Raw genomic sequence first — 54,219 nt, forward strand, 5'->3', positions numbered from 1 at the left:
AAGGTAGTTGATATATAGTGACAAGTTCCATTCAATCGATTGTTCAACGATGAACCGTAGTATTACAGCTTGGTTTGTGCACGACGTATTGTTACTGAATTCAGCCTGTTGATTTTGACGTTGGTTGTCTACTGAATCTTTCATCCTATTCAGCAACATTTTGTTGAAAACCTTTCCTGGTACTGACAGTAGTGTGATGCTCTTTAGTTCTTACATTTGTTCAGATCTCTTTTCCTTGTAATCTTGATGATATATCGTTCTTTCTAGTCTGTCGGTGTCACGTGTTCTTCCTCCCAAATCTTGAATAGAACGTGGAGCATCTTTGTAGTCACTTCTATGTCTGACTTTAGTGCTTCAGCTGGTTTATTGTCAGATCCTGCTGCTTATCCACTGTTGAGTTGTCTGATAGCCATCCTGATTTCTTCGATCGTTGGTGGAATGACGTCTACCGAAAGGTCTGTAGGTACTGCTTCGAAGTCCGGTGGATTCAATGGAGCTAGTTTACTCAAGAGTTCCTCGATGTGTTCCATCCATTTGTTCCTCTGTCCTTGAATTTCAGTGATTGGCTCGCCTTCTTTGTCCTTAGCCGGTCCCTCGGTTTTACTATATTTCCTCGCTATTTTCTTCGTTGTGCTATATAGTTGTCTCATGTTTCGTTTTGTTGCAGCTTTTACCGCTGTCGTTGTAACGTCTTCCACGTATTTCTGTCTGTCAGCTCTAATGCTCTTCTTCACTTGCCTGTTTGGTTCAGTGTATTCAGCTTGTGTCTTGACATTCTCTTCTTGTTCGGCTGTTGTTAATTACTATCTTGTTCCTCCTTTCTTGAATTTTGTCCAAGGTTTCGGTAGGGATTCATTCCTTATGACGATGCTTGTTGTGGCCCAGAACCTCCTGACATGCTGAAGTGTATGCTTCCTTGATCCCTATCCAGTTGTCCTCAACAGTAGTTTCTTCTTCCTTCAGTAGATCCTGTGAGGCTAGGAACCTTTTGTTCAGAGTTATCTTGAATTCGTTGAGTTTGTCAGTACCTCAATGGAAGGCTGCATTGAACCTTTGTAATGCTGTTTGTCCAATTGTTCATTGCTTCTTTAGCTTCAATTTAGTCTTGGCAAGCACCAGGTGGTGATCCGTAGCTATGTCAGCTCCTCTCTTGGTTCCCACATCTTCCATGGACCTTGTGAATTTTTTACTGACGCAAATATGATCTATCTGGTTCTGTGTAGTGTGCTTCTGTGAAACCCATGTAGCGTTGTGTGCGTTTGTGTGGGAATACGGTGCTGCCTATAACCAATTTACTGAATAAACATAAATTTGCATGTCTCTCGTTTCTTTCTCCCAGTTTGTTCATATCGTCCCATGATATGTTCATACCCAGTTTTCTCCGTTCTGACATTGGCGTTTGGATCTCCCATCAGCATGGTCAGGTACCTTTTCATTTCAAGTTGCTATGACCGATTGCAGCCTCTGGTAGAACTGATTTTTACCGTCTACGTTGTTGTCAATGGTGGGTACATAACAATTGATAAAATTCACTGGGATTCCCTCCTTCTTTGTTTTGAGAGATGATTTGATGATCCTACATCCATGAGATCCCCATGCAGTAAGTGCATTTCGTGCTTCTTTTGACAGCATCAGAGAAGTCTCCATGACCGTAGTACAGCAGCATCTCTCCAGCATTCAGCCTTTGCTGTCCAGCTTTTGTCCATTGGGTTCCGCTGATTCTGAGGATCACCAAGTTGTATCTCCTCATTTTCATAGCTATTTGATTGATCCTCACGGTCCCCCACATTGTCCGGACGTTCCGTGTACCTATGTTAATTGTTGCTATGGTTGTTAGAAGGAGCACCAGCCTCGTGACTTTTGAAGAATCTCAGCTTTCATCATGAGGCGTCATAATTCTTCTTTCAACTTGGAGGCGGAGTTTCAATGGTTTAATTTGTTTATTCTGGTTAACGTTTTTTAGTAAGATCGTTTTCTACGAGATTAGGTTGCAGACCTCACACCTAACCTTCCTTCTTTACCCGGGCTTGTGACCGGCAGTAACCATAGAAAAGTTACAGGTGAAGTTATTTAACCCTATTAAGTTGATGGGTATTCCAAGGTCATTTTAGTGTTGCTCAAAGGTCGTCCACAAGTTATAGTTTCACTGATGTTTTCTAGCATATTCAATTCCGCAACTGTAAACGTGGATATTCATCTTGGGTTGCATGACAACCAGCCGAGATTTTTGAAGTTCTTTAATTATCTGCATCTAGAATCAACTACAGACTCATCAATATAAAAATGTGTGAGACATTTAGCAGATCTTCATTTTGGTAAAGCTGTTGACATAAAGTTTGCGATTCGGTGAAATTCGTATGTTCCACGACTTATCCACCTTGTATTCATTGAAACAGGCAATCAAATTATCTCGAAAAAAGGATATACACTTCTTTTCTCTATCCTTATTTTGATTTAAGAAAATAAGTTCTTTCGTATTCCAGTTTCAGGCCACTAAATTTGAATAAGATTTCTTATAAGTGATTATAAATAAATCAATGCCAATCAGTTGGTTCGCATCCCTCTTTTTATCTACTTCCTTACACCCTTGTATATTTCTAAATCTTACTTTCTTGTCTATCATCCATCTTTTACATAATGAACTAAATGTTACCCCATTATCAATATGTTATCACTAAAAAAATTTTTTTTTTTCTTATGAAGCTTTTTAACAGTTGCTTTCGCTGTTATCAGTATGTAGTTCTCATTTTACTGTCAAGAAAAAATAAATAAATGAATGGCTTTACATACGTTTATTCGAGATAACGCTTATTTTCCTTGAGCCTAATTGAATTGTTTTTGAAATGAAAGGAGGGAATATTTGATAGTATAGTTGTTAGCATCTAGGCTTGATACTATTCATAAATTCGGAGAATGACAAGCTTAGTTAAATACTGTAAACTGATTACATTTTTTTTGTATCGAAACTATCATGTTTTATTGAAATGTTAAATTCTTTTGTTGATTTGTTTTACTCTAAGACAATTAGAACTAATACTGGTGATGTTATGATTAATCAGTATTTATAATCTCCCATTGTTCCAGCAATAAAATAATTTTGATATGATTACAGTATGTTTATAAACAATCTTCGAAGAAACCCTCATGTTTTTGAAAACTAGAAACCATTCAAAAATGTTGATAGAATATTGAAAAATAAAGAATATTGGACAGAACGGTTGTTTTGAATAACTTTAGGCTGTACAATTATGAATTACCAATTTTTATAGTAGATTAAGGCATATTTATGAAACTCATAATTCAATTACTTAGTATTATAAAAAATTAAAACAATGAATTTCATATTGATTATTTTTTTAATTAAAAACAAAACCCGTTGTTAAGGAAGTAGAAAGATCATTAAACCGGTAAGAAAATATTATCCCTCAAGCTGATGAGTTCTGATCAATAGCTTAAAACTGCATACAGAAAGCCAAAATTATGAGTATACCCTGATGGTTAGGTCCTCACTGAATAACTTGAATGATATGGGTTCTGTCCTTGGTGTAATCATAAATGAACACTATCGTAGGGTCTTTTAATATTCAGTGCTTCCTAGTTTTTAACAGTACTTTAAATCAGTGCGTGATGAATACTGCAAGTCCATCAATCCTCATAACTTCAGTCTACAGAAATCAATATAGAAGTGACATTAATTCATGATCGTCATCGTGATGATGATTAAAGTAATCATAATAGTAATAACAATATTAAATAATATGAATGTCCAGTTAGGAATACATCATGAGAAGCAACTGATAAAGAGGATGGGGAAAACTTTTATGCAAACTATTACCAAAATTATTTGGATTAAAGTCGGGACTACCATATTTTGGCGTAGGATAAACAAAGTGGGTTTGAATACGTCAATGTTTTTTTCAAAAATATAGTTCTGTAAGCAGATGCTGATGGCTTACGGCATATATATAGTGCCATTTTGCGAAATACTAGGGCTTGTTACATAACAGTTTTTTCCATATTGTTTACCAAATAGGAAAGAGTTGCACTAGCCGTAGACCTGATACCCGATTTTCCCATCCATGCTGTAAGTTTGAGCAAGCTTAATGATAAAGTCCTGTAAATACAGCCTATTTGACTAACACTATAGCACCAGCCAAAATAATAGACGACATATTTTTTAACTTCACCAGAAAACTGTTGGTCAATATCGGACCTAGATGGTGTCCCATTTTCAATTCATCTGTCAGTCTGTAAAGTCCATTATTAAACGTGTGGTGGACAATCACTGTGTATTTGACCAAAAACATCTTCATTTTACTTACTGGGATCAGTATAATTGTTTTTCTTTATAATACTTATTTACTTATGCCTGTTACCCCTCATAGTGGAGCATAGGCCGCCAACCAGGGTTCTACATTGACCTCTGTCCTGGGCAATGCTTTCCAGTTGCTATTCATTATCTTTACAATACACGTTCGTATATGCTGATGGTGACCATTTTGGTCATGACTTTTATCTATATTCTCCAACTAACTGCTTCATATAACATATTTATGGATTTATAACTTAAGAGCCTGGAAAAGTTTTAAAAACAATCATTCACCTAAATATAATGTCTAAAATAATTTGTTTACTAGTAGATCGATTTACGCTCGAAATCCACCATGTTTGCAGAATATATTTACCGAACAATCAGGAAATGAACTAAATTTCTGAAAAACGTATTTCATTCTCTAATGGAACTTGGATTTTATTGATATTTTTTTCAAGTTACACGTGTTTCTAGTCAAATCGTCTTCACAAACACCCTTTCACCTTATATTTCTCTCTTAAACTTCATTTTTTAAGTTAACTAAATTGTTGAGACAATGAAATATTAAATAGGTATTACTCGATTGTTTTCCATAGCTGCCTAGAAATTATGGACTCATATGATATCTGCTGCAGTACTATTATATTATTTATAAATAAAACAATATCGACTTTAGAGTACTGGGACTGTAATGAACAAGAGCACCAGTGGGGACAATCGGATGTATCCGACACGTAATTACAGGACTTGTTAATAAAATCTAACAATCATAAATTAAATGCTTAGTTTGCAAAATGTCTACCAATTGTCTCAAAATGACTCAGAATTCATTGCTCTTGCACTTTCATACAAATTACATCTTGTTTCTGTTCTTTACTGTTCGATCCTCTTGTCACTCTGCTGCCAGACCTTCTGTTCACGACTAACATCATATACTACTTATGTCAATATAAGTAGCACACACCATAGCATGTCTAAAATATATGTAATACTAAGAAAATTTCATTTACGAATATTTAGGATTTAATTTGTTTTGTCCGCTGACTGTATATGACGTTATGTTCAAATTCATTAGACAATTAAATAAGCTAAAAGCCTAACAAAATCACTTGCTTATCATTTATGATGTTTAGAACCTGTTGGTTGACTAAATGGAAAACACTGCATGATTTTTTTTCACTCATTTTGTTCTCATGATTACATACCAGTTGGTTTCACATGAAGTAACAGAATCATTCACTGAATCAAATCGTAACAAAAGAATTCCAAATTCATTCAGTTTCAAGTCTGTTTTTCATCTAAGTTCATATTAGTTTCCTTTGTTAGATCATATATTCTTTATAAAATCTTATCAGCACACGTCTACAATGAAGGCACTGTTATTGTCTAAACACAGTTTACAGTAACTAATTTAATGAGTACAGGTAATATGTTATATTTGTAGATTATATTCATCTGAACAACGAAGTCACTCCCGTTGTATACCTTCCATGTTTTCATCGCAGATAACGCGATCATAAACCCAATCATATATATTTTCTCTTCTGAAAGTAATCAAATATTGTTTCTAAATGAAACAGGTGTATCTACAAAATTCTAAACCCATTATGGATTTTTGTTTTATAGGCTGTGGCTACTAAGATCCTTGTGAATTCACATGACAAGCTCAGATAGAAAAAATTCGTTTGACTTGAATTTTACTGCTTTTCTTCCATTAAGTGAACAGCAGTGCACTATGGAACAATATCCATGAATGTCAGAAATGGTAATAATAAAATAAATGAATACTTATTTACATTCATAATTACCAACTGTATAAAGAAAATAAATGAAAGCAAAGATTTTCAACTTATCTTAAATACGTAGTCATTCCACTTTACCGATAAATTCTTAAAAGTCATACTGATTAGATAACTATTTACCAGTGACACTCAGTATGATGAAAAAGCTAAATTTCCTACGTATGCTCAACGCTACATTGCTAAAGCATTGAGTAAACGTTTATAAAGTTGTATCTGAAAAAGATATCCGGTTGTCGAACTTCATAAAGTTTAAAATTTCGGGTCAGTATTTTGACTTTAAAAACTATTGCTCCATTTAAATTTATAACGTAATTAATTGGAGAAATTTTTCATTTTTGATAGATTATTTAGTAATTTACCGAACACAGATTTCAAGATAACGTACGGGATAAAACTGACATGTGATGCTGACATATCTGCCAATGGAATGGATAGAAAATATGAAAATAAAAATCAATCTCTGATACATTTCGAGGACATATTTATTTTGTTTAGTAATGTCTGTATTCTTTTACTGGGGTAATGTAATGATGCTTTTACTGGAAGACTCCAGTTACCATCATTGAAAGTAACCAAACTTTATCGAAACGAAATTCAGAACATGTAGTTTCTTCATTGTCAGTAAGAAATTTAATCACAACTAAAAAAATGAATCGCCGAATGAATACCATCCTTATCGTAAAAAAAATATATTTCCATGACATTTGATGATTAGTTCCTGATTGCATTTACTCATTCAATGAAAAATGTACTACCTATTGCTTACTATTAGCTTTTTCTCATTGGTGTCTTATTATTCTGAATAAAAAATACGTTACATAAGTTCTCTCCCATTTTATACCACTATGACGTGTATATATTTTTATTCGTGTTGGTGAACAATCATAAACTTTCAGTATATTTAAGGAATAACTAAATAATCATATACAAATGCAAACTAGATAATGGAATAAACTGAAGTAGCAAACAAAATTAAGTTGGTAACCATAAATGAACTATTGTTAGGATTTATATAATTCAAAAATATTTTTATTGACAAGGAATATTCTGGTCAAGAAATGCCTGTGTGTATTAACTACGAGGCAGTGAATGGGCTTGATATTCAATCTCGTGTAAATATGAAGGGTGTTTCAACAAGGAATTACAAAGCAAACAACGAAGGTGAGATCAAGTTTGTTACATGTTTATTCTGTGGCAAATTTCATTTTCGTAATTCATGTGCATTTCGTTATGCTAAATGTTTTAAATGTGGTAAGATAGGACACGTTCAGTCAGTATACAAAGCTGCTGTTCATTTTGCCTCAAGTGGTACTGAATCTTGTCATTTAGATCCCAGTAATTCGGCTGTTCCTAATGATCATTTATCTTTGTCTACCGTTTTGAAAAGTAATGTTCTTCTTCAAACTTCCAATTCGAGGATGCTATGAATTGATAATAATAGACTATAATTCTTCATACATGCCTTGTGAATTTTTAGTCAGTGAAACAGGACTGTCAATACTGGATTTAAAAAATTTGAAAGGAATTAATGTGGAGTTGTCTTTACTAGTTTCCTAAGACAATTCCGATGTTTTACTTAAAGATTTGATAGCTGCGTGTGCTAGGTGCAGTGGAGGTATTAAAATTCAGCCCATAAAACGTCAAGTACAGGGTGAACCAGTCTTTCTTAAAAGACGAATAATTCTTTATGGTCTTCGAGAAACAGTACACAAAACGGTGACCGATTTGTGTGTGAAAGATATAATTGAATCTATTCAGTCTTCAGTATGGGGTACTCCTATTGTTACGCCGTTGAATTCGTACGGTAGTACCCTTAGAATATGTGGTAACTGTAGATTAACACTGAACTCTTGTTTGGTGAAATAAACATGCACGACGGTGGAGGCTGAACATATTGTAAGTCGACTTCATGATTCTAAAGTGTTCTGGAAAGTTGGATTAAAAGATGCTTATCTTCAAATCCGTTTAGATCAATCTCCATCTATTTTGGCCACAATTAACACTCCTTTTGGTCTGTTTAAATACAACTCACTTCCATTTAATCTAAGTTGTTCTCCAGCCATATTTCAGGAAGTTATGAATAAGGTAGTCAGTGATCTTGAAGTTGTTGAAGTTCATCAAGATGATTTCATTGTTCATGGTTCTGATAAGGTAGTTCGTGACCAGAGACTTATTGCTTAATTACGTCGTTTAATTGAGAAGAATATTATAGTGAATCCAATTCAGTGTTTATTTTGTGTATCTAGTTTCAAATGTCTTGGATACCTAGTTGATGGTAATGGTTCTAAACAAGATATCACACGACTAACTCCACTGACAAATGCACCATCTCCAGAAAATCCTATAGAACTACTTTCACTAATGAGTGCCTTTCAATACTATTCCCGTCTTATTTCAGATTTTTCTTTTCGTGCCAATTGTTTTTTTTAATATTTTGACATCCAATCGCTTCAAATGGGGTGAGGAACAAAAGTCATGCTTATGAAGTCTACTAAAGTTTCTTCAAAGTGATGCTGTTCTTCGAACTTACTCCCCCAGTGTATATTCCACACTTATTATTGATGCATCACCTATGGGTGTTGGTGCAGTTTTGTAGCAGGAAGGTAGACTGGTTATTTGTATTTCGCGTAAACTTACTGTGATTAACAAACTCAGCGAGAAGCATTGTCTGTGTTTTGGGCTGTTAAAAGAGTCCATAAATATTTATTCGGAATGAAATCCACTATTGTTACTGACCATGAGTCTTTAACGTTTATTTATCATCCCGAAAACCCTTAGCATGTTGCTCGGATGCTATGGTTCAACGATGGAGTATTGCTTTGAGTGTCCATGACTACACGGTTCAGTACAGAAGTGCCAAACAAATTCAACACGATGAATACATTTCTGGACAATCATGTTGGTGGTCAGAGATAAATTCAGATACATGTCGTATAGCAAACAATTGTGAAAAATATCATAAGTCCAGAAATCAGCGTTCGAAATTAAGTCCATGGACAGCATCATCTGAGGCCTGGCGGAAAATTCACCCAGACTATTGTGGTCCATTTCTCGGCCAATACTATGCACTCGTAATCATTGATTCTGTTTCTGAGTGGCCTGAAGTTTATCACAACTTCAACAAATTCTGACCTCACAATCCAAGCATTGAGAAAGGTGTTTAGTCGACAAAGAATTACCTATGGTGTTAGTGACGGATAATGACTCTCGTTTCGCTGCGGATGCAGTCACTAACTGGTTGAATGGTATAGAGCGCAGACATTTGTTCACTGCTCCCAGGCTTCATTTTTCTGATGGCCAGGCAGAAAATCTTATCAGGAAATCGGAAACTGCTATTAATTCCATTGCTACTTCATTGCTACTTTAATGAACTGGAGAAAGAAGGAGATATATGTCTACTGCAATAGAGGAATGCTAAACATTCTGTAGCGAGGGAGACCACATCAAGCTAATAAAAGGAAGGATTCTTCGTTCGAATATAAGGTGTTTGGAGTCTGCGGAAGTTACATATTATCGTGGAAATGATCTTTGACCAGCCACGGGGATTGCGGTGAATGTTGGGAAATGTATAGTACGAATTCTAGATATCAATGACTTAAGTCTACACAACCGACACGTTGATCAAATACAATTCCAGGAACCAGGTGAGTCTGATCCAATTTCGATTGTTAATTCTAATACTTATGAGTACATTCTAGACAATAAGGAGTCTTAATCCAGTACACTGTCGAACAGACATTGGATGAACTTAAGAAGAGAACGTATAATCGATTGCAAACACTTAGACTCCAATTTAAGCTGTGGCGGATGTATTGTTTTATGAACTAAAGCTTCCTTTGTACTGGTTGAATGTTTGATTTCGAATTCCAAATACAGTACATTCGTTTGTGCATATCTAGTACTTCTTAATTAACTTGCGTTATTCTTTGGATTCCTGGTTTATACTACAACTCAAGTACTTCTAATTATCACACCTCTCTGACTAGTGATCTGTGAAAATGCATTCAAATGCGAAGTGTATGGAGACTAGAATATCATATATTATCACCGTCAGGAACTGCGCTGGTTGACGTACACGACCTGGTCCCATTTAAACAGCCATGTTCACCAAGCTCGGGAGCCCTATTTTGACCATTTTCTAAAGTTCACTGCTGGAGAAGTTAACAAGGGAATAGAATTCATTTTAGTGAATAAGTTGTGCAACTAAGGTTTGATGGCAAGTTATATAAGTAGAGATTTCGACAATGTTATAAGAAGACGAAGGTTATCGGGATTATGTAGTATAAAAAAGTGTGATGCTGCCAAACAGATCGTTTGATCGCGAATCCCTTTGGGGACCGAAAATCTATACTTAAAACAGCTAGTCTCCTTGACAAAGTTTAATAATGCAATGAGAAGACGATGGTTATAAGGATTATGTGATATATTCGTGCAATACATTTCGAGAAATCTGGTCACGCATATACTTGTTAAGATATTTTATATTAAATTTAAAGTTCAACTAGACGAATTAAAAGGTAAGTGGAGACAAAGACAGTAATACGGTACAAGTGAACAACATGAAAACCACGCTGGATAATAAATCACTATTACCAGGGTAGGCTATACGGGAACTGAAACTCCCTTTATGTGTTCATGACGATTCAGGCCCATGTCACTTCAGGTAGTGGAGCAGAAACTTTGGTCGTTGCGGATGAACTAGCCAACTACCTGAGCCTAGATGGAATGCATAGAATTGTATTCTTGAAGACGTCAAGTAATCAGTCATTGTCGCTATGTAACGAAGTCGATACAAAATTTCATTCATCAAATTTTTCGTCACATGTTAAGATTCAAAAGGTGTGGATGGTTGAGAGATTACGTTCATTATATAGAACTGTATCGACGGCAAGTCAGGGAGCGTGCTGTTCTCAATTAAAGGATTTGAACTTTCCAAGGGTAGAAGTAGAGAATTTCAAATTGTTAATCGGATGTGGTGCACAGGACGCATGCGAGATAAAAGATCTAACGACTGAAAAGGCGACTGAGCCATACACTATAAGGACTAGATTAGAATGGACGCTGTTTGAACCCTACGAAAGACCTGACGATAGCACCCGTGCGCTTAGCCACCCTTCTGCTGAGGATGAATTAAAGTATAACCTCATCACTTTGCTTCACTACACTGACTTTTCAGGATGAGACATTTTGATAATGAGGATAAATTCATTAGGTTTGTAGATCACCAACGTAGATGATTTATTTCGAATGATTGGGAGCCTCCTTGGGTTAGATGGGAATGGTGTGACCAACAGCTAACTTCGAAGCAACACCTCGCGATCAGCACCTAACGTGGTTTACGCCCTAGTAATATTAAAGCACTATTGTTGCTTGGAAGACCGTAAAACGCGAAAGTCGCTATCGCAGAAATATATTAGTTAGAACATGTACAAGAGAAAGTGTAACCACCATCATATGATCCAGTCCATGGCGCAAGATAAATTGATTCGCGTTGGTCGTCCTTGATCTTGATGAATTGTTCGATATTCGGTGACCCACTGCTGGATGATTTGGCTACGGCTCGGTGAAATTTCGCTGGCCCTACATGTGCATTATGCATGAAAATAAAAAGCTAGTTCACATGTGTAACTTATTGATAAGTTTTGGCACGATATACAAAGCCAAGGCAAAGAGTTCATGATTCAAAAGGTTCCTAAGTTTATAAGGATTTACCTTACTCAAATAGACTAGCCACAATGTTAGTGACGGATTTCATTCTCAATAATGACCTTACTGAGAGAAACCCGACCGTTTCTGAACCAAATGAATTGATAAAAGGAACGCTGGAACCATATCGGAACTTTGGAACGGAGAAATTAGTTTTTGATTTTCAGACGTTTCATGGGAATTTGACTGAAAAATTTATTTTGTCTTATATAACATTCATCTCCGACCAGGTTGGAGTCATAGCTACAGTAAAATTACCAGCCAAACTGGTTTTGCAGGACGCATGTCGACAGAAACTTGACTGTGACATAGAGTTACCCAAAAAATTTCAAGCAAAGTGGAATTGTCGGTCTTGTCATATGAAAGGACTGAACAAATTATGAATACTGACATGTCTGAGATCAGATTGTGAACAGTTGTGTGCCCCGATTCGTTGTTTCTTTAATGCCTCCAAGCCTGTATATGGTGTTATTGCATACATCTGTTATAGAGATGTTTCTATTCAAATTCGTTGAAAATTTCTTCTAGCCAAGTCTAGGTTTGCTCTTTTGAAACATGTTAGTTCACCTACAGTGGTAGTAATAGCCTAGATGTTGTGCCAATACTACGAAACATGTCAAAGGACAGTCAAATTTCTCCATTTATTCGGTTTTTTATTAGACGGATTGGTTAATCGTGCTTCATTCTACAAAACTTTGCAACTTCAAGATTAGATAGGTTCGTAAGTAATACGTTAGCAACCGTACATCAGTTATCTACTCCAAACTAATGGAGACTAGTGAATGGTAGACTGATTCCTGAGGATTATGCACAAATTATAGATCACAATAAGCCAACGGTTTTAAGACCTGTCATTCATGTAGGGGAAAGAAATCAAGCTGTGAAACCTGATAGAAAGTGATAACATTTTGACCCGTTTAATACCATGAGAGTTTGAATCTTGAAACCACAATGACAATTTCATACATTCAAATCACGGTTCGCATTACTGTGGGTACTTTTATGACCCAGGAGGTTTACTGTGGCATGTCAAACTACCGGAATATGAAATATCTAACCTTAGCGATGATTGATGGGTATCGATAATTCGAAAAGAGATATAATGTAATAAGTTCACAGTGGTTCATACATTGTTTAACAAAATAACCTAACCAGTCGATTGTTAATATCTGAAAACAATGTTTCTAGATAGCAAGAGGAGGGTTCATAAAGGACGAAAACGAAGATGGGAGTGAACAGACTGATTTGTCGAACTTTCATAAAGAATCTCAACTCTTTTGCGTTAGAGGGTCTGATTCGCATTGACGAGTGTCAAAAAACATCGTCTCTACCATTCGGAACCAAATATCTGGTTACACTTTCTAATAAACCAGTTGTTACGGATTTGATTGTAATGCCCTATCCTTTTCTATACGCCCATATCGAAACTACCCAAAGATTAGGCAGTGTAGGGAACGATTTCCTACAGGTTTAATTCTGAGCTATTCTCTAGACCGTCGAATACAGAGTCTTGGTTTGGCCAAAGTCAGAACAAGCAAGCTCAGAATTAAACCTGTAGGAAATTGCTCCCTACAGGCAGTCTCCATAAAGAGTATTAGACTTTTAGAGGTTACTGCCCAGAGTACTGAAAAAATGCTGTCTATACAGAAGATGTTATTCTATGCCACGTCTCCAAATAGTGGAGCCATTGCTGGAATCCAGGGTAGAGGTCAGCTCATCACCTTTCAACTCCTTAGGCATGGACATTGTCGAGGCATTCAACACCGTGTGAGGAGTAGCTGTCGAGAAGCGCCATGACTACCTATTCGCCTCATTCTGCAGCAGTCATCCACACTATAATGTCTAACTCCCTAGATATAAACTCATTTGTATGTGTACTATCAAGTTTTGTCGCCAGGCTAGGATGCTCGGGGCACATTTTTAGTAATGGTGGTACAGTTAGAAGTACTCTAGGAACGTCTCTGTTCCACGATTTACTGATAGATGAAACCTCGAAAACCATTTTGGCTGAGGCTGAGTCAATGCTGAACGACAGATCCCTCATGAATATGACGGGTGTGTATGTTGCCAAAGAGGCATGTGCTCCAAATAAGTCATTATTGGTCCATGTGGGATCGTCACTCCACAAAGATTCGGAGGACAAGACTTTAATATATAGTAGCTAGGTGACTTAGTACTGAAGGAAGTAATAGCCTATAGTTTAAGTCCATTAACAATCAGGTTGGCAAAGTCCCTGGCGAACGAGTCCAAACGGCGTATTTGTGGGTAGCAATTCAGAATGTATCAGATTTATGCTGACTAAAGGAAGTCAATTGTTTGGTGACTATAACCCAGAATCATGGATGCAGAGGGCGTTTCAAGGGGATTGTAAGATGTAATCAATAAATAAACCAACCGACTATAGTACTACTCGACATCCACCACTTTGACTCTCTTTAGCCTTGTATAAATATGCCTTGTCTATTCGCTAACCAAAATCATCTGTGTTCGCTATAAACGATTACCGTTATGTCAACTCATTTTTCCGCGTCTTCGTATACTGGTTTTGTGCATAGTTTACATTGAGCGTGATCTTATTCGAATATATACGGATTTTAAAATATTCTGTAATACTTGATTGTCCACAGACCAAACCCTCAGGCTACCAAAGGCAAAGACTTAGCTTGTCCTAAGTTAAAACAAGTAGGCTATTTGGTTTGCCCAACCTTATGTTTTTAAAGAAATAAGGTGTTTGTCACACTGATGAAATCTTAAATTAATGAGTTCACAACACAGAACTTATTAAGTAGGCATGATGAAACACTCTCAAAGTTATCGAAAGACATGGCTACAAAAGACTTAGAGTGATAGCTTGGACTGTTTTGCTAGTTTCCAAACAGATTTTATGTGTATCTGTTATGACCTATCAATTATTTGCAAATTATTATTTTGGGCTTCTCAAAAACAATCTCAACGTTCAATAAGGACAAAATTATTTTTAAAGAAATTTCACATGCCGATCGTTCAAATAATGTAGATGAGTTATTATTACAGTCGGGAATTTCGGAAGTACTAGTATTGAAGTATTAACCCTGTGATGTAGTAAGACAGGGATATTTATACCGGTGTCGCGACCAGTACTATATTAACACTACTTACTATACTTCAGCTTATTGAGACATGTTCATGCCCAACTATTCTTTACCCCTATACGTCCTGGTTACTTTCACAATTTGTCCCAATGTCATACTTGTCATCGATAAACGATTTATTATCTTGTTTTTACGGTATTTCGAATCGCCCATACAAACATATTATTTCATCTCTTAGACAGTCACAACATAAATCCATGTCGAATTCTTGTGCGCTTATTAGTTTGCTCATAATCGCATGCTAACACTTTCATTTTTCTCCAGGCCTGTACGATATTCATGCATCATTTTACATATGTGTAACACTTTCGTAATACACACTCGTATTAGCATTAGTTCCTAACCACACGATCTTTGAAGCCGAGTTTACAATTATTGGGAAGACTTACTTTCAACACGTAACGCTTAGTGAAGGTCAACAGAGGTAAATGCAGGAACAACTGGTCGAAATCGCATGGTTCGATCATGCATGTGCGGTCACATAACCACTCACTTATTATATCCAATATATTACTCTCTGCCTAGCTCAAATGTGTTTGCTGAATCACAAGGCATCAAATATTTGATTGTTACGATGGAAAGCGTTAGTGTGGACAATGATGTGACTTCCATGTAAGATCTTATAGATTAAGTAGTCTTACTATCACACATCAACAATGTTGGGATTAGATCTGTTATTATAGTATCAAAAATACGTCTACTAACATCAAATTAGACCTCAATTCTAAACACTTACATCTCACGTAGCGCTTTACTCTATCACAAGTAGTGCAACGTTTTTCACTTCTTTTTATAACGTCGGTCACATACTTGCACACTTTTATTTTCAAAAACAGACTTTATTAAAATAATGTTCAATTTTGTACACGGAACTTAGTAGCCTCGGGTCACATGTCAAGCCCGCATAGGTTCTCTCAGCCTCTAAACAAACCCGGTAGGTTATTTTCATTTAGTCACGTTTTGACCCTTTCAATCATTTGCTTAAAACCTTCATTACTCTTGTGTAAGCGTATATGTGTATGCTTGCCTCACTCATCTCATGTCCTGGCTTATATTTGCTTGGCTATAAATAGTGAATCGAGTTTCATAAAATGAAGTTGGAGTGCTTGTCTCCCTCTCCGCTCCCTTGTTTCTCAGTCTTGATATCTGTCTGAAAAACGAAACAGTTGGGTAGAACACTTCAAAGAACTTTTGAATCGACCAGCCCCACTGAACCCACCCAACATCGAAGCAGCACACACGGACCTCCCAATCACTGTTGGTCCACCAGCAATCGAAGAAATCAGCATGGCCATCAGATAAATCAAGAGTGGCAAAGCAGCAGGACCAGACAACATTCCAGCAAAGGCACTAAAAACATACGTAGCGGTAATTGCAAGGATGCTCCACATTCTCTTCAATAAGATTTGGGATGAGGAACAAGTACCAACAGACTGGAAAGAAGGACTTCTGGTCAAAATACCAAAGAAAGGCGATCTCAGTAACTGTGATAACTACAGCGGCATCACTGTTCTTTCAATGCCGGGAAAAGTCTTCAACAGGGTATTGGTAAGCAGGATGAAGGACTGCGTAGATGCCCATCTTCGAGACCAACAGGCTGGATTCCGTAAGGATCGATCGTGTACAGACCAAATCGCAACTCTACGGATCATTGTGGAACAATCAAGTGGATGGAATTCATCACTCTACATCAACTTCATTGACTACAAAAAAGCATTTGATGGCGTGGACAGAACAACACTATGGAAGCTTCTTCGATACTATGGCGTGCCTCAGAAGATAGTCAATATCATACAGAATTCCTATGATGGATTACACTGCAAAATTGTGCATGGAGGACAGTTGACAGACTTGTTGGAAGTAAAGACCGGTGTCAGGCAAGGTTAATTACTCTCACCCTTTCTCTTTCTCCTGGTGATCGACTGGATCATGAAGACATCAATATATGAAGGAAAGCACGGGATACAGTGGACATCTAGGATGCAGCTGGATGATCTAGACTTCGCAGATGATCTGACCCTTCTATCCCTAACGCATCAGCAAATGCAGGAGAAAACGACCAGTGTAGCGACAGCCTCAGCAACAGTAGGTCTCAACATACACAAACAGAAAAGCGAGATTCTCCGATACAACACAGCATGCACCAATCCAATCACAATTGACGGAGAAGATTTGGAAGATGTAAAAACTTTTACATATTTGGGCAGCATCATTGATGAGCAGGGTGGGTCTGATGCAGATGTGAAAGCGCGGATCGGCAAAGCGAGAGCAGCATATTTACAACTGAAGAACATGTGGAACTCAAAACAACTATCAACCAACACCAAGATCAGGATTTTCAATACAAATGTCAAAACAGTTCTACTGTATGGGGCGGAAACCTGGAGAACTACGTAAGCCATCATCCAGAAGATATAAATGTTTATTAACAGTTGTCTACGCAAAATACTTCAGATCCGTTGGCCGGACACTATTAGCAACAACGTACTGTGAGAGAGAACAAACCAGATCCCAGCGGAGGAAGAAATCAGAAAGAAGCGCTGGAAGTGGATAGAACACACATTGAGGAAAGCACCAACTGCGTCACAAGACAAGCCCTCACATGGAATCCTCAAGGCCAAAGGAAGAGAGGACGACCAAAGAACACATTACGCCGGAAAATGGAAACAGACATGAGAAAAATGAACAAGAATTAAATGGAACTAGAAAAGAAGGCCCAGGACAGAGTGGGTTGGAGAATGCTGGTCGGCGGCCTATGCTCCATTGGGAGTAACAGGCGTAAGTAAGTAAGTAATGCTTGTTTATACTTATGAACTGAAGCAATTTTGAGATACACATGTGTGTGACTCATTTCCAGAATATAGGTGACGGTTTTCATTTTTAATTGGGATAGTTTTTTGTGATAGTTATGTTCGAAAGGCGACTCCAATCACACACACATGCGAATTAAAAATTTTTGAACCAAACTGTCAAGGAACGTAGACCTGCCACTCGCTCGTTACTGAAAACGACAATTAACTCGTACTGATGCACACTTTTTAGAAGCAGACTATATGGTTTCTGTAAAATACACACCTGTTCCTAATTCGTATCTGTCCGACATACGTCAGACATGATGCTTTTGAAATCAGTGTTTTCTAAAAAGGACGCGAGACAGTACTTAGAGTAGGACATAATGTTGGGTCTACCAGTCACCTTAGAAGAGGCAAATATCGAGAAATAAGGTGGAGTGGCAGTGAGTATAAGCAGTGACTGAGGTATCTATTAACCAAATTTTATGTTCTTTAGTTCTCTTTGTCTTAACTTTTATTGCTCGACTTCGTTTAAAGATTTACCCTTATTACCTAATTTAACTATTGTATGTTACCGAGCAACTGACAATGGTGTCGTGTCCGACTAAACTCAATGTTACTTCATGGCTCAGCTGATGAGTGTTGACGTTTCACTATTAGCTGAAAAAGATCACGCGAATCTTTTCAGATAAATTATTGATCATGTCTCCTTGCGAATATTTTTACTGATTGCCAGTTACTGAGCACTTATTTGTTAATCATTCCTTTTCAGGTTAATACGTTATTTTGTGTTAAAGAAACATCTGATTGCATAGCACCCTTAACTGAGGTGGCTCAGTCGAATATCTGTACCATATCACTCTTAGGTGAGTCGGGGTGCTCATCTATGACAATAATTTGTCAGCTTAGACTGTATTTCCTTGACACTGATCGTTTACTAAATGTTTGCTCGCATATTTCATTCATGGTGTCTAGAATGGCTAACTTTGAGGTCCCCTAGCAAGAATAGACTTCAGACAGCAGCGTTATCAGACAGTGTATGTCCATTTTTGTACATTTATTGGTAGAGTGGAACCTTTTTTCGTCCCACACATTATATAATTGAAGACGAGATAAGAGTTGTTGTTGTTCTCCTATCTGTGCTGCCTGTTGAACTTACGTTTTCTATTTTATTTTAGTTGTTCCTACAAAATAGCTTAGTATATGGTAATTCAAGCTCTCACATTATGACTGGAGCATTGACACTTGACGAAAAAGGAATGGCAGGCAAAAATAGAAGTTCATGACAAACTGATAAAGTCATTAGCATTTTCAAGCACTCCATAGTCTTTAAGTACAATAGATATTCAACGTTTAACAAGGAGAAAACCCAACGATGAGGAAGGCAGGAACAATCAATTGAGTGAGTTCGAATCCATCGCATAACACGGCTTGGCTTTGCAGGCGTGGTCATCATTGACTGTGAACATATACCTTTTGTTCATATTAAATATATTATTCCAGCTCTAGCCTAAGTGTGTTCTTCATAATATATTGGTGATTGTTACCGCGCGATGATTTGGTGAAGATGATAATATGACTTCCAAATAAGATCTTATAGATTAGGAAGTTACATCATGACAAATCTACAGGCTCTGTATTAAGTATATTATTAGAGCGATACTAATATCATATTAGGCCATAATTCTACACACTCACCATACTACTGACAGCATAAGAAATGCATCGTGTATACCTATTAAAATTTCGGAATTATCAAAATGTACTGCCAAGTTTATTTATCTAACAGTCGAATCCTGATAATGTGATACTGACGAATCCTTCAGTCTGTTTGGTCTTACTGAACCACAGAATTAAAAGCTCTCAATTACCTATTTAATCTTATCTGTAATGCAGATTAAAAATGTTCGATAATTCGACCAATGTTATTTACAACCGAGTGTCTTCCTATTCTCATTTATTTGGCGAATTTTCCAGTGATTTTCAAAATAATCACAAGAGGAGGGGACGATGAAGAAAATGAGTCGGAATAATCTCCAATCCAGCCTCGCCCACTAGTATCTCCACAGCTCAGTCAATATTTGAAAGGAATGCTCTAAAGTGATTTGATGGTATGTATCCACAGGGATAAAGGCAGATAATTAATCCGAGGTGATGGGGATTGAGGGTTGCAAGCATACGTAAGAAGCCTTCTCAAGTGAAGGCCTGTGTGGGTAGCAGATGATATTGTGAGAAGATTCGGTTACACAATGTTAGAAGTTGATGTTCGAGGTAAGTGCCTGATGTGATATGTGAACCACATCCTCAATAGACTACACAATTTGGATAACAAACCTCCTAACTCGAAGCCGCCACTAGGCCGTTTAACTGATGCAGTCAATCCGAAGCGAAAAGATAAGCGCAGAATTGGCAGCTAGACCCCGAGAAGACGACGTTCTCGTTAATGCCTCCAGTTAAATCCAAGAAGCAATACTTAGTTTTCGGGACGGAATGATTTCATGGTAAGCTTTTTTGCAGGCTTGCGGAAAATAATTAGTAACTTGGGCAGTTGACTGGAATTGCCATCAGAGTAAATCCCCCGAGGAGATGCGAATAAATTCTTAGCTCACTTAGCTCAATAGAAGGTATTGATCCAACCAATTAATCAATAAGTAATTCTAACAGTTGAAATCATGAGTCAATTGAAGTTAGGCCACCATGGAAAACCTGTATGCACTGGACGGCCGTTTCGCCCCAGTATAGGACTACTCAGCAGTGCGCATCCACGATCCCGCCGCCCGCGACATTCGAACCCAGGACCTATTAGTCTCGAACGCGAGCGCTTAACCATTAAAACCACTGAGCCGGCATCCAACGGTGTAAATGTCTAACTTCAACCAATCCACGAGGCTACGCCACCGTACACCATTGTCTTCGGCGAGTTGATATCTCACAACAGACCTGGTTGAACCACAATTATAACGGCTTCTCAATAAAACTCCAGGAAATGCCTCTTGATGTCAGTCACCAGTGAGCACGTGATTATTATCAGAAGGGGTTGACTCATGATTTCTAAAAGTCTCCACAAAACCCCTTCTGAAAACAATTCTAGATTAAAGGTTGTTTGTATTTTATCATGTTACCTATGTTACAATACTCTTTTCCCCTACATATTATACAGGATGTATTCACTCGTGGTAATGATAATAAATAGCTGAGCGTGGCTAATGAAACGATGGCATCCTATGGGCTTTAAGACAGGCATTCACCTGGTTGAATATTACGCTGTTCATCATAGTTTACGCCTAAGTTAGAACTAAGCTTGAGAACTGCGTTCAGACTGCGAGCCCCTGTTTAAGAGGTGACTCGGATATTTCGGAAAACGTAAAAGGGGCAGACATCCGTGTAAATCCAGAATTCCGGGGTTTTCCATAGAAAAAGCGGCTTGCAAAGCTAGACCTCGTGAAAACTGGTGCGCTCTTAAAGACCGAAGGTTACTTGTGGACGTAGCCTACACGGAGGTCACCAAAGCTTTCGACAAAGTTAGGAATAGTCTGGGTTTTAGGAAGTCCATGTGAATAAAAGACTTCTTAGTTGGGCGTTAACAAAGAGTTCGGGTGAACTCAAAGTTATCTAGCTGGGGAACTGTGGTTAGTGGAGTGCCCCAGGGTACAGTTTTGGGGCCCGTGTTATTCCTCTTGTATGCAAATGACCTTCCTCGTCTACCATCATCATCAGCCTTGCTAAGTGCTGATCATGTCAAGATATGGAGAGCGATATGAAGTAAGAAATATAGCTTAGAACTCCAAAATGACCTGGAGAAATTTTCTGAATGGTCTCAAACCTGGTAGTTGCCGATAAATACATCCAAGTGTATTGTGATGCATATCGGTCACCAAGGTACAGATACACACACGATGAATAACACTGAACTACCGGTTGTCCAGACACACAATGACTTAGGAGTCATCGTTAGCCAAGACTGAAAGACTACTGCACACTTCCGTGCAATAGCCGCCAAAGGTTTCAGAACTTTACAGTCAACACATCGGGCTTTTAGTCATGTCGACGCTAAGACGTTTTTGACTTTATATACAGTGTTCGTACGTTTTAAACTTGAGTACTGCATACATGCGGCTCGCCCCTGCTTAAAAAAGACAGTGAGCTTCTGGAAAAGGTTCAGAGAACGGCAACTAAGCTGATTCCCGGAATAGCGAAACTTCCTTCTGAAGCTCGCCTGGCCAAGCTGAACCTTTTCCCGTTGTCATATCGCAGAACTAGAGGCGACTTGATTACAGTTTTCATGTTGCTGAGTGATAAATTTTCACCCCCACTTTTCTTGTGTCCCGAAACAGAGAATTTACTAGGACACTCCAAAAAGTTCACAAGCCAAGAACAAATTACTTGTCAGCTGACTAACGACTTTTCCATCGAATCACCAACGAGTGGAATTCATTACCTCGGCACGTGGTTAAGGCTCCATCCATCGACTCTTTCAAAAGAAAGTTGAATTAACTGAGAGACCGTCATAACGAGGACTACCACAGGTGATCGAGCCTCCTGTCCTCTCCAAACTGAAACTGAAACTGCTCTGTCCTATCGCAGATCAAGAGTTTATCTAATTTTGATGTGTAGAATACCAAGAAATGATTTGGGACCTGATATATCCCCTCTTTTTCTCCCCACTAAATCGGTACATCTTTGAGAACATAGCAGGAGAGTAGAAAAGCCTAGAGAGAATAAAATACCCGTGGCATACTGGTCATCAATTCTTGGGACCTATTGCCCAAAGCAGTGGTGTCTGCATAAACAGTTGACTCATTCAGAAAAGATTGGGCACTCACAGAGGTATACTAAAAAGAATAACAAAAGCTGTAGGCCTTCTGTCTTTACTACACAAATCTGAATCTGAATCATTAGACCATAAATTGTACAATGGTATTGAATGTTGGTTGCCCTTGCTAAGTATTTATGTGCCTCCGGTTGAAAATTTCCTCCGTTACTGCCTATGTACATTTGCTAAGGTATATTTAGGTCGAAATAGTCAGTGATTCCCACTGTTAGTTACATTTAATTTTTAACCCCTCTCTGTGAAGTTATGATTTGAGTTAAATCTTGTCTAAATCCTATTATCTACTAAAACTATCTGACCAAATTGGATTTTAGTGATAAGCTTTAAGTCAACATATTTCTAGTAAAAAACGTGAAAAAAGGCTGTACAGTGCTAGAGGACAAATGTATTTATGGGCTTTGGGAATTGTCTTGGCGTTTTAATCGTTTATACGTATTTGTGCTTTAGTCAGTTCTTGTTCTCCCCTGTTTGGATGTCTGTGGTTGGTTTTAGACATCCAGATCATTGTGACTATTTAATATGCGTTAATTTAACTTCCCATTATTTTTACGTCATAATTTTCACTCACTGGCTGGCGATTAAAATGAAGCACCGTCATGAAAACTGCTTCATGCTATGCTACGTGGAAAATATCAATTGCCCTTGTTGACCAGGATATCTTTCATTTAATTAGCTGAGAAAATTTATTAACACTCAATTACAGTAAACAGAATGTCTCTCCTTTTAATTCTGTTTTTATATGACCTGTGCCTCGACTCTCCGTAAGTCTAGAAAGTTGTACGAAGAAAACATTGTTAAGGAATCCATAGAATGTCCTAAACGCTTGTATTCTTATATAAACCAAAGGACAAAGAGAAGAGGAAATATTCCTGCTCTATGGGGAAACAGTACTGCCGCGTCACTAGTGAAGGACGACTTTGGTAAGGCTCAAGTGTTCTCGAACTACTTCAGCAATGTATACACCATAGAAGCACCCTTCCCATCAGCGCGTACAGATCCCCCACACATACACTGGATAGCGTGACCATTAAAGAACTCGATGTCTTTGGTCTACTAAATAAGTTTGACATAGGTAAATCCACGGGGCCCGATGAATTACATCCTAGGCTGCTGAAGGAATTATCTAACTTCGTTGCGAACCCTTTAAGTATATGCTTTAACCTATCCGTAACGCAGGGTCGTTTACCCAAAGACTGGAAAAACGCCATAGTAAGTCCTGTCTTCAAAACAGGTACGAAACATAAACCTGAGAATTACCGACCCGTTAGCCTAACTAGTGTGGTTGTTAAAATCATAGAAAAGAGTATTCGGAAGGAGCTGTTTTAGTACCTCAATGAAAACCGGATCCTTTCGGAGAAGCAGCGCGATTTCAGAATAATTTATTCTTGTCTCACTAGCTTAGTAATGGCTCGTGAAAACTGGTGCGCTCTTAAGGACCAAAAGCTACCTGTAGACGCAGCCTTCATTGATTTCAGCAAAGCTTTTGACAAGGTTCCGCACAACCGGCTGTTATATAAGTTAAGAAATGTCGGGATTGGAGGCAATCTATTTATGTGGATAAAAGACTTCTTAGTTGGGCGTTAACAAAGAGTTCGGGTGAACTCAAAGTTATCTAGCTGGGGAACTGTGGTTAGTGGAGTGCCCCAGGGTACAGTTTTGGGGCCCGTGTTATTCCTCTTGTATGCAAATGACCTTCCTCGTCTACCATCATCATCAGCCTTGCTAAGTGCTGATCATGTCAAGATATGGAGAGCGATATGAAGTAAGAAATATAGCTTAGAACTCCAAAATGACCTGGAGAAATTTTCTGAATGGTCTCAAACCTGGTAGTTGCCGATAAATACATCCAAGTGTATTGTGATGCATATCGGTCACCAAGGTACAGATACACACACGATGAATAACACTGAACTACCGGTTGTCCAGACACACAATGACTTAGGAGTCATCGTTAGCCAAGACTGAAAGACTACTGCACACTTCCGTGCAATAGCCGCCAAAGGTTTCAGAACTTTACAGTCAACACATCGGGCTTTTAGTCATGTCGACGCTAAGACGTTTTTGACTTTATATACAGTGTTCGTACGTTTTAAACTTGAGTACTGCATACATGCGGCTCGCCCCTGCTTAAAAAAGACAGTGAGCTTCTGGAAAAGGTTCAGAGAACGGCAACTAAGCTGATTCCCGGAATAGCGAAACTTCCTTCTGAAGCTCGCCTGGCCAAGCTGAACCTTTTCCCGTTGTCATATCGCAGAACTAGAGGCGACTTGATTACAGTTTTCATGTTGCTGAGTGATAAATTTTCACCCCCACTTTTCTTGTGTCCCGAAACAGAGAATTTACTAGGACACTCCAAAAAGTTCACAAGCCAAGAACAAATTACTTGTCAGCTGACTAACGACTTTTCCATCGAATCACCAACGAGTGGAATTCATTACCTCGGCACGTGGTTAAGGCTCCATCCATCGACTCTTTCAAAAGAAAGTTGAATTAACTGAGAGACCGTCATAACGAGGACTACCACAGGTGATCGAGCCTCCTGTCCTCTCCAAACTGAAACTGAAACTGCTCTGTCCTATCGCAGATCAAGAGTTTATCTAATTTTGATGTGTAGAATACCAAGAAATGATTTGGGACCTGATATATCCCCTCTTTTTCTCCCCACTAAATCGGTACATCTTTGAGAACATAGCAGGAGAGTAGAAAAGCCTAGAGAGAATAAAATACCCGTGGCATACTGGTCATCAATTCTTGGGACCTATTGCCCAAAGCAGTGGTGTCTGCATAAACAGTTGACTCATTCAGAAAAGATTGGGCACTCACAGAGGTATACTAAAAAGAATAACAAAAGCTGTAGGCCTTCTGTCTTTACTACACAAATCTGAATCTGAATCATTAGACCATAAATTGTACAATGGTATTGAATGTTGGTTGCCCTTGCTAAGTATTTATGTGCCTCCGGTTGAAAATTTCCTCCGTTACTGCCTATGTACATTTGCTAAGGTATATTTAGGTCGAAATAGTCAGTGATTCCCACTGTTAGTTACATTTAATTTTTAACCCCTCTCTGTGAAGTTATGATTTGAGTTAAATCTTGTCTAAATCCTATTATCTACTAAAACTATCTGACCAAATTGGATTTTAGTGATAAGCTTTAAGTCAACATATTTCTAGTAAAAAACGTGAAAAAAGGCTGTACAGTGCTAGAGGACAAATGTATTTATGGGCTTTGGGAATTGTCTTGGCGTTTTAATCGTTTATACGTATTTGTGCTTTAGTCAGTTCTTGTTCTCCCCTGTTTGGATGTCTGTGGTTGGTTTTAGACATCCAGATCATTGTGACTATTTAATATGCGTTAATTTAACTTCCCATTATTTTTACGTCATAATTTTCACTCACTGGCTGGCGATTAAAATGAAGCACCGTCATGAAAACTGCTTCATGCTATGCTACGTGGAAAATATCAATTGCCCTTGTTGACCAGGATATCTTTCATTTAATTAGCTGAGAAAATTTATTAACACTCAATTACAGTAAACAGAATGTCTCTCCTTTTAATTCTGTTTTTATATGACCTGTGCCTCGACTCTCCGTAAGTCTAGAAAGTTGTACGAAGAAAACATTGTTAAGGAATCCATAGAATGTCCTAAACGCTTGTATTCTTATATAAACCAAAGGACAAAGAGAAGAGGAAATATTCCTGCTCTATGGGGAAACAGTACTGCCGCGTCACTAGTGAAGGACGACTTTGGTAAGGCTCAAGTGTTCTCAAACTACTTCAGCAATGTATACACCATAGAAGCACCCTTCCCATCAGCGCGTACAGATCCCCCACACATACACTGGATAGCGTGACCATTAAAGAACTCGATGTCTTTGGTCTACTAAATAAGTTTGACATAGGTAAATCCACGGGGCCCGATGAATTACATCCTAGGCTGCTGAAGGAATTATCTAACTTCGTTGCGAACCCTTTAAGTATATGCTTTAACCTATCCGTAACGCAGGGTCGTTTACCCAAAGACTGGAAAAACGCCATAGTAAGTCCTGTCTTCAAAACAGGTACGAAACATAAACCTGAGAATTACCGACCCGTTAGCCTAACTAGTGTGGTTGTTAAAATCATAGAAAAGAGTATTCGGAAGGAGCTGTTTTAGTACCTCAATGAAAACCGGATCCTTTCGGAGAAGCAGCGCGATTTCAGAATAATTTATTCTTGTCTCACTAGCTTAGTAATGGCTCGTGAAAACTGGTGCGCTCTTAAGGACCAAAAGCTACCTGTAGACGCAGCCTTCATTGATTTCAGCAAAGCTTTTGACAAGGTTCCGCACAACCGGCTGTTATATAAGTTAAGAAATGTCGGGATTGGAGGCAATCTATTTATGTGGATAAAAGACTTCTTAGTTGGGCGTTAACAAAGAGTTCGGGTGAACTCAAAGTTATCTAGCTGGGGAACTGTGGTTAGTGGAGTGCCCCAGGGTACAGTTTTGGGGCCCGTGTTATTCCTCTTGTATGCAAATGACCTTCCTCGTCTACCATCATCATCAGCCTTGCTAAGTGCTGATCATGTCAAGATATGGAGAGCGATATGAAGTAAGAAATATAGCTTAGAACTCCAAAATGACCTGGAGAAATTTTCTGAATGGTCTCAAACCTGGTAGTTGCCGATAAATACATCCAAGTGTATTGTGATGCATATCGGTCACCAAGGTACAGATACACACACGATGAATAACACTGAACTACCGGTTGTCCAGACACACAATGACTTAGGAGTCATCGTTAGCCAAGACTGAAAGACTACTGCACACTTCCGTGCAATAGCCGCCAAAGGTTTCAGAACTTTACAGTCAACACATCGGGCTTTTAGTCATGTCGACGCTAAGACGTTTTTGACTTTATATACAGTGTTCGTACGTTTTAAACTTGAGTACTGCATACATGCGGCTCGCCCCTGCTTAAAAAAGACAGTGAGCTTCTGGAAAAGGTTCAGAGAACGGCAACTAAGCTGATTCCCGGAATAGCGAAACTTCCTTCTGAAGCTCGCCTGGCCAAGCTGAACCTTTTCCCGTTGTCATATCGCAGAACTAGAGGCGACTTGATTACAGTTTTCAAATTACTTAGTGCCAAATTTGCACCTGATATGCCCTCATTTTTCTTGTCTTCCAAAACAGACAATTTACCAGGACACTCCAAAAAACTTCACAAGCCAAGAACAAATTACTTGTCAGCTGACTATCGGCTTTCCCATCGAATCATCAACGAGTGGAACTCATTACCTCGGCACTTGGTTGAGGCTTCATCCGTCGATTCTTTCAAAAGAAAGTTGGGTCAACTGAGAGACCACCATTGCCAGGACTAAGACAGGCCATCAGGCATCCTGTCCTTCCCAAACTTAAACTTTATAGGGAAGTGTGGGTATTCTTCTGTAATTCACTGACAAACTATGTATAGCCTTTGATGTCGTGAGAATCCGACTTGTGACATATTGTATCAGGTCTTATGTCCTCTTCTTTATATGTTTCACTAGATAGGTTATTCTCTTCTAAAAATTTGTAGGATGTCTTTCTGCACTAGTTTCTTGTCATGTGGGATATCATAAGTTTATGTATTCAAATAAATATGCCGTCTTAAAGCTAACCATTCTTTACATTCATACCACATAACCTTCATCTCACTGTTAATTGCCTGTCGTGGACCAGTAATTTTTTATGTTCTCTGGTCATTTATTTGGTTGAATCGTTTACTCAAGCAATGATTTAGTTGGTTCAGCTTGACGAAAGCCACTAGTCTGATCAGTGAACAGTTAATATGAAAGTCAATATTTTCTGTTTTTTCATCCTCAGTTAGGTAGAATGAATGGTACGTCCTTGTCAACAGTTTTCAACCTTCAACTAAGTGTAATATGGTAATCTAATAGCATTTTGTTAATCTATTTAGCCTATATCCTTTTTGTAGGTCCAAATACACACTCAGACAAAACACATTGTGTTTTCAATTAATCCTGGCGTGAATTACTTAACACATTCACCGGATTCTTGGGTTCGAGCCACATTAAGTATAAGAGCTAATGATATTATTCGGTCGCCCAAACCGAGATAGGTAGAGCATGCTCTCAACGTGGGACTTAGTGGCCCGAAGTCAGATCCCTTTAAAACTAAGCCACCACCCAAGTGTCCTAAAAGAAGCAATTATTTGAGCAAGATCGAGAGCAACGTTAGTCATTTCTACAGTCTAAGCTCCTAAGATAATAAAATGACTGCATAGTTTTAGGTATTTTTTCACGTTTGGTTTGAGACTTTAGATAAATATATGTTATAGAGCGGGGTCGAGTGGTGGTGATTATAAAATATAACCCGGTTGGAAACCTCAGTTTTTCCACATAAGTCAAAGGAAAATATGCATGGTTTGAATGTCGTTTTTCAAAATATTTATTTTAGAAAAAAAACAGTTATCCGAGGAAAGAACTATGTTTCTCTCGACTACTTCTAAAATAGGAAGATATTACAGTTGGAATTTTGTTTGCTCAGAAGGATCATTAAGTATCACATCCTTTTACGATTTCTACCCGAGATACTATTGCAACGTGTGTGTTTACGTACCTGTTAGACTAACCATGATATCAATCCTGTGGTTCTTAATTATATTATTGCCAACTAGATTTTTCTTTCTTTGGCTAACCAAAAAATGCAAAAGAGCTTTTTTGTTAACCTCGGTGGCGTTACATTATTTTATATATTATACCACTTTTTTTCTCGTATTTTTATTATTCCTTATTCTTCAAGAATTCCCGTTGTGAACCAAAAACAAAATCTCATTTTGAATAAAAGTGGAGCAGAATCTTTAGTGAAGAAATCATAAGCCATTGGTGGTAATGGAGTAAATTTGTACTTCAAAATGATGCAAACTTTTATATCACAACGAATTTGCTTCGGTTGTTCAATTTTCTTATTCCTCCTGGGATCAATATTTTTATATGTACATATCTCCCGTTCTCAAAATATCCCGAACTTTTTGCGTAAACTCCCATATAATGTGACGGATTTGGGAAATTTTGTAAGTATTGGTGTTTGTAAATGTACTTTCTAACTTGACATATAAACTTCATAAAATTGTATCAATTAGGTCGGTAAGTTTTTACGCAGCAGAAGTTACCAATGTAGATTGGCTTTAATGCGTGTTGTAGTAATGTTTCTTTATTAATAGCATATGTTTGAGATAGTTAAGTAAACTGGCTTCATCAGGTTTTCAAGTAATTACAATTATCTTTCACATAAGGTTTACTAGACTTTGAATTGTTATTTTGTTAGTGCTAACAAAGTACTCCAGTTCGAAATCCCAATACGTTCTAAGTCCTTATAGTAGGTTTTTATACTTTCTAGGTTGTTTCACAACAACAAGAATGTCCAAAAGAAAATCCTCATGCTAGTAAGTTTGACCCTAATTTTCCTTATATTTTATTTTACAGCAAGCTTACAAGTTTGGAATTGTTGTATTCTAATCATAGCTAAAGTTTGTTGACCTCTCTTGACTACATTATTAGAGAGCTTGAAACTTTATATACTATGACTGCGAAAACATTAACTCTAACATCAGTTCATCAATCATACAGAACGTAAAACCTGGCACATGAGTATATCGGTTCAAGTTGTCACTACATCAGCATGTCTGTGTGCTATGGTATAAATAGTAACAATATTAGAGGTGATAGAAAAAGATAGGACTCAATTCTCTAACAGTTGGTTATGATAATCACGCGGACCCTGACCAAGTAGTCTGCACCTACCTGTAAGACTCAGTTCATTAGTTAATGTCTTCGTGGACCGATCCCACACTTCGATACCAGTCCTTAGCTTTTTTCCAACCTACCCCTACACCAATCATCGTCAAAATGGTGGCAGAAGGTGGCTAATCATACATAATATATGTTCCAACTGTCTCAGTCGACGAATATTTGCAAGCTAGTTAACCAACTTGCCATCCTTGCTTACTACTTTGTGTCTAACATCACAATATACATGAGCAATGCTTCGAAGACATGTAGGACTAAATACTGGTAACCTACGAATATCCTCTGTTTAAAAGGTCACATCTCACAGCTATTAAGTAGAATTGAGCGGACTGCTGCACAGTATCTTCACCCTTTGGTAGATAAACGAACATATCGTCTATGGATCAAGTGGCAATCACCAATGGAGCTCTTTGGATCCGTTCTGAGATTTCGTCAGATACCAAAGCTAATGAAACTCATATGATAAGTTCAGTGGTTGACGTGCTCAATTAATTCATTCCTTATCATTAGTTGAGAAGTTGAAGCAGACTAGTAATGGGGCACCATTTAGAGGGAAAGAAACAAATCTCAAATATTAAAATCAAATTATTGGTCTTCATCGATTAATTTTATTATCTATCGAATCCCTTTCTGTCGTATCTATGTATATTCTACCTTAAACCGTTAAACTTTCTTAAGTTTCTACGTTGTCTGGCTTTTGCCCACTTGGGCGAACTAGTGGATTCGGTACCAGATGTAATATCCTTTAAGGTAAAGAGAATATCCTATCAATTTCATGTATGCTTTAACTATCGGTTTTGATCGTCTCCCTCTATATTTTCAGTACTCAGTTGAGAGTGATTTGCGTTGTCTATCAACTTAAATATGTATCTAGTGTCTTGTATCATTATGCATCACATACTCCCAATGTGATCTTGCTGTCCGATTTAATGATTTTCTGAGTTTCAACTGAGGCTGTGAGGTGTCCAAAAATCGTTTATATTTATCTACTATTTGCTGAATTTGATTGATCTTATTGTTTATTTAAAATATCTAGTTGTTCTCTCCATCAGTGTCAGTATTGTTGTTCCCTGTTATTTAACAAGGAATGAGCGTTTACTTTGTCACGTTTTCGTTTTAATTTGTTTGTCACCTCAGCTTTTTGCATGATTCACAACAATCCATCCTTTTGTTATCACTAGTTGGGCGTTTAAAAATCGAAACTAATGTGCCTACTTGGGATTCCTTAATGGAGAAATATACATCATCACCCTCTCAACGTAAAATTATCCTTTCAAAAGGTGGCACCTATTCACAACCCAGTTTAAACCCTGTGGTGATCCACAATGGATCTATTAGTTCCCACAATTACACCGATTCATTGGAGGAATACGTCGGATTGTGGCGTCCAAGTGTATGTGATCCAACTGAAAAGCTGGCTGTTATTGTCCCGTACCGAAATCGTGATATTCATTTGCGTATGTTTTTAGGACATATGCATGCTTTTCTGCGTAACCAACTGCTTATGTATACCATTTTCGTTATAAATCAAGTTAGTTATTATTTTTAGATATGATTTCAGTTGTCTTTTGAACCCTTTTCAGAACTTTCAACTATATTTTTCAACCACTGTTATCATGGTAATGTAATTTTGAATCATTTTGCTCATATATTGCCTCAATTTGGAACTCCACACTAAAGGTCACGGTTAGTGTGTATACTACATATTTTAAGGGCATTTACAAGGTCCATCCAATGTTATTTATTATCTTTGGGTTCATTTCCTTGTACTTGAAGCCATTTCTGTCAGGTCTAATGGTAATACTCAGTTGCCTAGATCGAAGTATCTGGAGCAGGGATTACACTTACTACCTAGTGGTTAACACTCAGGAGTAACTACCAAGCCATGAACCTGGAAAATTTGTGCTTCTTGCTCCAAAAGTGGGTTTTGACATCGGTTGGACCATAGTTTCTGTAAATGTACAGTAAAATTGATGAGAAAATGCAAGATGATCATTCTCAACACCCATATTTAAGGTTCCGGTAATAAAGATGTTTTCGTGTTGTGTTTGGTAAATTCTCATCTTATGTTCTTTTTCTTGGGTTACGGTCCATTTTCTGTTCCCACAGGATTGTGGGTTTTTTTCGTAAAGACATTGTGCTCTATGGCTGTTAATAGGTATAGTAATATATTTGTTAGGATAGTTGGAAAAATATACCAATAATTATTGTGTTAAGTCTACGGTGGCCTTGGACCTTAAATGTACATTTCTTATTGGTCGATGTTTACTTCACTTGTTAAATATTGTACAAATGTTGTTTCCTATTATATGGTACGATGTGGTTTGTTTGCTTGGTATATAAATAGAGTATGTTTGAAATACAATGATTCATAACTCAGAGGCTGTGACTTGCGTTCTTGACTCAACTGGCTGGGGCTAGACAGGGAAGCGAGACCAATCAGGGCACTAGGTCGTCCCTTACGTGTATTACGTGTCACTGTCACAGAAGCGATCGATAAATAACGCTGCTTATCAAAAACCTGCAGTCACACCCGTTACAACAATATTACTTTCACTAACCCTAAACTGTGTTGATAGGTTAATCCTATTGATTGACGTCCGTGGTATTTACGAAACATGCACTAAAATAGTACATTGTTACTGAAGGCAGAGTTTTAATATATACTAGGTCATTTGTTTGACATGAATGATTATAGATTGCAACAAAATCAATTTCTTACCAACAGAGTGTTGTAGCAGTATTTGAATCAACAGCATCTTCCTTATTTAGCGTTCAAACAATAATGGAGTTTCTTTATTTATGGTTCACCTCACTCCCAATAGACGTTTTTGGGTATTCAAGCGAAGCAACAATAAAGACTACCATTTTTCACTCTAGGCTGTTTACGTATGTGATTCTATTGTGGAGATTAATCATGAAATAACCAAGGTTGTAGTATTGCTAAAGTCTTCATTTTCTACTTATAAATACATGTTTAGGACGGTGAAACTCATTTCAATCGTGCCCTCCTTCTGAATGTTGGGTTTATCGAGTCGAAACGGGTTACAAATTTTGACTGCTTCATATTTCATGATGTGGATTTATTGCCTGAAGACGATCGAAATTCATATCGTTGTGCCAACCAACCGAGACACCTATCTGTTGCTGTGGACAAGTTTAACTACCGGTCAGTGCTTATATTTAAACTCCTAGACTTTTAAATTTTGAATTTGTCCAGTTGGTAACATTCTTCAATAAATAAGAAAGTTGATTCAATACTTTAGTCGAGGAAGTCATATCGTATGAATTAGGACAGTTTATATTTCTAACCAACTTCCAAATAAACTTGGTATTTATATAACTTTTACATCGTTAGACTTTGTTCAAGGAATTATCAGCTTTCTACCTAGTTATGGTGAATTTTTGGGACCCACTTGTTTAAGACCCTAACTAGAATGCAGTTCACCAACCATCTATATTTCAGCTGTGAGCTTCATATTGTAAATGCATTCATGGATAGATTCCAATACTTCAACTCAGATTCACACTTGTAAGTTCTGTCGACCATTATTTTAGCATAAATAATAATCTATCAATAAGGACCATCCAGCATGTATAAAAATGATAGTATGAACAAGCATAAAAGTAGTGATTCCTTAAAAACGAAGTGTAAATTAATTTAATAAGTTGAAATACGTATATTTCTAAAAAAAAAACACAAGAACCAGACGGTCTACCACTGGACTTAAATTCTATACATAGATTTATCGATGCACCATATTACCTTGTCAATGCGGTATCAATTTTAGTGACTATATAAACTACTCTATTACTTCGAAGCAACTGCATTATGGTAGACAACAGTCATTACAGAGAACTGAATCAACGTTGTAGAGTCTTTTCGTATTTTGTAACCAAATCCTGAAACTTCTAATTTCCAAGAGTTAGGAAAATTGTGATCTATTTTGCTACTGTCATAATTTGGGGGTAACTGGAATATATCTAGTTATTGACTACACGGATGCCTTTTCATGACAAACAAGAATCAAACATGTTTATGCGTGGTGTGTTTGTTTTTTCTCAATAAAGCTACCCAAAAATTTTGCTAAATAACTTTATTCACATGAATTTATTATTTTTTAGTCTTCCTTATCTTACGATTTTCGGCGGAGCTGTGGCGTTCACCAAGAAACAGTTTGAAAAGGTTGGGGGATTTTCAAATATGTATTTTGGATGGGGTGGAGAAGATGACGACTTATACGCTAGAGTAGTCTATCATAATTACAGCGTTATGCGTTACCCTGAAGAAATCGCTCGTTACAGAATGATTAGTCATAAGAAAGACCCAAATAATCCGGTCAATCCTAAACGGTATGTCTTTCCCAATCCTCAGACTTAAGAATTCGTTTTTGTAATATACACTTGCTCATTGTTGTTTTTCATCTAAGATATTTAAAATAATTTATTAAGTATCGCACAGTATTGATAGTAATATTAGTCCCAAATGAGTATTTAGAAGTAATTGAATTTATCATCGAATACCTATCATATTCATGTATAAACCAGTCTATTTTATTTCTTCGTGTGGCAGTGTTTGTAGATCGACCAACTAAGTGTTTCAGACTATTGATAGATTATAGCTGACAACGACGACTATATTTAGTAACTGCTCCCCAGCTATGTGACCTACTAAGTGGCCCCACAAGTCATTTCGAAAAGACCATTTATCTTCCCAATATCAGGTCCATTTTCAGTTGAATTAATACCTGAATCACTATTATTACAGAACTCTCTGTATATTGGCAATATCCTGCTCGAAAGTCTGATATCATCTGATTATTCGTCACAGAAAATTATAAACTACACATAATATACTTCATATTTTAAATGCTAACATTTGGTGCTAACTAAATAGTGCGTTGGTTAGTGTTTCTGCGATGGAAGTTCGATAAAAGTAGTTAAATACGGCCAACCTGAATGCCAAATGTTTTTCGGCACACTAACCTCTGTATAATTAGTGACTACAACCCATCGCTTTTGTGTTTTCCGCAGTTAATTTTGTGGATTCTCATTGGTTATTCACCGATTCCTTTGATTGTAGCTGGTGATCGTTTATTCTGGTTTATTACGTAGGGCATTTTAAATAGAATGAAATTGGTAACTTGTAAAGAGTCTTATTTTGGTAACCGGTTCCTGCTATTCATTATATCATTGTGGAGTAACGGTAAACTTTACTGTTTTAAAATGTACTGAAAAATTGAAACAAATCTAATATTCATAAGCAGGACTATTCACTGTGTAATATTGTAGGGGTTCAACATAGAATATCCGTTGTGAATTTCAAAATTACATTTTTACCTCTCATTCTATTCGTGTGAAAATATCCTTTTTTGATGGAATACTCAAATTTCAAGGGTCTTATTCGATTATTTGAATCCTTATGCTAATGTAGAAAAATAATTTCGTCAAATGTCTAACATTTTTGTGCAAATAAGTAGTTTTCATTTATGTGTTTTACACTCGGTGATATTCTTTGGTTTTACGGTTTTGTTATTATTGTCGACTTACTGATAAGCTGGATAGATATAATCACATATGCTTTCAAATTTGTAAACGTGCTTGTAATCTCAGGCATCACTGGACTCATCAACTAGTGGAATGAAATGGATGGCTTTTGTGCACGTTATATTTGATCGAATTAAAGAACAATTATGTCAACAGGACTTTTTTGAAACTCAGTCGCTGCATATAATAGGATCACCACACAAGGCTCCAGTGGACGGATTCTATAAAAACAGTATGTTTTCTGGCAAAATGAAATGTTATCAAATATAAAAATTCGTCATGAAAACTGTACTTCCATTCTCCATTTAGAGATCACCTTTCATGTTTATACTGTGGCTAAGCGGGTAGCCTAGTGAGTAATGATACGCAGGTGTTTTAGTTACTAACTACAATTCCCAGCGACATATTTTAAATTAACGAAAAACATTGTGAACAGAAAGTGAACTTTGTATCTCTTCACGTTATCTCACTTATGCTACTGCTACGTCTTTAAAGGTAATGACCACTAACTTATTACCTAATTTTTTTGGTACCCATACCTTAAATACTGTCAAAAAGATTTCATGTAGCCAGATAATAAGTTCTCTGTACTGTACCTGTATATGCTGAATAGATGCTTAATTCCATTATCTATAAAGTACTGCACCTTTGCCTGAGTCTAGATATGTATATTTCTTCCTATCACCCAATTGGATTACGAGATAACTTACTAAATAGGTAGTAAGTTTACAAAATGAAAGCAGGTTTTTGTAAAGTAAATCTTTCCCTCTTAGGCATCTAATGTTCATTGTCTGATTTATTACTTCTGTAACTGTGGAGTGCCTTGTCTTATTATTTAGGATTTTAATATCATTACATTACATCAATATTTATTTTATGAAGGTCTATTAGAATGTGATTGTGAACAATTTCAACTAATCGTGTAAAATCTAAGTTAGTAAATCAGCATTGGTAATTCACAAACAAGCCACACTTACAATTTTTACCAGGCAATAATCTGAGAAATCTGTTTTCCATCCATGAACGGTGTTTATTGTAATCATTACGATACGTTTCACATACTGTTTCATAAACGTTTATAAAATCGAATCAAATGACTGCCGTTATGAATTTTGTGTACTTAGCTATTGGCCCTGCAAAGTAGATTTGTTGTATAAAGCTTAAACTTTGACAAATACGTATCCATTCTAATAATTATGTACCATCTTCGCACCACAACTACCGCATGTTAGTCACATTATCCACCTACTGAGACTTTAATAAATAATATATTCTTTAAAAACATATACTTAAACCACCAATTTTCGACTTATTCCGAGTACTTTTCTAGGAGTATCATGATCTTTGTAACTGCAGTCATAGGGCATTTTCCCTATTGTTTTTTTATGTGTACTTTTTTACACAGTAACGAACTTTTGAAGGATGCATCAAGTCGCTTTAAAACAGATGGTTACTGGAATGCGAATTATACGCTACTGGAGTCTTACCCTGCTTACAATGGCCTGTTTTACTGGGTGTCGATCACTCCATAAATGGGTGAGAAGATTCAGCACATTCCGATTATTTGTGCTGTAAGTTAAATTCTTTTAGATCTTATCTACAATCTAATACTAAACTCATATAGTTATCATGATTTTAACTCATAAAATTGCTTAACACATTTGTTAAAGTATCTAAAATCTTAAACCTATATTTTCATTTTGAATTATTTTTGGTATGCAGTAAAGGTGTATAATTGTGTAAGGGTTTAAGTTTTCTCGTTGTTGATACTAAGTTCGGAACTTGATTAATTTCTTTTCATATATGTGTATGCGGACCACTAAGTTATTTTTGTCTTTAAATAATGCAAGAACAAATATTGATGCAGAATAGTATGAATTCACATTATTTCGAGGTTTCTCGTCAGCTGCTTACAAACCAAAAATGTGATAGAATTTTTACATTGAGATAGTGTGAAACAATTGACATAGATGAGTGTAAATAACTGGGTTACAATAATAACTATATATATATATGCTAGAATCAGGTCAGAGGTCAAAAAAGGGTTAATTCAGGTTGGGTGGTATAATAGTTTAGTGAAGTTCATAAATTGTGTGATAATTAGAGAGAATAATGGAACTGAATAATCATAAGATAGGTTACGTAATAATAATTAAATAGAATTTGAAAAGTTAAGATAATTTAAGAGGATCAGGTGGTGGAAATGTGTGAATAACAATGTGGTTTAAGAATTATGTAATAGGGGAGGAGAATAAATATTTTAAAATAAATAAATGAATAAAATAACCCAAATAACCAAAACACACACAAAAAAGGGGGTTACCAGGGTAGTGATAATTTTACTCAAGTCTCTTTTTGAATGCATAAATCCGGTTTAAGTTTTTTTATCGCAATCGCTTCAGCGAAACGAAGAGTAGTCGCGCTTCTTTGTCTATTGATAATTTTAAAAGCATGCAAAATGTCGGCAGTATGCCCGGTGTCAAGTAAATGCCGAGCTATTGCACTGTTTAGAGCTTTGGTCCCTCGTAGCATCAAGTTCTTCGGAACATGCTCAGAAATGCGAACACGCACTCTTCTCTCAGTTTTTCCAATGTATGTGCTTTGGCACGTACATGTGAATTGATAAATGCAGTTGGAGCTACTAATAAAAGAGGACTTGTCGATTTTAGTTTGTTTAAGTGAGCAGTTCGTTTGCCATACTGTCGTAAGTTTCGCTGCTGGGTAGGCCACTTTCAATGCAGAATTTAATCTGTGATTAATTAATCCGGCAATTTCATCTCCTTTGAAACGTAAATGTAAGAAGCAAGTTCTCTTTTCTACTCCATCGTACTTCGTCTGAGGATTGGTTTTTGCATATTTCTGGATGAATTTCAACGGGTATGCATTTTCAGGTAGAACATTAGTGATGAGAGTAATTTCGTCGTCAAGGCATTCCTTTGAATAAATTTTGCGAGCGCAGTCAAAAAGGGTTCGTAAAATACCCTTTTTGTAACTCATTGAGCAGAAGTTATGGTAATTGAGATATAGACCACTCCAAGTGTTTTTGTGATGAATATTTTTCAAAGGAGATGAAATTGCCTATATATATAGTTATCATTGTAATCCCGTTATTTACACTCATTTATGTCAATTGTTTCACACTATCTCAATGTAAAAAATTCTATCACATTTTTGGTTTGTAAACAGCCGACGAGAGACTTCGAAATATTTTGAATTCATACTATTCTGCATCAATGTTTGTTCTTGCTCCATTTAAATTCATAAAGAGAACCAATTGTATGAAATTATTTGTCTGTTTGTGAATAATCGATTATTTTAAAGCCCTGACCTTTCATAAGTATGGTTAGTATTTCCGAAATCTGAGTTTCTAACTTTAAAGTTTTATGTTGTCCCCAGTCAACTGTTTCTTGATTGAAAAGGCACTTTTCGTATGCATGTAGAAAGGGTTGTTTGCCTTTGATGTTTTTGACTGGGGATTTCGTAATTCGAACTATAGATGTTGGATATAGTATGCTTTTGTTTGGTTCTGAACTTCTCACTTTGCGACTGTAACTTTACCAACAAATTCATAGTCTTACTATTATATTGTGTTAATTATTTTTTAGGACTTTACGTATTCTATAGAAAGATTTGAACAGTCCATTCGAAGTTCTTTTTCATTTGATATCTAAGCATTGAATAAACTCTTTCTTCAGGTTAAATAAATGATTTTGTTTTTGTTTCTTAAACTAGTCCTACATTTAATTAGAGCTTCATACTTTTAATATTTTCCGTCATTTAGGTCACAGAATACTCCGTATACGAAGATCACATCGTTCACCGAATTCCCCATGATTTTTTTACTCAATGACTTTTCCTACTTCTACTTTCATTTTGTCCAGTTTCCATAATGTTTTCCAACTATTATTTTAGATTTTGTATATTTTACACAAAATGCTGTTCCATTTTTCTCAACGTCTAATTTCTGGATTCATAATTTTTTTAAAACAAATTAGACAATCTGTAAATGCTGTTTAGTTAAAAAAATATGTTGTAATTGTTTACGTTTATATTTTACCGTTAGTTCCATTGATAAAAAGGTAGTTACTGTTCAATTTTAAAGATCTTCATTGTATGCCATAGCAACAGGAGCATTGCGAAAAGATCTGTTTCCATGATCATCAGATAAGACTTAATGCTCCATGGATTTGTTTCTGTCACTTGTGTAGTTGTAGGATTTTTCTTTGATAGATTAACATTATCAGCATAAGCAGCCAAAACTTGTAATTGGCAATTCGATCGGAAACATTGAAAAATCGATTGGTCAAATATAAGTCGATTGATTGTAATATCGCCGAGCATTAACTTGTTAATTTATTGCAAACAATTAGTATTCAGTATTTCCTATGTTTAAAAATATCAACGTTGGATTGTGGAAGAAATTTGAACAAGATTGATGGTGTTTAATATTAGTTCGACGTTTAAAATACGTTATCTTGCAGTTGGGATGTGAATTTACCCAAAACCTTTGCTTTTTCTACACAGGTCCAAATTAAAGACTCTTATAAATATTCACTCAGCTCCATAATTTATTATTCTTGACCAAATTAACTCAAATTCAACTCTATCTAATATGCTTAACATAAAATATAACAATGTTTATCAGGCTTTCTTCTGTGCGAATAGCGTATTTTTATCACAGGTAAATGGGTTAACTGATTTTAGCAATTACTTGCACAACCACCAAATTTTCCATGGTGTTCTAGCTTTAATCGACTCATGAATTCACTTAATAAATACATTACTTCATCAAATGAATTGTATTAAATTCTGTTTTCTTTTTAGAATGAGTATTTGCTCTAAATTGTAAATGTCGTTTGTGTCTATTTTCTAGTAACATTTAAAGAACATTAATTTTTGTGTTTTCACTTTTTTATTTTTTCTAAAACATCTTAGTTTAAACTTTTGATGTGCTTACATTTTTATACTGATTAATGTTTGACTGAGTTATCAGAAATAAAACAGAAAAAAAACTATATGTAATATCAAAAATAGATAGTAGTTGATTGTTAGTCAAGCTGAAAAAAACTATAGAAAAGTAATATATTTTTGTCAAACTTGTATGAATAACAAAGTTTTGAAAAATCAGCTACGAAACCAAGTTTGAATATAAGTTCACATATTTTGCTGTATTTGTGACATTAGATGAAAAGATAAATCAAACTGCTCAATCAGTGCCATTTTCGAGATTATTTTCACGTTTTACTTGTTATGTGGTGTGTGCTTTTTATGTATGTCGATATAAGCAGTATGTAACACGAACCAGAAGTAGAATGTTTAGCAATTTACCTGCTCTTGTGGAGCTAGGTATATAGGTCGTTCGATGCGTACTTTATCCAAAAGAATTCAAGAACATTGTCCGGCGTGGCTAAGAAGAGGAGGCAGCGGCTCAATAAGAAGTTCTATAATCGAACACCTTGTGAACACAGGTCACTCAATCAAGACAGACTCTGCGTTCAAAGTCATCTACAAGGTAAGTAGAAGCCTTCCTAAGACAATTAGACTACATCTTCTTTGCATTGCCGAGGCAATAGTCATACATTTTGAAAAACCAGAATTATGTGTACAAAAGAGACTGGTACAACCTCTTCTTTTACCATGGTCTTAATGTATTAAAATTTTTCTCTTTCTCATTACTCTTGTTCTTTTACAGCCACCTGCTTCACCTTCCATCTTCCCTTCAAATCTTGTACCCCCAACCGGTTTGTTTTTATTTCAACGATCATTCCGATCACATTTCATCTCTGTTTCAACATTTTATGTTATTTTATCATGCTGAGCTACTCTTACCCGATGAATATCTAAGCCATTAACTATCAAACTTTCCTTGTTTTTAAAAATTTTTTTCTAATACCTTTGTTTATTTAACCTCACTGTCACCATGTATATCACAAGTTTATTATCAGTATTATTATCACCCTGTAAAAATAAGTATATATATTTGCGATTGTACAGCTTTGAAAATGAATTCGCCGAAAAGAGAACTCTTCGCTGAACTAATCTTTCTTTCTTATAGAATGTTTAGCAGCAGAAAGTTAAGAAGATCGTGTTGAAGAGAATAGGAATGTAAACAGGGAGGAACTGTAATAACAGGAATGAAGGAATGATGACGTTTGTAAGAGACAATTGATGGAATATGTGACAATAAAGTATTTGATGTATGGTTTTCGTATTTTATGAAAGCACTGTGTAATTTTGCATTAATCTATACATACTCGGCTACCCCATCTGATTGTCCGTGCACTACGATTATGATATATATGTGAATTATATTCAAGTACACTAGTGAAGTTATTTCTGAGTTACCAGTCAGGCCATTTTGATATGATAGAGATTTATAGACCTTAAGAATGATTCTGGAGGTGTTATTTTCTTTCAGCAGAATAATTGGTCGTGAAACTTTCAAAGAGAAGTAAGCAACTAGGATTCCTTAACAAATAATATTTTTCAGTAAGAAAATCTTATGCATATAAAAAGATTTCAACAATGGAATAAATCTCATGTTGTTGAATAGACATAAATGGATTCACGCTATTCTGTTACGCTCGTTGTTATTGCTCTAGTAAGGTTAACCAATGAATATTCAGAAAAATACACTATTTACGTGAGTTCCTTACAAACAAAAATTAAAGACAAATTAGCTAAATCCAAAATATAGATAAATGAAATGACTTAGTAGATATCCTTCAGAAATTACACCATGTGAATCTACAAAAACCAATTTATACATGCAAATAGTAGTCTACGTACTAAATCTCAATAAGAAGTTCAAACGTAAGAAGAAAGTGTTGGAATATTTACTCTAAAAATTAAAAGCCTAATTTCGGACTGAAATTCTAAAAAGAACGTTCACTTCACAATAAATAACCTGAAAGAATAGTAAGAGAATACATGCACTGTTTATAATCTTGGTCAAATTGTTGAGTTCTGTATTAATAGACAAGGCTCCAAATAACACACTGGAAGATTGTTCCATACACACTTTCGTCAAGCATCAGTAATATATACGTTTGTATAGCCTTCAACTGGTAACGAAAATTTTCAATATACACATATCGATAAGTAGTTGTTGGAATTTTGACTAGAATGTGGAAGATGGAACTCGAAATATCCACTTTGATCTGTCTCTTAGATGTCTGGAATCCCGTTTATCATCAGTAACTTGATTGCCATTCATATAAAACTAATTCACAAGTAATAGTGCTCAACTGACAGGAAATTTCAAGTAACATCTTTTTGTTGTGCACTGGTGAACATTGGCGTAGCTAACAATCTGGTCTTGCATTTCACGATGTCCAATATATTATTGAAAACGACTGTATTTTTCTAAAGGCCTACACAATGTAGATTCACAAATCAAAAAATAATGTGCAGTCGGATGAGCATTTTGATTTGCAATCAAACATACTCAATCACCTAATTTCAAAAGATAAACCAATCGGAAAGAAAAGTGTAACAACTAGTCACTTTCACCTGAATAATCATTATCAGTATTCCGTTACTGTGTAAAATCTAAGTAGTTGCAATCTGATCGGTTTTAGGATATAATACCTCTAGAAATGTACATTTTCTTAGTACAAATTAAGCTTTTTGATTTGTTTTGTCTCTTTAATCAATTCTCTCGAACAGCGTTGCATGAGTGTTTCAAGTGATGTTTTACTTTAACATTGCGATATTTCTAGTTAAATAATTCATCGACTAACTCTCCTCTAGTTTCGAAATTGATTTGTATTTTTAGTGGTTATGTTTTTAAAAAAGTCAATAGTCAACGTTTTATTAGTAAACCTGACCTTAACATGAAGCGTCCAAAAGAAATTTTGTTTACACCTTGTGTTATAACAAAATTTAGTGTTATTTAGGAAAATCTATTGATTTTAACTAATTATATGAATAACAGGTCACAAAGAGTTGAATGAATGTTAATGAGTAGGTTAGAAGTGTTTTTGAAATAATCAGAATATACGAAATCGCGTTATATATACATGCAAAGTTGTATAGATAGATTGTCGGTTCTCAATAAAGCCTCATCATATTGGGCACTCATTTATTTTTGAATTTAATATTTGTTGATATTGAATTCAATATTTTGATAGTGCAATGAGAAGATGGAAGTTATTTGAATTATGTAATATATTTGCGTAATACATTTCGAGCAATCTGATCACACGTATACTTGTTAAGAACATTTATATATAAAAGAAATAAAAGGTCAACTAGACAGGTTAAAGGTAAGTCGTTGACATGTTATTTTTCATATAAGAATATCTTATTAAGTATATATGTGTGATCAGATTGTTCGAAATGTATTACGCAAATATATTACATAATTCTGATAACTTTCATCCTCTCATTGCATTATCGAAATTTATCAAAGGGGCTAATTGTATTGAATTCAATATGTTTTTATGCGCCCACTGGTAAATTATTTATATTTTAGCTCCCATTATTTGTATTATACTAATATCTTGTATGTAGTAGGAGCATATTTCACTCCTGATTATTTTATTGTGATTGGATCTGTAGATTAATTTGAACGAAGACATTTTTGTTATGTATTATGCTCCTTATTCTATGTTTTTCATAATATACAGTGGTACGTTGGTTTTCGAAAGAGTTTCAACTACCGTCTTGTCTCTTTGTAACTAGAACGATATGCTTTCATTCTATGATTTTTGTATATATATATACAGCTAGAGGGAGAGAGAACTTCATATCCTTCAATGCTTCTGATACATTTTATGGTGAGTGCTAACATCCCAAAAACACTTGTCCAAAGCCAAATGCTAATTGTTTTTGGCACTATTTCGTTGAGTAATAACACCAAAAACCAATTCAATCGAAAACAACTCAATTTTCATGGTTGCAAAAATATCATACCAGAAGGCGCTAAGGCTAACGGTTAATCACTACAAACTGTCTCTGAAATTGAAAACAACTTCAGTATTACTAGTGATTCCCACCTATCGACCATTACAATATGGAAATTAATTTCGCGAGCAATAACATTTAGAATAATTCTGTACTTTTTTTCTATGTCAGGTTTAAAATGGTACCATCGATGTGTCTATCTTTCATAGACGTCTGGATTTCGTTAACATAACTTTTCACTCAACAAGGGAACTGCTTTCCCATATAATCATTTCCGAAACCTCTTTTACTCCATTTCCCCTAATTTATCAATTTCTCGAACCCATTTGAAATTGTCTAACTAATACAGTGATTTAATTTCAAAATTTCCTGTACAATTCATCTCACTTCTCACATCCGTTTCATATTGATTGAATTTTTTAATTGTTAAATAACACACATGTGCTCAAATATTGTGACAGAAATTTATTCTGAAATCTGGTTTGAATGGAAATAGGTCACTCACTGAATTTGAAAATCAAGAACTGTAAGTGATGAATTGTCATCCGACAACATTTTAGAATTGTTGTTGTATTCTAAACGACATTTAAATTTTGTTTTGTTTCTTTTCATAGAAAAATAACGATAAATCGACAATTTTAAGATTGACTTGAGTATATAAATCATGAAATTCAGAACTGAACTGAAGCGTCAACATCGCTTTCATCATTTCCAGAAAATATTCTTCGCGCTGTTTGATTTCATTAAAATACTATGATAAATACCTTATTTTCTATTTCTGAAAATTGATCAAATATATTTGCAGTGGGTGATTAGTTGGAAAGAACAGATAGATATGAATATTCGTTAAACATATAGTTGCCTAAATGTACTAATGTGAGATACAACATTGAATCAACATAATACGGTGTTTCTTCCGAAATATGATTTATTTGACCTAGACATAAAGCTTGATTTTATTTTACACCAAGCGATACAAATTTAAAAATAAATTATAACAACGAAAATACTGCCTAATATAATATGACTGACAATTCTTCAAGGATATCTTCATCTCTGAAATAGTTCACGGAGTATTTGAGTTAAATATGAAATCCTCAACACTTGTACCGTTGCAGTCATGAGCTAACATAGTGAAACTTTGATGTTCGGGTCCTAGAATACTTATTTGAAGAATGATGAACACACATGAATATTGCTACAAGAGAGCGCCAATATATATGCGCCACACAAAACAATGAAAATTCGAAGAGAAATAGAAAAAAAACTAAGGAGCGCAAAAGAAAAAGAGAACAATAACAAAGAGATTGGTGTAAGGTAGTGTGGTAGTAACGAGGGAACGAAAAGGTACAACCAGAAGAAATCTTTCAGGTAAGGGAGACACAACCACTTTTTATGAAGAAAGTAAAAGAAGGTTACAGCAGGATCGCCACTGGCTTCTATTCTGAGCCATATCTGATAACGTCTCTAGCCACTGTGTAGCACCATCTCTCAGACCCCAACCAGGGAGTCGTGAAGGACCGACAGAAGCCAGCCCTTTGCAGCTTTCTTTCATACCACAACACCATTTCATGAGCTTACCACCTCTCCACTTTTTACAACCAAAACCAGCGTCGGCAAATAATGCCCGACGTGGAATTCTCTGGGACGACACTCGTAGAACATGTTCAAGCCATCGAAGTCGGTGTTTCAAGATGGTGACATCGATTGCATTATCATCTCTGTGCCCGAACACACGATGCCGAACCTCTGCATTACTAACATGGTGTTGCCACTGGATGTCAGCAATCCTTCGGAGACAACGATGGTCGAACACAGAGAGTCGTCTAACGTCCTCAACTCGGAGAGCCCAGGTTTCACAAGCATAGAGCAGAACTGCTCTCACCGACGCGTTGTAGATTCGACCTTTTACAGCCAGACTGACATCACGAAGGCGCCAATGGTGGCCCAGATTGGCATAAGCCGCTCTGGCTTTCACTATACGTGCATTGATCTCATCACTCACACCCTCACCAGCACTTATGCAGCTACCCAGATACACGAACTTCTCGACTACTTCTATCTGCTCACCATCCAGGGTGAGTATAGGATTAGAATCCTACCAGTCTTGTAGAATTACTTTGCACTTCGAAGGTGCAAAGCACATACCATACCTACGGACACTGATTGCCAACTGATTAAGTGCGGATTGCATGCCTTGGGCATTATCGCACAATAAGACAATATCGTCCGCATACGCAAGGTCGAGAAGTCTTTCTCCGGGCAACAGATCCACATCGCTATTACTTACATTCATCAGAGCTGTTTCCAGAATGTCGTCGATGGCAAAGTTGAAGAGGAATGGTGAGATTGGGCAACCCTGTCTAACCCCACTGCTCGAATGGAACAACGGAGAGATGTGGTTGTATGCCCTCACTCTGCCTGAGGTGTTAGTATATAGGGCTTTTAGGATGTTAATAAACTTCTCAGGCACACCCTTCTTCAATAGACAATCCCAGAGAACAGTCCTGTCCAACGAATCGAAGGCAGCCCTGATGTCAAGAAACACTACGATTGTTGGCCTTTGATAAGTATGGCGGTGTTCTAACATTTGGCGGAGGGTGAAGATATGATCAATACATCCTCGACCAGAACGAAACCCAGCCTGCTCCTCGCGAGTCAATCTTTCTCGGGTTTTGAACAACCTACGAAGAATGACGGAAGCCAATAGCTTGGACGCAATCGGAAGTAGATTTATTCCCCGATAGTTGTTACAGGAACGACGTGAACCCTTTTTAAAGATAGGGACAACTATCGACTCATTCCATGACGTTGGTACACTCTCTAGTTCCCAAACCTTTGTAAACAACGTCGTCAATTCCTCAGTCAAAAAGTCACCACCATCTTTAAAAAGAGCCGGAGGTAAGTCATCTGGGCCTAGAGGCTAGCTCGGATCGATACTTACTTGCAACAGAAGTTGCAACCAACTTGCTAATATCAATCCGTTGATGGCGGTCACTTCGTTGTCCACTGAAAAGTAAGGCAAGATTGGCGCAGACCAAGGCATGATCAGAGTCCAGATAGGTACTCCAAAAGGAGCGGCAAGCTTGTACACAACCACGCCAGCGGTAGCTGATCGCAATGTGATCAATCTGAGTCCAGGCTTGGGATGCAGAGGGAGGACGCCAGGTGGCACATCGGCGATGACTGTGCCGAAAGTTAGTGCTAGCCAGAAACAGGTTGTGGTCTGTGCAAAGTTGCAGTAGACGGTCCCCGTTATCTGTTCTGCGACCAACGAGTCCCCATCGATCACCTAAACGACTCTCTTCTGTGCCTAGACGCCCGACCTGAGCATTCAAGTCTCCGGCTAGTACTACAATATCTGTCGAACGCACTTTCTGGAGAAGAACAGATAACTGGTGATAAAACTCATCCTTGATTGCATCCGGGCTGCGATCTGTCGGGGTATAGGCGGAGATGACGAAAAACATCGTTTCTCACACCGATTTCTTCTCAATTTGATGAAACCTTCTAACCTAACAGCACATAACCGACTGTTAATGGGGATCCAATCGACCAGTGCTGCCTCAGCTCTAGCGCTTAGTGCGACACCAACGCCAGCAAGACCAGACGAAGATGCCACAAGGTCCCCGGATAAGCGCACGTAAAACAAGCTTTTCGAAGTAACAGATGGAGAGCGAATTTGTAGTACTTCACCAGAGTCCTGAATACGGGTCTCGGATAGACAACAAACGTCGATATTAAGACTTTGCAAAGACATAGCCAGCCCTATCTGTTGTCCAACCTGCATAAGTGTGCGAACGTTGAAGGCAGCCACTTTGAATGGTGCACGTGGTTTCAGAAAAACTGCTTCAGTCCTCGCATTCGGTGGTAACATACAATTTTCAACCGGACAGTGACTCGAGAACGTTTAGATACAGTCGAATTTCCACTAAAGACGAGCCGCTGTATAAGTATAAAAGAGGGTGAATAATGTGGAAAATAATAATAATAATAATGACAATAATGGTAATAATAATAGTATTAATAATGACAATAATTGTAATGATAATAATTTGAATCAATTGATTGTTTTTCGAAGCGAAAAAAATAATTTCCATAGACACAAAGAGTTCATCATTTGTGTGTGGGCTGTGATACTGCCCGGGTGCCCAGACCGAAGCAGGTGGTTATCTTAGGGGGCCACACCCCGAGCCTTTGACCTAAAGATCTGACCCACAAGGCAGTGGAGCATCGTAAGGAGATGCAATCCCATGGTAGCCGGTGACCAACGATTGGTTCATACGCCATTTGTTCCCGCAGGATACTGGAGCCCATGTGCACCATTGGTTTGGGATCCGGTTAAAGCGCCGGACATTCGCTTTTCGTCCTCTCATTTTCGTAAACAACACCCCCGCCACGAGAAGGCAATGAATAGGACTTCCCTGGCAGAGGCTGTATACGCGTGGCCGTGTGAGAGTATTTCGAGAGGGAGAGTGGACTCTCCCCACTCTCGGCCGTACCAGGGCATTCAGGGGGCTGAAGACTGATGAACCATACAGCATTGACAAAGTGACCTGTCAGACCACTCCTTTTTTTATAAATGACTGAAACAGTGAAGGAAAACTGGTCATTTATTAGGGTAATGAAAGTTCAGCACACATTGTAGTCCAATTAAAATTCATCTCGAACCACTTTCGAAAACGAGTAGTATGAAAAAATATTGTAGGTTTCTGACAATCTGTATATATGTATTACAAACTTGGAATAATCCCAATCTTTGGCCTACTTCAATCATATGTTCTTAATTAACTTATATGCATTTGCAATATTCCACAATTAGAATTTATCACAATGAATTCATTCACATTTACATTCCACCATAAAAATATTAAGGAATCTTACAGACCAATCTTACAAATAATTTTTCAAACAGTTCACTCTTTAATGTATTAAACGGTAACTAATGAACTCTGGATGCACTTATTTCTGACCTTCTTTTATAGGATGGAAGTATCAAGAAGATCCCTCCAGTTCTCGCGAACATTTGCCCTGTTATATTTAAGAAGCGTTGCATAGAAATACAATTTTCACGACTAGCTTTCCAAATACATTTGTATCTCAGATGATTATCGCTGGAGTAAACAGTGATTATTTTTTCTGTAATAATTTCGATGAACACCAGTTAAGACAGGAAATCAATGATGTCAACGTCTACCTCAGGGTCTAAACCAAAGGCTATGTAGTCGATCCATATTTTTGCTTACGGTTGTATCAGTCAACCTGGAATAGATATTCTACATAACAAGCCACGTCGGTGCACCTAGAAAGAGCAAGAACAAAGAACGTAACAGAATAGCGTGAATCCGTTTATTTCCGTGGTTTCGCTTTAGTTGCTTACATTCTGAAGACATGTCTGGTTGTTGTTTACAAAACAACAGTGGACATATTTTACATCTTATTATTGAAGATTAGTAGAATAATGTTAGCAAAACATGGAAGAATCATGAAAATGTTCCGGTGGCCGAATATCTATTTAGTGAGAGAGTCTATAAAAAATGGAATCTTATTGTATCGTCCAACAAATTAATTAAAATAATCAAAAGTTTTCACGCATTGAATAAAATAAAGGCGTTGCATCAGTTAACAAAGAATTCAAAACATAACCAAAAGTTTAGGTTAGGATTGGTTAGATCAGATTAGGTAAGGTCAGTTAGTCTTAGAAGTGGTATTCAGAAATAATAGTTAATTAGGAAAAATATGAAGGATAGCTATCTACTTTACCAAGAAAAAGGTAGAGAATACGATATTAATTGGCACTCACGAATTATAAAATGGGGAAGGGTGTTAAAGCTAAGGGAGTGAATATGACTCTTTTGTACTCAGAGATTAGGGTTGAACTGGTGAATTGCTATAGGTTCAGTTGTCAATGAATTTCAAAAGAGCTGGCTCAAAAAATTAAGATTAGAGATGTTTGATGGTCGCTCTGCTAAATTATACAATGTCACTTCGTTTTTCATAGAGTTGTTTAATAACAGTTATCAGGACGAGTGACTTGTGTTGCATAGGAAATATTTCAAAGGAACTCCATCATGTAATTGTTGAGCCGAATGTTCGACTGTAACTAGGTGTTTTCCAACACTTAAAACTCAAAATATTATTAATCATCATTGTAATTTCGCTTTCAATTATGGATTTCTGTGGTTCATGAAGGAGTTCAATGGGTATTGTTGTGGTAGCTCTCATTTCAATATGTGGTGAAACGGATTTGTGTCAGTCAAAATTATAAATATTGGAGAAAAATCTTTAGTCTTGTTCTCTTGATGCACTTACATCGTTCAAGCATTCACATATGGACCATGGAATTCACCCAGATCCGTTGGGACATTTACACTTGAAAGTTATCTAAAACCACTCTAGCACATTCTGAGCGCAAAGTATTAATCGTTTACTTAAGGAAGAAATGCTCTGAGCTTATATTTTAAAATCCGATCCTAACTTTGTCTACAGAAAATGCCTTTCCCTATTAACCTAATCTTTGTATTTTCCTTACTGAGAAATTCCTCCTCTCCGTTCGTTCTTTTTAAAAAATTATATTTGTTGTATTTATGGTGATTAACAAGAACTACGATTGGGCTATGTTAATAGTCTCATAAAAAGCTAATATTCTAAAATTTGTCACCTAAAAGCGGCAAACACTGACTGTCATGTCAACTATTAATGCTTTATGGTACACTCCCGAAATCTTCAGAGATCTCAACATCATAAACACTCCTGATCCACCATTTGTCGGATAGTATGAAATCAAGGGGGGATTTATAGGGAATTTTGTTATCGCTAACGCACAATTCGAAAGAAGTCAACAGACTCTCGATTTACAGATTCAAAAATGTTATATTTTTAAGATTAATGATTAAATGTATATTAAAATGGTACTCCAGCAATATTATTATGTTACTCAATTTTTCACTGTTAATTTGATTATCCGTTTTTCCGATTGGTTCATGATCTCAACTGTTGAAATTACTACAATCTCCACAAAACCGCTTCTGGTACCAGTTAACATATGCTCACTAGTGACTGGCTTCAAGAAGGATATCCTGGAGTTGTATTGAGAAGCAGTGACCAGTGGACTTCAAGCTGGTCAGTTGTGAGGTAGTAACTCACTGATGATAATGGTGAATGTGTCGCTCAATTTCGTGGATTGGTTGAAGTTATACACTAACACCGTTGAATGCCGACTCAGAGGTCTAGTTGGTTAAGCGCCTGGCGCAAGGCTGATAGATCTTGGGTTCGAATCCCGCGTGGGAGGGTCGTGGATGCGCACTGCTGAGGAGTCCCACAATAGTACGAAATGGCCATCCAGTGCTTCCGGGTTTTCCATAGTGGTCTAGCTTCAATTGACTCATGATCTCAACTGTTGAAATTACTACAATGTCCAGAAAACCCCTTCTGATACTTATACCTATTTTTCAATTACTTTGATTAAGTTTTAAAAGGTAACTTATTTTCATTTTGTGTCTATTTTAAATCTGACATCATTTTAATAATTTAAACATCCGTAAATTTTATTAACTAGCAATTGTTAACTAATTTGTTATTAGATTCTTACTAGAACTAAAGTTTATTTGAGCTAGTTTGTGTCTACAATTTTATATATTTAACATGTACAAAAACCATCGGTAACTTATTGTTGGAATATCCTGATTTTTGAAATCGGATTGCAAATTCGAAGTTTTGGAGATGTCTAATATGCGTTATGAGAACGGGCGACTTACGATGTATGTTATTGCATTCAAAGTTGTTCTCGTACTATAAAAAGTATTTTTTTCGTAAATTCAGAATTTCTCAATTTTATTTCCGAATGATAGGAGCTGCTTGAAATAACCGCCTGATAAACAAGCAAATCTTTGTGTTTCTCCGAAATTGGCATGGTTTCTAGTTGGCTTGTTATAAATAATAATGATTAATAATCTGAATATTAAAATTTTTCAGTTATATAATTTTCCTTGGGCATCTAAGAAAAATGTAATGATGTTTTTCTAGTTGTTTTCAAATGACTTCAAGTTATTTGGATCACATAAATGTTTTCGTAGCCCGATACTCATCATAAATTATCCCAAAAACAGTTAATATTTGATCGAATAGTTATCTCCAACAACGTTTCCTTTAGTCTCAGGAATTATACATTTGCAAATATTATGTTACGCCTATTGCTGGTTACATGTTAAAGCCATGGTTTTAATAATTTGTGTTGATAATGGTGAAAGTTATGTCGATATATATAAAATACTTATAAATGGGTTGTTACCAAAGTTTATAGAATGTATAAGAGGTTGTAGGAAAAGAACACCCTTTCTGATGAGTTCCTATTAATAGATTAAAGTTGTATGAAAACAATAGGAGAAATACTGTATTGTGACTACTGTCATTATAGTAATAAAAATAATAGTCCAGTTTTATGTGTTCACATATAGGTAGGAAATAATTAAGAAGAGGCCAGTAAGTCAATCGTTAGTGCCATTCTTTCCGATATCCGTATGAAAGGAGCTCCTACATATATTTTTAGAAGTAACTATCTTAGATTTGCACAATTATAAAGCGCTGCAGCGTTTCCCGTATTATTTTAATAAAAGTCAATCTTTGAGATATTGTTCAATAGTGATGAATGATACATTTTTTATGAAACATTTTAATTTAGACTAAAGTGAACTTGCCAAGTCATAATATGCAATAAATCCCAAATTTCACTTTTAATATGTGTGTGTCCGTTCATGAACCATTCATTCAAATATGTTTGATTCCTAAAATCTAACAATGATTACTGTATATATTAACACTCTATTGCTAAGACTATTGAAGGTCATTTTCTTAATTTTCTCAATTTTAGGATTCAGATAAATATTTCTGAAAAGTATCGAATTCTCTGACAAAACAGTTTGGAAACTTGACTTGTTCTTATTTATGGTAAAATGATATTTTTTCAGATAATGAAGTACACTCGAATCATGTAAATTAAAAGTTAGGTATATAATGACACCGTACGCTACAAAGTCACTTGTCGTCGATAGACACAAACTTTCTCTGATTCACGAACCCAAGTTTACTAGTCATTTCGCGGAATAAATCTGCTAAAAAGCCACACAAAAATATTTGATTTTTTATTTCCTGACAAACAAATAGCTTGTTTAACCATATCAAAATAAGGTACTCCAGGTTTCAACTAGATATGTGACAATAAAATCCAAATGCAAACCGATATTATTGTTTATTTAAATAGCTGAATTTATAAATAATTAGTTGTTTTATCTATATTCACTTGTGAAAAATAAGTGTTATTTTGTTCAACATTTTTGAAAAGTATTTATTATCTTAGATTATTACACATTTAGGAAAATTACATGGATTACATAATCACTT

At 36.5% G+C, this 54,219-nt stretch overlaps 2 protein-coding genes across 2 annotated transcripts; both read left to right on the forward strand.

Moving 5' to 3' along the window:
* The first annotated feature begins 7,039 nt into the window (after positions 1-7,039).
* On the forward strand, positions 7,040-10,485 carry MS3_00003414 (uncharacterized protein). Its single transcript, XM_051211208.1, has 2 exons — positions 7,040-7,275; positions 8,893-10,485. Exons 1-2 carry the CDS (start codon positions 7,173-7,175, stop codon positions 9,243-9,245), a joined length of 456 nt encoding a protein of 151 aa, XP_051071246.1. The 5' UTR covers positions 7,040-7,172; the 3' UTR covers positions 9,246-10,485.
* Positions 10,486-22,687: 12,202 nt separating this feature from the next.
* B4GALT3_4 (Beta-1,4-galactosyltransferase 3) lies at positions 22,688-42,267 on the forward strand. The gene is made up of 8 exons (XM_051211209.1): positions 22,688-22,746; positions 27,749-29,630; positions 29,957-30,002; positions 31,548-31,897; positions 33,348-33,535; positions 34,492-34,719; positions 37,319-37,484; positions 39,695-42,267. Exons 2-7 carry the CDS (start codon positions 29,472-29,474, stop codon positions 37,443-37,445), a joined length of 1,098 nt encoding a protein of 365 aa, XP_051071247.1. The 5' UTR covers positions 22,688-22,746; positions 27,749-29,471; the 3' UTR covers positions 37,446-37,484; positions 39,695-42,267.
* The last annotated feature ends 11,952 nt before the right edge of the window (positions 42,268-54,219 follow it).

The sequence above is a fragment of the Schistosoma haematobium genome, chromosome ZW (genome assembly GCF_000699445.3).
Source record: "Schistosoma haematobium chromosome ZW, whole genome shotgun sequence".
Lineage (NCBI taxonomy): Eukaryota > Metazoa > Platyhelminthes > Trematoda > Strigeidida > Schistosomatidae > Schistosoma > Schistosoma haematobium.

Excerpts from the sequence above, each read along its gene's own strand:
- MS3_00003414 (XM_051211208.1), top strand. The coding sequence starts at position 7,173 with ATGCCTGTGTGTATTAACTACGAGGCAGTGAATGGGCTTGATATTCAA. Across the intron at positions 7,276-8,892 it reads TTACAAAGCAAACAACGAAG|CATGTTGCTCGGATGCTATG; the intron begins GTGAGATCAAGT and ends GAAAACCCTTAG.
- B4GALT3_4 (XM_051211209.1), top strand. The coding sequence starts at position 29,472 with ATGATGCAAACTTTTATATCACAACGAATTTGCTTCGGTTGTTCAATT. Across the intron at positions 33,536-34,491 it reads GTGGACAAGTTTAACTACCG|TCTTCCTTATCTTACGATTT; the intron begins GTCAGTGCTTAT and ends ATTATTTTTTAG. Across the intron at positions 34,720-37,318 it reads AATCCGGTCAATCCTAAACG|TAACGAACTTTTGAAGGATG; the intron begins GTATGTCTTTCC and ends TTTTTTACACAG.